Source organism: Dromaius novaehollandiae, chromosome 3, assembly GCF_036370855.1.
Source record: "Dromaius novaehollandiae isolate bDroNov1 chromosome 3, bDroNov1.hap1, whole genome shotgun sequence".
In the NCBI taxonomy this organism is placed as follows: Eukaryota; Metazoa; Chordata; class Aves; order Casuariiformes; family Dromaiidae; genus Dromaius; species Dromaius novaehollandiae.
The window spans coordinates 39,318,115-39,390,203 of NC_088100.1; the positions used below are offsets into that span (position 1 = coordinate 39,318,115).

At 42.7% G+C, this 72,089-nt stretch overlaps 1 protein-coding gene and 1 long non-coding RNA gene across 4 annotated transcripts; one reads left to right on the forward strand and one right to left on the reverse strand.

The window, feature by feature from the left end:
• Nucleotides 1-17,877: 17,877 nt before the first annotated feature.
• On the reverse strand, nt 17,878-44,030 carry TBX18 (T-box transcription factor 18). Of its 3 annotated transcripts, XM_064508743.1 has the most exons (9): nt 43,338-44,030; nt 42,174-42,357; nt 40,528-40,629; nt 37,391-37,562; nt 30,381-30,548; nt 29,074-29,138; nt 25,512-25,606; nt 20,123-20,214; nt 17,878-19,369 (listed from the first exon to the last, which is right to left on the reverse strand). In XM_064508743.1, exons 1-9 carry the CDS (start codon nt 43,639-43,641, stop codon nt 19,346-19,348), a joined length of 1,206 nt encoding a protein of 401 aa, XP_064364813.1. In that variant the 5' UTR covers nt 43,642-44,030; the 3' UTR covers nt 17,878-19,345. The 3 variants fall into 3 exon arrangements, with proteins under 3 accessions (XP_064364813.1, XP_064364812.1, XP_064364811.1); XM_064508742.1 differs by having other exon boundaries at nt 17,878-20,214; nt 43,338-44,029; XM_064508741.1 differs by lacking the exons at nt 17,878-19,369; nt 20,123-20,214 and adding an exon at nt 21,752-23,035 and having other exon boundaries at nt 43,338-44,025.
• A 1,254-nt stretch (nt 44,031-45,284) lies between these two features.
• On the forward strand, nt 45,285-49,263 carry LOC112995843 (uncharacterized). The gene is made up of 3 exons (XR_010388739.1): nt 45,285-45,844; nt 48,318-48,381; nt 48,784-49,263. It is a non-coding gene; the product is annotated as an uncharacterized LOC112995843 (long non-coding RNA).
• Nucleotides 49,264-72,089: the final 22,826 nt, after the last annotated feature.

Here is a 72,089-nt window from a genome sequence, read left to right on the forward strand (position 1 = left end):
CATAAACATGAAGCATTAGAAATGCCAGGAATGGATTTTGCTGCAGCAGACAACTTAGGCTAGGAAAAGTTCAAGTACAGACTTCACAGTGGCACAAGACTGTGCGTGTTACTTTTCAGTATTTCCTTCTCTGACGCTGTTTTCTGCCACATGATTTCTGTCTTTCACTCCTGTTCTGCATCACACTCTTCCTTTGCAGTCACTTTGGCTCAGAGGCATCCCCAGACTTAAAGATGTTCTGCAGGGATGCTTTTTGTCTGCCTGCCAGCTGAGAACTCCTTATCATCACAGCCTGTCAAAAATCCCCTTGTGTCTAGCAACAGTTGCTCTTGCTGTTCTTCTTTCTGCTTGGTAGCATTGTTATCTCCTCTACAAGAGCAGTGTTCATGTCCGTCATTTCAACGGCTCTGAATTTCTTATTTTTGTCAGGATTGATGGCCTTGCTGCTATTCCTGTTTATTGTACACACTCCAGGACTGACTCATTCCTGTGTGCTCTATGATTGCCAGGTCAAGTTCTTTTAATATAGAGGAGAGGCGTGTAGAAAGATTGAATAGGGAATACTGCCTAACTAATGTCTTGATGTAGTTTTCTGTGATGTGTCTAAGCAGTGTCTCAAACCAGTTTGACATATAAGGCCATTTTATTAAAAAAAAAAAAAAAAAAAAAAACACAGCAAAGAGAATGAAACAAACCTTTTTTCAGTGACCAGTGGAAGTATTCTTGTGACTTTCTTAGGAGCAGAATTAAAGACATTGGGGTGATTTTATGCAGAAGAGAAACATTAAGGAGAGTTCATTGAGCTTGGAAGTAGTGATTCATACTAGTTCTCTTCTTTTTTTTCCATGTGAAATTCAAATACTTAAGGAAATGTTTGTGACCATCAAAATATTTTCTGATAATAAATCATTATTCAGCTAAACTCGTACCAGAAATTCCTCTCCTCTCCTCTCCTCTCCTCTCCTCTCCTCTCCTCTCCTCTCCTCTCCTCTCCTCTCCTCTCCTCTCCTCTCCTCTCCTCTCCTCTCCTCTCCTCTCCTCTCCTCTCCTCTCCTCTCCTCTCCTCTCCTCTCCTCTCCTCTCCTCTCCTCTCCTCTCCTCTCCTCTCCTCTCCTCTCCTCTCCTCTCCTCTCCTCTCCTCTCCTCTCCTCTCCTCTCCTCTCCTCTCTGCTCTCTCCTCTCTCCTCTCTCCTTGCTTAAAGGTTCAGTCATCCACTGGGCTGTGACCAAGCTAAGACAGATGGTGAATACAAGAAGATAAATGTAGTTCTACTGGGCCACACTGAAGGTCCACCTAGCTGAGCATCCTGTCTCCAAGTGTCAGTAGCAGATGTCTATGAAAGGCAATAAGAACAGGGAAAGTCTGTAGCAATATTTCCCGGAAATACAATCTCAGTCCCCAGCTATTTGTAGTTCAGGAAGTATCCTGTCCAGAACTTTTGTATTTACAGGCCCTCAATGGGTTTTTATTTAATTTCTTTGCCCAGTGTCTTTTTGAACACAAGTAACTTTTAGCATCCAGATTATGCAGCCACAAGGTGTTCCATAGTTTACCAGTGATTTATGGGAGGAAGTTTCTCCTTTGTTTCTTTCAAACTTTCCACCTGTTAGTTTTATATGAGGTCTCGTTCCTCTGTTTGGCCTGGCTTTGTTTTGGAAAAGACAGTGGATATTTATTTCCTATTTGCCTTCTATATGACAAGTATGGTTTTATAGACCAGTACCATATCCCTCATCCATTGTCTCTCTCCTGGGCAGAGGATCTTGCTCCACTCAGCCACTCCTCATACAGAAGCTGTGCCCTGCTTTGGCCATCTTGCTGCCCTTTGCTAGGCCCTCCTCCAGCTCTGTTACATCCTTGTGGAGACCGAGAGGCCAGAACCACATACAGTTTTCAAGACTGACTGGGTCACCACAGATTGATTGGCGGCATAATCATGCGGGTTTTTTGGTCTCTGTATCCTACCAGTGCCTAACATCTGATTCACTTTCTTCACTGCTTCTGAGTATTGAGATGGTGTCTCCATGGAAGTGCGTTGTAACCCCAATATGTGAAAAACAGCAGTGAGCTCAGGGCTCACCACTGTATAGGTAATGTTAGATTTTTTTTTTCTTACATGTATTATTTTACACTTACCTACACCAAATATCATCTGTCATTCACCCAGTTACTTAATCTTATCAGGTCCTTCTTTGACCGTGAAGAGGCACCGTTGGCCCTTGTCCTTACCAGCCTAAATAACTTACTATCATCAGTGTACCTTAGCACCTCATTATTCATCCCTTTTTCCCTATCACTTATGAACGTGTTGAACAGCACAAACTCCAGCACAGATCCTGCAGGATTTCACTTGTGACTTCCCTCCACTATGAACACTGACCTTTTATTCCTAACCTTTTTTTTCCTAGCTTTTAATCAGTTATTTAGTTATGTCAGAGTTTTGGTTCTCATCCCATAGCAGCTTAGCCTCCTCAAGAGGCATTGGTGAAGGAACCTTGCTGAAAGGTTTTTGGATATTGAAGTAGGACATAGCAGCCGAATCTCCCTCATCCATGTTCTTCAAAGAACTAATATGAAGGTGCATGTCTGTAATCACTAAATATATTAAACAAAATATTGAAGTATTTCTTTAAAAAACTGAGTTCAGTTCACACATGATTCTCTTTCAAGCAATCAGCTCTGCTGTGCCAGTTCAGCTGACGGAAGACAATAACACATATTAGGGCTTGGCAATATCCTTTCTGCAAACCTGAACAGCATTGTGAGGTTGCCCATTGTATTAGGCCTGACTTTTTTCACTCCAGATTTTGATTTTGTGTAAGGCAATTGACAGCACAACTGATTCAAGGCCAAGAAGTGTGTGGTTTGATTATTTGAATGATACCTCCTGGCAAATAGTCATCTTTTCTGCTTGTTATTTTGGCCATAAAACACACCCTGCACAAAAATTCTCATTGAAGTCTGCTTTGAAAAACACATACCATTTTATAAACATGTACAAGGCTAAAACATTGTTGAAATGTATATCCACTTAGAAAGTTAAGAAGGGAGATTCAGCTTGATATTATTTGAAATGAGGGAAACACTGAAGTATGAATATCGGGAGTTTTAATCAAAATCTCATTGGGACTTCAATTTGGGATTGAAGCTGTACAAAATATTTGCATCTGAAGCAAAATTCACAAATATTTAGATTTTCATCAGTTCTGCTTGGATGCAAAACTGTCAGACACTGCAGTTTTGGCAATCAAAAATTGCTTTTCCTAAATGTTAGCTGTGTTTCCCACCCATTGGAAAAATTGCAGAAGACCCGGGAGGCTTCTAGCTCATATAAAGTCAAGCGCCAAAGAAAAGAACTTCTCCAGGGGTTCCTTGTTTCTTCTCCGGGGTAGTCTGTCACCTCCAAACCTATGTTTCATTTTCTCAGAGGATTAATTCCTTCTGGCAGCTTTCCATGATCCTGCCTTGGAACACGGATATCAACTGCAATTCCTAGCAGCCACGGATGCTGCAGTCTTATAACTTTGTTTAAACAACTGCTTAGATTAAAAATATATATATATTAGCACAATATGAGGCACGATTGTCTTTCCATGAAAGGACTTTAAAATGTCTCTGCTCACAAAGGATTATTTTCCCCAGAACACAGGGGAGGGAACTGATGTCAGGTGTAAAATTTCAGTACATATATTTATTTTTCCAGAATCTTTATGAGGAAAATGTCCGTGCTGTGTAATATTTTCAGAGATGCAAGAACCTAATTCCTAATGTTGAATGTTTTGAATCCTTATTGCATGACAGATACTTACTCATTCTCCCCTCTTAACTTTTCTCACATGTAAGATCTGTCAGCAAAGTCATCAACTTTTATGTAGTTTTATTAAGACATCTTTTTAAATAAAAACAAATTGTTTGCATGACACCAGTGAAGAGCGCTAAGCTATTAACAGGGGAAAAACTATTAGTTTTTCCTCTTTCTTTTTTTCTTCTTTCTAAGACCTACTTTATTTATACCTACTTTATGTTCCTAGATATCTATAAAGTGCGTCCCACTTACAAAAATGTTTATGAATTAATTTGTTATTCAGAGGTGATCCCTTCAGCAAATGATCATGTATGTCATGCATATAATGATCACGTATGTCAGGCACACGCTTTCTTCAAATTAACTGCATGCTATGACTACTGTTACAAAACTTTTTACTCTTCGTTCACACTTTGTGCTATGTGACTGACTAAAATACGGAGCATTCCTGTCTCCTCTCTGAGGAGATGATTCCTGAAACTGCAAAGTTGTTTCCAAGATGCTTATTCAGGAGCTTTGTGTAACTGTATGTGTATTAACACCACTTCCTTTTCTGAAAAGCCTTCTCGTTGGCACAAATGCACTCACATAAGGGAAGAGAAAGGGAGCAGAACCTAACAACATTGACACTTTTATTTAAAAAGTGCTCCTGGCTGCTGTGTGTATGAACTCTTTCATGCCCACCTCTCCCCCACAAGGATGCTGAAAGAATAAACAAGTCAGATTGGGCAGCGGAGGAAACATGAAGACGCAAACATAGAGGTCTTTCCCATATACTGCAGATCAAGGCAAATCAGAAGTTGTTTTACTGAATTTAGCAAGGTTACATTCTTGCCAATAAAAGGAAATTACTTCTTTTTCCTTTTTCGTATTTCTGAGGAGTTACTAGAATAATGTGATGTATCTATAATGGAAATCAAACCTTACTCCCACAGCCTTGTATTTTAACTACAGGACCATCATTCCTGCTAAAAATAAATTGACCCTGGCTTGAGCAAAGTACTGGACTGAGTTTTGTGTTAGCAATGAAATCTTATAGCCAGTCAAGTTTTAAGTTTCATTTTGAACCTTTCATTCTGTTCTAACTTCATAATTCTTTGAAAACCTAATGCTGAAATATTTTTCCTTATCAGTGTATGTGTCCATGTATGTATGTGTGTGTATATATATATATGTGTGCACATATAAAATAATAAAAAGTTATATATGTAAACATAATATATATAATAGGAATTCAAGATTGTGTGGATATTGGTATGAAATAGAAATGACTACATTACTCACGGCTGATAAAACCATGGATGCTTTTCTTGAATGAGTGCAAATATAATATTTCAGCCAAGTAAAGTTTGAATGAGATTAAGAACTTTATAATTAGATGTAAAAGTGGGAGTTGCAACTGGAATTTTCCTTTCAGCCCTAGCTATAACAGACACAACTGTTATAATGTGTTTACCTCAATATAGATACATAAATATACAGACAAGGCTCTTTTACTGCTAGTAAGTTACATCAAGTGAGATTGCAACTTTACAGTTTGTCTTAACTACTGTAATGTTGACAACACAATTTTGTGTTAATAGAGAGAGTGCATAGCTCAATTTAAAAAAAAAAAATGCAAGAAAGAGAGGGAGAGGCTGAAATTATGGCCCTCTTCTGCTCTCAGGTTTGTAAAAAGCCTGAGTACCAGCAAGAGTCAAGGGCAGTTTTTAAGAACTAAAATAGTAAAATCATTTATCAGTATTATTTTCCAGGGACATCCCTGAAGAATTAGCCCTCAGATGATGTACAAGAAATTAAGGTTTGAAATTTCTGAAGAGACAGTAACGCAGGTCAAACATCAAGAGTGAAACGTTTCAGAGTGTCACTTCAGGAAGAGAAGCAGAAAGGGCTCATGCTCAGTTCAGCCAAGCGTAGAGGACCTGTTGCTCCAGGCACAAGTATAAATGTCGCTCTATCAAATAGATACTACTTTGCAAAGCAGTGATAGAGGAGCACTTTTTATGAAGGAACCACCTGAGGGCTGAAAAGAGCAAAACTTGGAAAAAGGATAAGTTGTTACAGTGAGCAAGTGCTCCCATGAGTAGAACGTGATGCTTATGCATATCCAAAGAGGTCCATAGGAAGTCAGAACGATTAGCACAGTGATTTTAGGTAAGATTCATCTCACCTAATTACAGACTTCTACATGTTACATTTGAGTTAGGCCTCCTAGGCTCCCTTTGTATTTCTTGCAGAGTTAGGGGTTCTGTAGAAAGTAATTCATCTGACCTAATTCAAACCTTCTTTGAGACAAGATGAGGAATGGAAACCTAGAAGTTCCCATTTCCTTCTATGGGAAACTAATATAAAACAGTAACTAGGCAACTAGTTCATATGTAGGTATCCATAAAGAACATGTATAAAGTTTGTGTATTGGCACAGACCTCAGCCTTTAACAAATGCAGGCTCTTCAATTCATGGTTCCCAGGCTGCCTTCTTCGTAGAAGTTCTGTTGGACAAAATGACACGGCCCTAGCAACTCCTGCAGCATCGTAAATTCACATTTCGCTCTGCCTCAACATTGCTCCATTCCCATGTCTGCCTTCCCCACCTGGATTCTGCGCTCAGGTACCCTAGGAGGTACCTGATACCACCTCTACACTGGTAACAATGCTGGTGCAGCTGAACCCTCACCTCGGTTGTTCAGAGGATCGCTTTCCTGTGTCATTCCCATCACCAGTCTAGGGACCTTGGTTAACCAGAATGGACATGAACAGGAGCAGCAGTGGTTTCTGCTTCAGTTTTGCGGGAGAAAATTACACCCTTCTGCCTCTACTTTTCACTTGTGCTTGCCTCTTACTTTGATTCTTAATTACACATGAGATCCTGGATAAATGTTTTTGAATTTTGTATCTGAACTTTTTGCTAGTATCACGATAGACAATCACATCCTTATGAAAACTGCAACGTGGGTCCAATTGATTGTTTTTTAAACATCACTATCTTGAGGTTTCAAATTATTTTTCTTTAGCAATGTTAATCATCAAAATAAAAAACCTCTATGGTCACTGAAGCCTAATTGTTTGCAAATATTGTAAAACACCACTAGTTAGAAAACTGTCTTTTAGCAGTTTTTAAAAGTCCTTTGTTTCCTTTTTTTCCACTTTTTATTTGTGGCAGAAGGTGTATGGAAGTAATGAACAGCACTAAAAAAACATAAAGTAGCAAGCCTGACAGTTTTTTGGGCAAGTTTCAGCTCAATGGGATTTCAAGTGGCCAAGATTTAGAAACCCTCCCAAATCATGGCTGGCAGGGGAGAGTCAAAACAGCCAGTATCTGCTGAAATGCATTCAGTTTCTCAAGACCTGGATGTTTCACGCTGCAAAAGACTGAAAAGTGCGGAGCCATGCAAAAATTTTCCATTTCACCTCACTAGGATAAGACAGCACTGCTGCCAGCTAGTTTGACTATAATAATACACCACATCAAATATACTTTTTTAATATGAAACTCCTTTAACACAACTTGATCTTAACACCTGGTGCATAGAAACAGAAAACCTGAGAACAACAAGATCTTAAGAACATGTGGACAAAATCTGCTCATGTGCTGGAATTTTAATTATGCTTGCCCTGACCCTTTTCCCATGTTCTATAAAACAGACCAACAGTATAGAGGAAAAAAAAACTCAGTAGCACCACCTCAGCTAAACCAGATGAGTGCAGTGCCTAGGATATTATTACCAAATAAAAAAACGAAACAAAAATATACTGGAAATGAATAAGGAAGCTGAAGCTGATACTTTTAATAATAGTGTAAAGAGCTGTCACATAGTTCCTCTTAATAGTTTCAAGGACACCTTCCTCTGGCTTTTAAGCTGGGTCACAGGCAGTGTTACGTGCTTTTATGGAGTTAGAACTTTTCTCATCCCATCCTCCATGGAGGAGGCAAGCGAGGTGAAATGGATTACAGGGATTATGGATGCCTGTGATTGAATGCACCACTGAACTGGGAAAAGCAGCCTCTGAGGTGATGGATTCCAGCCTCAAAATTCAGAACTGAAAACAGCCTAGGTAGAATTATTCCATGTACAGCTTGAATAAGAAAGTAAATGTCAGGCATAGCCAGAGCCCTGCAGACCGCCAGGGCACCTCCCCTGGCATGAGCACTATGCGGGGAACCCTGCTAGCAACATGCCAAGGAGGGGTTGGTGTCACTTTTTTTTAATGGGGAGCTTGCACTGCAGGCAAAATGGCATCACATTGCAAATTCTCAGAGGGGCCAGCTGAAGTTGCCAAAGTGAAGGTAGCTTAGTGCTTTTCCTTAGCGCTCAAGCACTTTAATTGTTAAAACTTAAGGTTCTGATACCCATACTATCTTCTGTTGGCAATACTTCTTCTCAAAACTCATTAAGACAAGTGGACATACTATTCTCTCTTGTACTATCTCTTGTTCTCCTGAACAAGATTATACAGAGCGCATGTAGGAATATGAAAATCAATAACCAAACAAACAGAAGAGACATAGGGAAGGCTTATTTTCTATGCTGCTAACACCTGAAGTAGTCAGAATGAGATGCTTAACAGGTGATGGATTACCTGCTCTGAGCCTCCAAACAGCAAGCAAGGAGGAAGGTCAGCTGCACACCTGTGCTGGGACACCCCGACCCAGGACAAAATTATCCATAACACCCAGTGCCCACTGCTGGGAGGCAGTCTGGGAGTGGCTGTAGGCTACCCAGGGACAACCTCAGCCTCTTCCACAGGAACAGGCTATTGCAGACCACTGTAATGACAATTTGCTCCCAGAGAGATTCTACTAAAATATCCAGGTTACCTCTGTTCCCTACCCTATGTCAGCAGGAGCAAGGCAACACCTCATGGCCCTGATCTTTCCGGACAGTCATTACCTGCCGTTATCACTTCACTCACTCAGAGCATGAATTTGCAGCTGCTCCGTAATTAACATAAAGCCTGGGCAGAGGAAGGAAGCTGAAGTGGCAGAGACTATGACAGATGTTGTGAAAATGTCGACTTATTCATAACAGAAAGTCAGGACAAATCTTTTGAAAGCTTTTTTTCTCCCGCCCCCCCTTTTTTTTAATGTGCAGACTTCAAAGCAATGAATTGTGGCATCTGTAGCAGCTACCAAACTGTGCCAGCTGAAGCCAGTGGAGCACAGTCTACAGTGATAGAATGCAAGTCATGCAATTATTTGAGTTTGCAGTCCTGGTTTTTGAAACAACATATGGTCTGCAGCAAGGAAGCCAGGATATTTTAAAAGAGCTCCTACAGGGTTTCAAACTTTGATTTTACAGAGGTGTGGGAAAAGAAGCAGACTCCATTCAGGCTCTGATATTTAAATACATGTGTTGTCGTTTTGCTTATTGAAGAGAGCTGTGCTGTGCTTTTACATATGTACAGTGCATTCTGGGTTTCTAAAGAGCAGATGGTAACATATAGGTATTTCACACACTTCCTGCCTTTTGTTGACATTTTGGGGAAACAGTGCAGTACTGGACTCTTAGTGAAAGGGAAGTGGTCTGAACACCTTTAAAAAGGTCTAATGTATAAAGGTGAGAAAATTTCTGTTAATTTTAGCAATGAAACTGTTCAGCATCGTATTTTCAGTTACTGATTCTTTTATCCTGAAACGCTGTTGTTAACGTAAAGTGGGGATCTGCCCATCAGGACCTGTGGGCATAGAGCCCTATGACAAAACGGTATGAACTACCGGGCTTGAAACATCTGCCTATCAGGTCAAAATGGGAGATGAGGACCTGTGCTATGTCCTTATCTGTGCACTCTATGCTGAGAGCTGCCAGACAAAGATGACACAAGCCTAGCACAGTTGTGATACTGTGAGTTCTGATTTATGTGTATCCATGTATCGTACATGCAGATATCCCTTCAGTCTACTCATTCCCTCTTGACAGTGAAGGCTTCTTGCTCAGTGCAAACTCTATCTTTTAAAAGATCTGGGCCTTCAGATGAGGCTTTGGTGTCAGTGCCTGTCTCCAGGCCAACTGTCCTTCTCAGGTTGGATAGATATGGTCCCTTTAATGAAAAGAAATACACTAGCTGCTCCGTTCCTTTTTCTTACAGCTAGCTACCTACATCCCTTCAAAAGCCCTTATCACGGTTGGATGTTGAAAAGCTAAACCTGAACATTTAGCAAGAGTTACTGAAAGCAAAAAAAATCAACTCCAGGTACAACTGCAGCCATGGTATGGGAGGTTTTTGGTTTCAAATGATCATTGGATGAAATATAACTTGGTTTCCAATTTTTTACTGGCCATTTTTTAAATCTGATTTCTTCGAGATATACCTCTCAGGACTAAGCTCCCAGGAAACATGGGACACCTTTCCTAGCGTTCAGCACCAGAAAGTATCCCTGTCACAGCAGATTTGAACCTACACCTGACACAAATCAGAGCTCTGACCAGTAATTCCTGCAACAAGTCCAAATTGTTTGGCTGAGCTGCAGCTGTAGCAAAGCCCTTTGACCTCAAATACTACAAATATATTAAACCTATTCTGAAAAGTTGAGTGGTTTAGCCTCAAAGTATGAGATCATAAGTGTATATTCTTCATGAAGAGAAAAGAAACATCAGTCAGTTCAGAATACTGGTTTTGTTCCCATCAACAGCTATGTGCTGATGCTTTATGGAACTGCCCATGCTCTTTATCCCAAGCTTGTGTGGACTTTGACCAAATCTCCCTACTTGCTACTCTACAGTCTCCAGGATAAGACAGACCGTCTCCTGCTACAGCTGTCTAAACCCTCCCTTAAACGCTTTCCAATTAGGCAGAGTCATCTTCTGTGAAGTTTCAGCAATCCTCTCCTCCAGGCCCACGCTTTGAGTAACCCAGAAACAGAGCCACGCAGGTGTGGGTGAGCAAGCAGAGCAGTTTTCTCCATAGCCCTTCTTTGGAGAGGCTGAGAGGGCCTGACCCCTTTGCGTGCTGTCATGTCCTTACTCAGAGATGTGGACATAGCCACAACTTTTCCTCTGGGCTCCCTGCAATCTACTCACATGGGAAGGCTGAAGGAATTAAATGCACATGACTTGGTTACAAGATTACTGAGGAAGGCTATGACAATGCTTTATAATATCAGAAGAACATAAAATTCTAGGAAATAGTGGAATTCTTTAGGCTCATAGAAAATGTATAACTAGCAATAATGGAATGGGAAATACCTAAGTACACAATGCAGGAGTGGTTCCCAAAGTGAAGATCTGCAGCTTGTGAAATCATCCCTAAAAGGAAAGTTCTCAGCAGTAAGGTCTCATCTGTAAAGTAGGCAGAGCATGTTATTAGCTACATAGAAATGAGTTCAATTTAATTTTGCTTAGGCCTTAAGGAACCTCTAATGCACACAAGGTTTGTACAGAATTGACAGGCATTTGCAAGGAATCACTGCATTTTGAATTGTGCCCCCATTCTAACAACTTCAGATCTGCTTCTGCAATATTGAAGTATTAACTCATACTCCTACGTAAGAAGCTTTCTTAACTAAAACACTGGTATGTTAGATGTATTTGATACATCTCATTCTCTGCAAACTGCTGTAGAGAAGAAATGGAATATTACACACTCAAAAGCTGTTTGAGTTAAAGTAAGTTTTAAACCACATGTGACAGCTGAATCTGGTCTGAAGGCTGCTCTACTCATGCTTATGAAATAGGAACTAAAGCTTTCAATTCTTCAGACCATGGGAAGATATGTAGAGGATTCATTTATGATTGATTTTTTTTTATGCAGCTGACAGTGGTCGAAGTGGAACCTGCTTCACCAGTCATGATGTGTTTAAGGATTTTCATCTCCCCTATTTGCTCATGCATGCAGACAATCTACACGTAGCAGATCTTTTGCTTTTACACACTCGCAAGTAGTAAAAAAGCCAACAACTACAGCAAGAAAAAACAGCTAAAACACAGTCCTTCTAGATGCAAACTTGGTGTGCAGAAGCACACATGTAGTAGTGGAAATCAACCCCTCATGGCTCCTTTCAACTTTCTTTGAAGTCAGTAGCAAAATTCCCATTGAGTTCAATAAGAGCAAGAGGAGGCCCTTGATCTAGTAAAAAGTCCTTATGAGGTTTTATAAGTTCTTTATACAAAACTTTATTCCATTTGTTTATGAAATATATTTTGACCCTATATCCACCCACAAGACTTTGTAGCTGATTGAGAATAATGTGAGACCTCCAGTCTGCCCAGTCAATTACTGTCTTTCAAAGCACTGGTTATATAGATGTAGGAGGATTCCAGGATACCAGAATACGTTTTGTATGCTGCTTTTTCAAAGAGTCACTGAAGAGAGGATGGCAGCTCAAGTAAGTTGCATCCAGCTATTCAGGAGCAGGTTAGGTCAGGCCATTTCTGGCTCCTGATCCATCATCCCTCATGACAATGGACAGATGCCAAATGTCTCTGCTAATTCTGCTCAGTCCTGTGGTAGCCTTGGACACAGCTGATCACAAGGGATTAATACCAAGACAGGAGAACCTGGCATGAGGCAATGGAATTGCATTAGAGCAGTTCTGTTTCACTCCTTTCTGATCAAGACCAGAGAGTGGTGATGGGCAGCTATTCCCTCTGCTCGAGGGCACTCAGCTGTGAATTCCCTAAGGGTTTGCTCATGTTGCTTCAGCTGTTCTACATTTATATGAAGTCTCTGGAAATTTGTGAGACAATTTGGGAAAATTATTACACTCAGTACTTTGTCTCCTTTCCAACTGACTCACACACCATGGTGACTGAGCTTAACCAGTACTGACAGGAGTCATGTTTTAGGCAAGAGCCAGCTGGCTGAAAGTCTACCCAGAAAAAATAGAGAAAATGGTGATCAGCAAATATAAATAATGGTAGACCTGGCAGCTGCAGGAACTCTTCTATCAGCTGAGGCCATATGATAGGCTGATGCCAAGGTGGCCCAGAACCGTAGGAACTTATAGTACAAACCATTTGTTCAGATTGTATCACTAGCTGCAAGAACCATTCAGCCTCGACTAGCAGAGAAGCTATCTTCCCTTCCCTCAGATCTCAACATGGTGATTTACATCTCTGTTATGTCTCAGTTTTATGGCATCCAGGTCACACTTTGGGCCAATTAGGAGAAACTCCAAAACTTCCAGGCAATTCCGTAAAGCTGCTGTTCACACCCTGGATAGCCTGCCCTAGAGGAAGGATCCCTATTCTGCAGAAGAACCAGGGGACTGAAAGATGCAATCCCAAATCAAGTCAATTCAGCCTGGACTATGCAACCCTGCACCTCAGCCCTAAAAAACATCCCTGCTCACACTCTTACCCACTAAAGCACTCTTATCCTGCTAAAGCAGGGTCACCTAGAGCAGGTTGCCCAGGACCCTATCCAGATGGCTAGTGAATGTCTCCAAGGATGGGGACTCTACAACCTCTCTCAGCAACCTGTTCTGTATTTTAGGCTTGAAAATATGAGCTTTATCCACCTGATGGGAATCTCACCACACAATGTACAGCAGGATAGAGACCAGTAAGGAATGTCTGGTTTAGGGCTGATTCAAGTACACCAAGTTGGATGTTTCATGGTTTAAAATATTTATAGGAAGACAAATTTTCTTGGATCTTTGAAAACCTTCCCATTAAATTGTACCCAAATACTGAACAATCTATTACTAGAACACAGATAATATTTTGTTAGACATTGAAATCTTTTGACTATCTGGAACAAAGGCAAACTTTTTGTGGAAAAGTACACATTAGTAGGCTGGATTCATTAAATGCTAGTAATTTTAGCTCAGGTTAAAACATCTACGCCCTTAATGGGATCAAGGGCACAGTATTAATCAACAAAGAAAGTTTCTAATCAAATTTGGCCTTGGGAAATTCTCTTATATATTCTTTCTGGGTGATGTTATTGTTTTTAGGGAGCTTATCTGCTATCTCACTGGGAACAACTATCCACTTTAATAAAGTGCCTAAAATATTGTAATAAACACACAGCTTATATCAATAGCATTATATTTCCCCACATAGTATTTGTGTGTGGTTTAATTAGATGGAAGGATTACAGGAAAAGTTTGTGTCATAATGATTCTTTAAAGTGAAACCACAGATCAAAGTTCATAGCTGCCAAATATACAACTTTCAAAACAAGCTCAAGTGCTGCTATTAATCATGGCTGTTGGGGGATTTGATGACAAAGATTAAACTGCTGTAAAGGATACTGCTGTGCATCAGATTCTTGCAACTGTCATCAAATACTCTGCCAACTATTAACAGATCAGAAGAGTTGTCCAGCATTTACCATGGGTGGCTCTGTCACTGCAGTTGGTGAAGTAGTATACGCCATGGTGTCAACCAATGACACTCTCACAGATAGACATTGTAGGCTGTTATTTTTTACAGCTTGGCTGAAATCTTAAGGTCTGTCTGCAGAATAAACAAGAGAGGGAAACTGCAGGACCTCAGCCTCACAGCACCGTATCCTCCCAGGAACATCCGTTGTGCAAACTAGTTCACTCTATTTGCAACATGGAGTACCTTCCCTCTTGCTTACTGCATGTTAAGAGTGCCCACCTGTGGAGCTGAGGTGTTGTAAATCCACTTCCTAGTTTATTTCACAGCAACCACTCTGTATAGGTAAGCCCTCAGAGAGTGCCTCAAGGACCTGATTTCATCCCACTTGCAATTACGCCAACTCTCTCTCCTTCCACACAGGATCATGTAATACCCCCGTGTGAAGCCTCAGCAATCACTTGCGGAGAAATATAATACGAAGGAAGTATTTAAAGCACGTTTTGCAGCACTGGAGCCAACAACCTGTGACCTATCAGCCAGTGCTCTGTGGTGGGTCACCAATGCCCTCAGACGCCATGTAGAGAATTGTTAACCTGGAGACCTGCAATATGCTGCTGTTGCTGCTCATAGGGAACAGTGCACTTGAGAAATAGCCTTTCCGAGATTCAACTTCGCGGACTATGAAACTGGTATCAGAGTTTTGCACTGAGCTGTCCGTGAAACAGATGTGAATGACAGTGTAATGCAACAAGCAACTGGAAATTCAAAACCACAGATTTGACTGCAGTCTTCAAAGTTTAGGGAAGTTACAGATCTGAATCCAAACTTCACAGCTGTGGTCAGCTATAAAACAAACTTATCTATATAAGGGGTTGAAACCAAACTATACTCGAATATTCTTCATCTCTGGGAAAGTTTGGAGACACATCTGGCTGGGAATTTTTGAGCATCATCTCATCTTTACTAATAGTATCTTTCAAAAAAAAAAAAATCAGAATGTTAAAGACTTAAAAATAGCACACATTCAACCCTGGATTACTGTAAGTAGTTCAGCCTTTTAACTTACCAAGCCAAGGCCTTACTTCTATCCAACATGTCATAAGTTAAAGGTATCTACATGGGCTACTTCTCTCCTTAATGTTGTAACTCCTTTCTCTGCAGAATGCAAGGATGTGACACCAAATAGACCATTTTTTAGACATTTGTGGTGGTATATTGCCAAATCTAAAACTTCTTTGTTTATACACTAACTTGTTTTCAGAGGCTCCCCTCTCCCCACGAAATTAATTCCTACAGGGCTGAAAAATTGAATATTAAAGCTCCCAGACATTCATTCCTCTTCCCTTCCTGAAATGCTGAGGAAATTAATGTGTCCTTTTCAGTTACAGCAAAGTGAAATGAATGCTTGCTTAGATTAATTGCTTTTATGTTCATTAGAAGATGTTACTTAATTACCATCAAAAGGATGACTGGATTGCGTGGGCTTGGCATGTCCCTGAGAACTAGTCTCTTAACATAGTTTTGAGGTCTGTTTAACACTTGTGAAGCTACACTTGTGCTGTTATTAGAGCCACATAAATGGCATGTGCTCACATATCTTTGTGTGGCAGGTAACTCACTCTGTACATCATTTAAACAAGCTGTTTATCATATACACATACACACACACACATACATGCACACACAAACCTACCAAATAATTATCTACTTGACGATATACCAAAGGGTCTTTGCAGCTGTCTCTAGAAACATTCGTGTCTATATTGTACTTCAAAGAATACAAAGACTTTTGGGGAGCATTTCCATGAATTGGGACCCATTGTTCTGGCTTTCTGGTTTCTGCCATCTTATATAAAATATAAGACATATTTATATATATAAAAGTGCCATCTGGTTTTCTTCTTACTGAGAACTATATGCTAAGCAGAGTAACCAGGAAAGGGTGGGGAGGTGTTTTCCTTTGGGTTAGTGAAAAGTATTGCCCGAGGAATGGAAACACTGCTTTGACTGTGATATAGCCTCTATTTTTATTACTTTTCTCTGTAAAACACAATAAAAACATTGTGGGAAATATATAGTCAATTATCTGCAGTAGAAGTGAATGTACCATCCTTCTGCAATGCTTTTGGCAGGGAGGAAGCCCTGAGTTCCATGTTTGTCTTACCTTTCACTGTGAGACAGCCTGTGGCTCAAAAACTGCAAGAACACAAATTTTAAAACAAAATATGAGCATGCGAAATGCATAAAGCCTGTTACCCTGAAAAACACCTCAAAAAGCCAGAAGAATTTCCCCACTGAAAACAGTATGACTACAGCTGCTGCCCGAGTAAAGCACTTAGCAACAGAAAGTGGGATTGATTAGGGTTGAAAATGTGGTACCCATAAAGCATAATGGGTGAAATCTCTCACAGGTCAGTGGCAACATGACTACTGGCCACAGTGGAGCCCAGATTTCCTCTAACATGCTCTAAATTTACTGTTGGACCTATATTATAGGATGAAAATAAAACCCAGTGGTGTGCAAATGAACATCAGGGCACAGCAAATTCAAATGGTTGTAGTGTTGACATATAGTTAAGTTTGTGCTGTGGCTGCACTTGACGTTTGCTGCAATAGCTCTATCCTTCTTGACTAGCCTTTGCTATCAGTTCTCATTTTAGGCTTTGGACTCCTGCGAGAGGTGCATTGAGATATATCTGGACAGACCTCTACACTATGGGTGTTGTCACAGTACACGTGCCTTACATTAAAGGTAATATATTTTGGAAGTGTATGGTAAGACTGCAGGGCACATTTACAATGCTATCTCCATTTCACCTGCTATTCTCTGCTGCAAAACTGGAGCCCAGGTGCTTGTCTTGAAATCTGTGCATTATCTCCAACATTTAGAAATGCCAACAAAGGAGAAATCTGCTGAAGTGTGGAGCTCTTGGAGGTTCTGTGTTCATTCTGATACAGTGGAGGATGTGAAGTATTAACTACTCATGGCCATAAACCTCTCATCAGAAGGTGACAGGCAAATAAATTTCATGAGAACATTTCTATCTGTAAAGTATTTACTGATACGAGTACCAATCTACTTTTGTCCTTAAAATGTGAGTGCTTATTTTCCAGACTTCAAATTCTAAAATTTAGACAAATTTACAGAACTGTAATCCTTCAAGTATTCTAAAAATGTTGCCAGTTTGCTCACAGAGTATTGCTTAGTTTCCTCAAGTACTGCTACTGTTTGAAGCCAGACCTTCATGGCTGACATTTAGTAAATTGCTTGCGTCACTGTTGGCCATGAGTCCTTATTGTAAAGGTGCACTTTGAGGTAATAACTAATAAGTGGTGTGAGGATGGATGTCTTCACTTGCAAACTTGATCTCATGCTTCTGCAAGCAGAGAGGGCCTAATGGAGCAGAGCAAGTGGAACAGGGACTATATTTAAAATAAGGACAAGCTTTTGGTCAGCCTGTAGTGGGTTGTGTTTGGCAAGGAAAGACCTAGAAAAAATCCTACACAAAGCTTAGACGTGAATTTTTTTAGATCAAGAGGGTTCATGTTTAATATAAACAATGGACAGAGAATATCACTCACTCAGGTCCATGTATTTCTCCAAGTAGGTTCAGAAGATTCAATTCCTCATTTGCTAGAAGCCCTCTGTTCTGGGGCCTAGGGCATCGAAGTACCTGAGATGGTTTTATAGACAATCCAATACTGCTGTGCAAGAACAAGAGGTGACTGCATAAGACTTTTCCCTTTTTGGTTAGCAAACACCTTTTTAATGCATGAATATAACATTGATTAAAAGCCTTTAAAGCAAGTTGAATGCTGTAGAGATTTTATTTCCTGATGAAGCATGATACCACATGTTAAAAGAGCATGTCATCTTGGCATGACAGTGTTTTGAATTAGCTGAGTAACCACAGAATATGTTGGAAAATAAAACAGAATATGAGTGTTACTGTAGTTTGGCATAAATTAAATTCACATATCAATAACTTTGGGTTAAGCACAGGGAGAAATGTTGTGTCTGAAGATCACATTAACAAAGCACTCAACTGACAAATCAATATATCTGGTCAGTTGAGGTAGAGAGCCTACAAACACCAGCAATTACCTCTTTATGATAAATTATAGTTACTGATATTAAAAGTTGGACTCCAGAGTAAACTTAAACAACCAAGCCATGAGAGTATTCAGAGGAATGCAGCAAAATAATAATTTCATATGTGAAGCTGGTACATAAGTCTCTAAAAGTAGCTACTCTGCAGCCTTTTGAAACACATTTCTGTATGGACTAATTAGGTCTACTATCTTAACACAAAAAATATGACCACAGAACCTGTGGGGTACTTCCCATGGTGACTTAAATTTCCATTGTTGAACTGCTCACAGTATAGATTTGCTACCATTGATGCCAACACTGTCTGTGATCTTGAAGTTGCTCCTGTTTGTCTGTTCAAGCAGGGAATTTGACTTCTCAAGAGTCTGATTGTCCCATTATAAAAAAAAGCTCTTCTTTTATTAAACCCAGAAATTTTCATTCTCTCTAGAGCAGAATCTGGCCTGATATTTAAGATCAAACATTTCATGCCCACTTCTCTTGTCCTAATTCTGGTCATTTGCAACAATGCTGATGTTAAGTGACTACGAAACACTATTATTCTAAAGTAATCATATTTTCATGCTCTGTGCCCAATGTCACATGGAATCATTTATTTCAGTACAATGGGAAATAAGGCCACTGTGGATAACAGTATTTCTGAGGGGAGAAATGTTGCTCATTGCTGAATGGAAGCACAGTATACCCAGCTGATTATATGCTGTAAATTGCTTCTTGGAAATCAATGGATTTCAGCATTTATAATAAAAAGACCAGAGAGTGAATGAGTGAAGTAAGAGCACAGAGAGAAAATATGCAGGGTATCAAAGCTCTTGCTGGAGCACCTGATCATATGTAAGTGCTAATTTCTCAGATCAGGCTGATAATGGGCAGCTGAACTTGTCTTGTTAGCTGGGATGAGCTCGGGTATGAAGCACCAGCAAGGCTCCATCAGTGGCTGGTCGGCCTTGCGAGCTCCTCGTTCCCTTCTTCGCAAATAAAATGCTCACAGCCCTGCTATCAGCCTCAGAATATCCCTGTGCTCAACATCTGTCATGGCCTTCACATATAAATGACAGAGACATTCAACACCATATACTTAAATGGAAATGTGTAAGAATTGTGGACTAGCTGGATCCTTGCAGCTTGTTAGATCTTCGAATTTCAGAGCTCACTTTGGAGTTATTTCTTTTGTTTTTGTGGAAGCTGTAGACAAAAAAAAGGCCCAAGTCCCTTAATTTTCCAAATGTAGTAAAAAGTGTTTAGATATACACTTTAATATATTTTCTGTGGCATTTTTGTAAAATACAGATATATAATTATAGATATAATGCACATATAGCATTTACTATGTTGATAAAAAGCTAGTCTTTTCACAATGACACACTAATAAGTATTTACAATATGATTCAAATTTTACGGAACAAATGTTTCAAACAATACTGTGCGGTTATATGATAAGAATAATTTGAGGAAAAATAAGAGACCAGTACTTAAAAAATCCCAGATGACAAAGTATGTACTATTACCAGGAGCAGCCCCATGCATAAACTTTCGTTTCCCCTTGTAGGAATATGCATGATTTAGCTCTTCCATATTTCTACCCAGCCACAGCCCCTTAAGATGACATAGAGAATTATCTTGCTTATCCTTTTTCAAGTACAGATTAATTGTACCACTCCCCCCATTTAAAGCTTTGTCCAACTGCAACATTTCAAAGCTTTGTCTAGAGCAGAAATTACTATACACACTTCTTGTTAATTAAATCAATGCAGCTATGCAGTTTACATAGTTGAAAATTTGCCCATCTTCTGCACATTTTAAAAGCATTTTACAAATTATTAGTTTGGGTTTCTGAGCAGTGTTTTAGCATTGGAAGCCTTTGCTTGGAGATCTGACTCACAGGAAACTGGAACACCAAACCAGCAACAGATCCAAAGTACATAAATGCCTTGTTACCTTCATATACGAACACCGTCTAAACATACTTGCATCTTTAGCATATTGTCCCCACATCCTCTGAGGCACGGAAGTGCTATTCCATTTTACAGCTGAAAAAAATTCAGATACAGAGAGGCTAAGTGAATTGGCCAATGTCACTTGGGTAGTTTGTGACAAAGCAGAGAAACAAACCCACATCTTCTAAATTACAGATTCTTCCTTGAGTCTTTCCAGCTCTGAATGAGAACTTCATAAATCAGCATCTTCTTTAACATAAGCATATATATAACTAATAGAAATAAAGTATTCTCTGGGCAAGAGCTTAATTAAATACTTTTGTGGTTTCTTTTCTCTTTCCAAATAATAATAAGAGAGAGAGAAGGGTCTGTTTCTCTGTCCATTATCTCTATCCCAATGAAGAAAAATTAGCTGCAGTGAGCATTTCTTAAAGTGGGAGCAGTTAAGTTGCTGTTTGCCAGAAAGCATATTGGAACTTTTGAGAAATATAATGATTGACTTTTACTGAAACCTGACAGAAAAAAACATAAACTTTGAAGGCCTTATTCTCCTTTCCACAATGCTGGCCAGGGAAGCATTTTCAATTGCTTTTGCACCCACTTTCAGATGTCTTTAAACCACCTGCATAATACAAAGCAGGCTTAGTGTAATGTGGAAGAACTATTTTCTCAAGCATTAAAATATGTCCCATAACCTCCACATTTAATGCTCTGACAGGTGGGCAGCTGAAGGGCAGCTATCACAGCAGGACGGATGTGCACAGGGCTGGGCAGGGGCAGACAAGGGCAGAAGTTTCCCTGTGACACAAGTATCTCCCCAAGCCCATGTCATTCTAGAGAAGCCTGGTCAGGAATGGGTTTTGATCTGTGTTTTTATAAACGCTGGTTAAAATCAGAGATGGGAAGAAAGTGAACTGCTTAAATTCCACGGCAATGACTGAGAAACAGAGCAGTAATAACCTCACGACAGAAAGGACCAAGGAAGGAAGACAGATGGCTCCCTGGAGGGAGGGAAATAGGCTGTAGGTGTCATGCTGTAGCATTCAAAGTAAACTATTATGGGAATTGGGCCTACTGTAATCCCGGTCCCAATCTGGCCAAGTTACAGGGAGGCAGCTACCAGAAAGTTTGGCTTCCAGCAACAGTTTGTGGGCAAACTGGGTCATCTGCCTAGCTGGTATAGGCAATTTATTTATGAGCTTCTGAGGATGGAGGGCATTTTGCCCTTATAAAAAAATACCCCAAAACACATGAATTTCTCATCCTGCTCACTTTTTCTTTTTTTAATCAAACCTGCATTTTCCTTTAAAAAAGTAAAAATACAAAAACAAAGATACATTAGAATATCCTACTGTCCAGTAAATGTCTTATAGGCAATATTTATGATGAAAAAAAAATGCATCAAGCCCTTCCTTTAACAAATGAAGCACCCCAAAGTTCATTCTGTACCAAGGAATGCTGCTTCTTCTGCTGTTGGTTTAAATCACTCACATCACCACACTTTGAATCTGCATTATTTGTCTTTAAATGCTGTCTTTAAATGCCTAATCATAAATCTAGACTAACACTGAAAAAGATCCTAGTAAGAATGTCATGCTGATGATAAGCTAGAAGCAGCATATCATGAGAAGGCAAATGAATCTTTCCGTTCACTTTGTATAAATAATCCATTAGCTAAGCTTCTGTTTTAGGCTGGATGCTTGATGCTTAACACTTTAAGTCCAAATATCCTTCATATCCCTTATAACAGAAGAAACTTGTAAAATGTCTTTGGTGCATCAGCTTAGTATTGTATGAATGTTTTAAAGAAACTCACTAGTACAATAGGAAATGTAAGTGGACTTGTTTGTGTTGTTTAATACTCTAAGTGTCATTTCATTCTTTAAAAGGGTTAGAACAGAGGAGGGGGAAGAGGGGAGGAAGTCTTACTTAATTTGTTGCATATGTCCCGACGTGTTATACAACTAAGTGTATTATACCAGAAAACTAAAGCAGTCTGTGCCGCAACAAACTCTGTGTAACTCAAAATAGGAGAATAATCTGGCCACAAGCAAGTCAAAAATTCAGTGAAACTTCCTCTCATATTATATATACACACACTTTTACAAGCTACATTGAGTGTCCTTTCATATTCCAAAAGAAATACATTGTAGACACCAAACATACTGTACTTTTACTTAAAGGCTTCATCAAACCATATGTGCAGACACTTGAGAAGACGAGAGTGTTAAGCTTCCTAGGGTCCTAGAGTCAAAGAAATTCTGCTGCCCCCCACTGCTAAGTAAGTGCACTCCTTCCACAGGGGGCAACATCTGCCGATCCGTCATGGTTCCACTTGGCGAGGACCCCAAGAAACTTCCTTGGGAAGAAACAATTTTCTCAGGACTGGCAGCCAGTTTAGGGGATGTGGAAAAGTTATATCCATACAGTGCACAGGGACTGTGCAGTCTAAACGTGTTGTAGGAGCCTTGGTGGGTTTGATTAGTGGTAAAGGCATTGCTGGATGGGGATGGCATGATGTACTGGAGCTGTGGAGACATCCCTGAAATCTGCATCGATATGCCAGTTTGTGGGCAGCTGAATGCATCCCCATCACTGCCACTCATGGACATATTCACAGTTGTGCTACTCGACACACCAACATAAGAGGGAGTCCTTGGGGGTGCGAACGTCTCACTGGTTTGGTTTGTGAGCCTGTTGTAGGTTTCAGCCAGAGAAGAGCTGTATCTGTTCAGGGTCAAGCCTGAGCGGGCACAAGCTGTGTAGTCAGCTGGAGCAAGGCTACAGAGCTGACTAGCGTTGGGACTGAGATGGAAGGCTGGAGATGAGCAAGGGGAACCCGGTAAAAGGTGAGGGTGGGTAGATGGCACTCCACTGCCAGATCCCTGGAGTAAAGTAGAGGAACCTGCATTTCCTGGAAGAGAATATTAAAGCGTAAGAAGCACGTTGAGAAAGGTTCACTTCCTAGACTGTGACAGACCAAGACCTTTATGTTTTGATAATAACCCCCTGACATGAAACATTTGATGCAAAGAGATTCAAAAAACATTACACATACGTGTGCAATGTGTGTGTGTGCACATAAGTACTTTTAAAGAAATGACCTATACAAGAATGGAACACAAGTTGTGCTTCTGCAACCATCATTCAGTACATCCAAACTTACAGCTCCTGTCCCTGAGGTTAACTACTTTCTATTTGATACTGGAAGCAAATTGCATGGTGGTTAGGACATAGCGAGCGCTACATCACAGCAAGCTTTCTTCAAAACTACCGATTTTGTGCCATCTACGTTGTTGCTATGGTCTGGGGTGCATTTACAGCCCTTTGCTCCATGTGACACACACTTCTTTTGTGCCTATCATTATCAGCATGCCAGCTAAGGAACCAGCTCTTTACCTCAAATGATAGAGGCTCCCACTGTTAAAACAACTTCAGGGAAGTCTAGGCTGAGTACTGTGCATGGCTGCTTCATTTCTGAAAGGGTAGCTGCAGGTTTAGGCTTGCAGTGAACTATTCACATGCTGAAATTAGAACTTTTTACATGACAAATACAAGTGCTGAATGCTCTCAAAATACACTGCTTGCTATAGGTGAAGCCTTTTCTCAAAACTCTTTGAAAATTTCCCAGCTGCAAGAAGAGTTTCATTTTCTTAGAGATTATATTTCCCTGGAAAATGAATGTAGAAAAATCGGTTTTAGCTTTTCATAGCCTCCCAAAGACACCTAGCAGGAAGGACTCTCCTGTTTGTGAATCACGTTAACAATAAAACAGCTTGATGATACAAAGAGATATACAGACTGTCAATAACTTAACAGGCTTTCAGGATAGGTGAGCTAGTAAAAAGAAAAATACGCTATTATCAGTGAACTCTGCCTGTTCCACTTGCTCTGCTCACAGACCACGACAGGCACAAAACACCACCAGACACCTCCACATACTAAAAATCCTAGTGTAAAGCGTAGTTATTTTTCTTCCAATCCACATCAACGTCTCCACTATCTGAATAAGGGCAATTCCAGCATTAAGAATCAGGACAATTTTCTAGAGGGGCCTTTCAGCAAGTCTCTTTGGCTAAGCTCTAAACCACATTACTGGCCAAGGTACCGTAAAGATTTTGCAAGGATCTTAGTTCCCATTCTTTGAACGTAACAGTAACTTCAACAAACTCCTTAACTTCAGGCAACAGCAGGAAGGGAAGTGGGAAGGTCATGACTGCGACTCCCCTGCTTCCAAACAGTGCTGCTATATAAAAACAAGGGAATACATTTGGTCTGTCTCTTGGACAGATAAACTTCACAAAGAGGAAGAACGAGTTTCCTTTAAGTCTTACGCACTCTTACAAGGTATTTCAGGTCTGATGCTGGCTTCTCATTATAGGCCTTTTTACAAGGACTATTTCCTCCTCCACCAAAAACTTTGCCAACACTTACCCAGCATATCTGTGACTTAGCACAAAACCTTCTTTTCAATTGCCTGCAAGCACTGATGATCAAGATTTCTCAAGGGAGTGGGCAAAGGAGGAGTTAAGCAATTTCTGTGTATGCTATTGCTCTGAAGATGGCTTAATGACTTGGGAACATATTATCAAGAAAGCAGGTAGGATGTTTTTAAGTTTGGTAGGAGTAAATGTGAAAGTCAAGTGAAATGGTGCCTTTGGGAAAAGGCTGAGATGCCTCAGGGATGCCTCAGAAATAAAGGAATCCAAAAAATAGCACAGAGGTGCCTCTCTCTGTTCAAACAGGCAATTAAAATAGCCCTCTCTCCCCCCACAGCAGCATGTTTATGATGGGGGAAGTGGAAGGCAAGAGGCTGTGGGCTGGGAAGCAGGAGAAAGCAAAATGGAAAGGTCCATTTTTTCAAGCTCTAGGATGCAGACAAAGTTTGTAGGGACTTTTACTGAATAATTTTTAGTTTTTTAAGAATCAAGGAAGCTTCCCAAGGAGAAAATCTAATTAAGCTTGCTGCTATTTATTCAATACTTAGAGGACATTTCTTCTCTCCTTTTTTTTTCTTAAACACACAAGTAATTCCTACATTAGTTTGGATGTATACAGCAAAAGTCACCTACACATGAACTGTGTCTTGTATATCTAGCCCAAGCATAACACTAAGGAGGAGATTATTCTGTCCTGAAGTAACTCGCACCTTCCTCCACATGTGACCTGATTTACCTTTACAACCTCACATTTTTACTGCCACAATAGTTAAATTAGTATTAGTTTTGTAACTTAGAATAATTACAATTAGAGGTGATGGTCTGCACTGGGATTGGTTGGTTTATTTTCTTCTGCAAGTGACACACCAGCCTAGATTTTTATAAGGAATGATGGGCAGAATTTTATCTGCATGCATTTTTGTGCTGAAAGAACACAAAGAAGACTGTTACCTTGTTTGGGTATCCCAGGTATATCTTCAAATGTAAGTGTCCTCAGTGAAGGTCTCCAGAAGGCGTAAGACTCTACCAAAGCTTCCAGTCCCATCCTATTTAGAACAAAAACACCATGGTGTCACGATAGAAAGTTCTTGTCTCACATTTCTCTGGATACTTTACCTCAGACACATATAAAAAGTAGTAACATTTCAGGATTATTTTGAGGGAGTTTGTTTTGCTTTTTAGAGAAGAGCCTTACGTCCTGATCTGTGAGACCTATGGTCACTGTGCTGGTAGCAAGCAAAGAGCTTCCCGATTCCACAAGTCTGGCTCTCTGTTTTGTTTTTTGCTTTGGCTATAACGACATTAAATATTTTCCTAGTATGACATTTCCTTAAGAGCAGCTGCTCTAATTGCTGGAGGGATGATCTCCTGTTTCTGATTAGAAGAAAGGTGATCCACAAGCAACTTTATTTAAATAGGATTCCCAGTCATTACCCATGAGGCAGCAAATCATGCTTCCAACACGAGCAAGGCAGGGATGTACCACTTTTTTGCTACTAAGTGTATAAGCAATGCTGTGTCTTGCTTATTATCTGGGGACAAAATGCCTTTAGTAACTATCTTCAGTTGTTCTCTTCCAACACTTTGTCATGATAAAACAGAAATAACTGGCCAGACAATTGCTGTGACAGACAATATGTAGAAGAAACTCTGTTTGCTGAAGGTAACGGGCCATTCATTTTCTGACAGAATTCTCTCAATAAAGCAGCTCAGAGGTGTAATTTTGCCATTACTTTTGGTTGCTGAGTCCCAAAGGCCTGTTAAGTGTCAACATCAGGCACATACCAAATACAAGTACTTGCCTTTGAGCAGAAACACTCTGTAAACTGGAATTATGCAAATAGCCCAATTTGAAGCTACCAACATGCTCTTCTAATACAGCTTCTTCCACACTGCATTTCCAGCAGGATCACAAATATATTTCAGGAAACAGTTATAAAGTATTTATTAGCTAAAACTGGCCTAAAAAGATAGCCTTCATTTTCTGCAGTAATGGTGAATTTTCATTTCTAGTTAAAGTGGAGATAAAAGCCACCTCCTGGAGGAGTGTAGCCAAGGCGATAATTTATACAAGATGCCTTCGAACAATTTCCACATTTTATCACCATCCTAATTTACGCTATCAAATGGCCAAGTTTATTTAACAAAACAGTTATGTTTTTCCTGAAGTATTTAAAGAGAGAAATTCTGGTCCTTTCCTGAGTAAAAGTTTTTATAGGGTCAAACTTAAGGCCTAACTGAAGAATGAAACAATTCTCAGCACATAAATTCTGTTGCACTTTGCAAATGTACAGGGAATGCATTTAAAAGGTGAAGCTACTGATTTCTGTAAAATAGCCTGTGGGACTGAAAGGGAATAACCTGAAAGGGAATATTTTTAATTAAGCAGAATTACTGCATGAAGCAGTGCACAGTAAGACAGCTATAACAATTGAAAGAATACTGAAAAGTTGCATATAATGATACCACAGTACTTTTTTTTACACCATTGTTGCAGACTAAAATGTCTTGATGATAAGCATAATAGAACATCGAAGATAACAGAATCTTAATATTTAATTTCTATGTTCAGCAACCAAGTAAATTAATCAACTGAATAAACTAGTAACTTAAATTAAAAAAGAAATCTTCCTACAGAATTAAAAATCTGAGCTACATTCACAAACATGATTATTCTGTACCTCAGAGCTTACCAAAGAAAACAGGAATACTGATTTTAGTAAACCAATGTTTATTTGCTGCAGATAAAAATACGCAGAATCACTTCTGCAACATTTGCATTTATTACATTTTCTAAAGCCAAACCAGATACTTTTATGTAGAAGTCCTTTCTATAGCAATGACCTTTTAATCCATTTCTGTAAACTATAACAGACTTTCAATTCAAATGTCATGCTTTTCTTTAATGCTCAAATCAAATTTACTCTTAGTAGCTAAATCAAAAATAAAAATCTCTCTATAGCTGCATTCCTACAACTGGGTTTTCACGGTTGCAGATATAGTAGTCTTACTGTATCTACCTAGCATTCAGATAAAATCAATGTGTTTAGCCATATAAATCTAGTTTAAGATTGATTTTTAAACAATTCTTTCCCCTCTATCTTCCAGAGCATCTTTTCTTGTTTCATAGAACATTATGGATGAAACTCTAACCTCACTTAAAGTCAGAAATTTCAGTGAAGCCAAGATTTCACCTACACATTTCTTCGAAGGCTCTCTCAGTATTTATTTTATAGCTCTGCAATGAGCACGCATAGCAGAGACACTGTCTGCAGGGAGTTGTCAAACAGGGCATGTATGGCAATATTTTCTTCCCCAAGTGTACACAGCATGTTTTGTTTCTTCAGTCAGGATTTATCTGGAAGTTAATGTTCACTTAGTTTCAAAATAGAAGGCTACAAAGGAGGACAAAACTCTTATTTATGCCTGTGGGAGGGGGTTTACTTCCAGGCCTAAGGATAGAACATGGCCAATTGTTTCTTGCGGGAAGACATAAATCTCAGAAAACAGCAAACATGGCATGCAAACTGAAAAGATACTTTTAGGTGATTCCAGTCAATTTTTATAACCACCCCACCCCTTCTATAAATGTTCCTCTCCTACTCTTCTAATAGCTTGCATAAAAAATATTCTAGTTTGCTGGGCAATCTCAGCCTTCTTGTAATTCAGGTGGAAACAAAATGGTTTTTAATGCTTTAGCCTCTGCTAGAAGAAAAGCTCAGTAAACCAGCTAACAAAAGATACTCTCTGAACATTCCTACCAGTACACGGTTTGCTTCCTTCTCTGGAAGATTAGGTCATAAATATAGCAGCTGTAGAAACCAAATGCAAAGTGGTCACTGGAACCAATGTATACTACGCTTCTTTTTTTAGCTGAAGTGGTTTAGCATACAATTCATAACAGGCTTAAGTATTTTGTATTAAACAGTCTTTGGATAAAATACCTCATCAGTACTGGCAGCAGGGACTAGACCCAAGTCTCTACTTTGCAGTACTCAGATTCCCTATTGCTATTTTGAGAGATTCATGGACCAAGAGAGAAAAAGCTATTAATCAGTCCAACTGCAACATAAGAGATGGAAAAAAGGCCTGTTTCAAGGTCATCTATAGCCTAGTAGGAAGGGCACTCACCTAGGAATTGCGTATTGTGGATTTAAAACTCTTTAGGCTAAAGAGACACTTGAACACAAGCCTCCCATCTCCTAGGCAAGCGTACTAAATATCCAGCTACTGCACGAGGGACTTAGCTTCTCCTCTTTTAAGAGAAAACAATGAGTCATTCATCCACCCTAAAGGCCACTTAAGTGCAAGACTTTCATACCGGTATCTGCAGTTTGTGTCTCTGTCCAGGAAAAAGAGATTTCAAGAGCAGCCTCTCTTGTTGGCCAGCTGAATTGCTACAAACCTGTCTGTAAATACAGATATTCCTCTTTGTAGGAAGGATATCCACTAAAAGCCTTCAAATACTGATTCTGTCAGCATTAAGAAACCTATCTCCTTCACCAGCACCTACCTGTTACGTCCTGAATCTCTAAATCCTTTGGCAAATGGATTTCTATCGATCTTCAGACGAGTTATCTGTGAAGACGGTTAAAGAGAGATGGTGAGAGTTCTGCAAATTCAGCTAAGTAACACAAAATATGACTCTCCTGACAGAACTAAGCTGACAGTGAAATCTTCTATCTTCTTTCACTTAAAGCAGAAAAATCTTTCCATTTGCATTAAGAAGGTTTTCTTGAAACACAGCAAAAATAAGGCCCAGCCTCGTGATCATTGTTTTCACAGATCCCCAGAGAAGCTAACAGGTATTTATGCTACCAAAAGGCAGGTTGCAATTCTGGCAAATGTCACTTTTCACCTAAGAGAGTACATTGCCTAACTGTGACAAAATTGAAATGAAATTTTATTTCTACATGGGTCAAGAAGGGGATGTGAAGAGAAGATTACCTGCAGGCCATTATCCTCTATAAAAACCAGCAAAAGAACATAAATACTTGCAATTTATTTAAATACATGAGGTAGGTACGAAATAATTCTATTTCATTATTTACATGCTCTCCAGCTCCGAATGTCTATTGCCCCATTAAACGAGGCAAAATTCTCACTGTAAAGATAACAAGGCATATATAACTTCCCAAAATATAACTGAAATAACATTTGCGGAATTAATAAAATGTCACAACACTAAATATGGTGTAACTATTAGTGTTAATATTTACACAAGTGGTGAGAGCCAAACACTGGAGTCAGGCAACCTGCAGTTTATTTCTGACTCCGAAGCTGACTGCGTGGACCCAGATAAATTGCCGTTAATAATGCATAATGAATGCAGTTAATGAAAATGACTGCAACTTTCTCTGGGCCTCAGCCTCTCCTTTAAGATCCTGGGATACATTTTTCAGAAAGAGTTTTGAAAATATTGGCGTCAGGCCCAAATGTGCTTTAAAAATCTATCTGGACATTTATCTATATTTGAAGGTACAAAAATACCTTTAAAAACTAGACTCCTCTTTGCCTTGTGCTTCAGTGCTGCACTTGTAATGACGACACTATTAATGATGTTGTCTACCTAGACTGTGAGGTCTCCACGACAGGGATTACTTTTTATATATGCCGCGTAGTTCACACAGCCTGAAGTCTCAGCTATAGCCTCCAGGCGCTGCTGCAATACTACTAGTGAAAGCTATTAAATATTAAAAGGGTTTAGTCAACACATTTTTACTAAGTGCTGTAATAAAAGAATCTCCTTTTCCCCTATCTTGTGCTTCTGTGGCCGACTCTGAGAAGCCTGTAAACTTCTAAGTAGAAAGCCCACTTTACCTGTTGATTTTGGTATGCTGTGACAGTAGTGAAAACTGTCTCTGGAAAGGAGAAGGCTTTGACCCCTTCTCCTGAAGGTATAGGCTTGACGGGGGACAGATCATCTCCACAGTCTTTCCGGATGACGTGGACACGAGGCTGATATTTATGCATAGAGTGCAGGATAATCTATGCAATCAAAATGAAAGGAAAAAGATAACATTTATTAGAAAGGACACCCTGCTGTTTCAGGACTAATAGCTTTTTGGAACAGATTATGGCATGTGTTTACCATGCCATTTACTGGAAATGAAAAGTTTTCTTTAACCTCTGAAGGTTCTTATTACAGTAGTCTAATCCCTGTGCATTTACGTTATTGCCAAGCCTAAGCATTTAAAAATTATGACTCGGGAGCTTCAAATTCAGGAGACTGGCTTAACGAAATCAGGGGCGAAGTCCTGGTCCCCCTGCAATTAGGGAAGTTTTGTTGCTTTTTTCACTTGAGTCTGGATTTGATCTACTGAGATTAACAACAGCAGTATTTGCCTTTTGTTTTCAGAACCTTCGGGATATGCTTGGAGCATTTTTTTTCCCTGATATACTGAAGGCTGGAAACATACTCTGTTTTGAACGCAAGCTGAGACTCTCACACTCTGAAGGAGCAGAAACTTTGAATAAAATAACACCAAAATCCAAAAACTCCAAAATGTTAATCACCCTAAGTTTGTAGTAAGTATACACAATGAATATCAATACACAATCTCCTCACAACATACAACAGCTAAGTATAAAAGATAAACCTACAAGAACTGCAAGAACTCACAGTGCATAAACACAAACATGTTTTCTGGTATTGCTCCCAAATTTTAGAGGGGACTTAAAGTGCAAAATATTTCCTCTATTTTACTCTGTTTCACTTCAGTTAAACACTACTAAAATAGAAGATTTCAAGAAAATAAAATAATTGGAAGCTCAGCTATTATTTTTGGAAGGTCTAATAAATTAGTAACTCAATAAATAAATAGAGCTGTGGCTATTGGCCTGCTGAAACGCTAATCAAAATTCAGGGGAAGTTTTTTAATTTCCTGCTCCTCAAGTAGCCCCAGAATGTGTATGTGTATGTGCTCAGCCACTTCGCAGAGCCCTCCTGCCCAAACGCCAGATACCACGCAAGCTCCTTCATCCAAATGACATAGAGAACATTACATTCATTTGGATAAACTAGAGTTTGGCTAGTTTAACACGCTTAGTTCTCACCAGATGACATGATCCCCTTTTGAAAAAGCCACGTTTCTGGATAATCAGGGTTTTTATTAGCCTGTAAGTGGGGTTTTGACAATGACATCACAGGCTCCAATAAATTTGCTCAAGGCGCGCCCTACGGATGTTCTCATATGGGGCCTCTTCCCACTTTCTGAAAGCTTGCAGAGAGCAAGATGTTTTTACGTGTAAATGTGTATTCTCTTTTAGACAGTCCTTTCAGTTCTCTGTTGGCAAAGATCTAGAAAAGGACAAATGCAGACACATTCCTGAGCCTGCTCTCCTGTAAACACCCACTGATACAAGGGGAGGCAACAGAAAAATGACCACGGAAGTCTCTATGCCATGGTTCCTACCCCTGTCGCTACTCGGTGCCTTGCCATTTGCCTCTGCACAACAGAGCACACCACGCCCTGCTCCCGCTCGCATTAGCTCGCCCAGCAGTTTTGTGGTGCAAGTGAGCAGTTGGCTGCACGGCAGACGGGCCTGTAGACGCTGATGAGCCAGGTGGCTCTCAACGATTCTGCTCCTGCAGGAGAAGCAGTGAAGTCACAGCAGCGTGGAGATGTGCGCTGCCCACTCCTCATCTTTGGGAGCTAGTTCTCTCCCCAAAGGAACCTGGCTTGGCTCTGCGCAGTACTGAAATTTCCCATGTTGACACATTGTTACACCATTAGTGATCTGTAGCAGGGAATATTTTTTCTTTAGTATGGTGCCATGTACGACGGGATCTGTTGTTAACGCCTAGGATTTTGAACTCTAGCTATATAATACGTAATTGCAGAGCCCTAGAGCAGTGAAGAGCAATACTATGTAAACAGTATATAAAATGAGAGGGAGATGCAACATTTGGACATTTGGATGATGGACATTTTTTACCTCTATTATTATAAGCATCACCTAAAGTTGCCATCACGGAAAGGCTAAGGAAAAGGAGATCCCTGCTTTTCATTTCGTTTTGCTTGTGCATTTAGCAGCACAGACATTTAATGGTTTATCTGCAGAAGCAGCAACTTTCCCTTTGTACCCTTAAAAAACAACAAAAAAAACCCAGCCAGCGCAGGCGCCACCCAATGCCAAGCAGGGGCTGACATTACCTTCGACTCACTTTAAGCACCTTGCTCCTTCTAAAAATCCCTCGTGCCGTACGACCAAACCTCACATATGCCTCACACAGCTCCGCTGAAACTCGCACACGGAGCCAGCCAGCAGCAGCGCTCCACCTTGGTTTCGGCGCTACAAAGCAGAGTGTTTTGGTGGCAGTCTCCTCGGTCAGATGCTGATCTGCTCCTAGCAAAATCACCCATCTGAAATGGTACCTTCACTACAACAGTGTTATAAAACAACCAGTCTATCTAAAACCTATTTAATTCAAACTTTCCTTTCACTTTTCAGCATGCACTACCCCAGGCTGGAGGCACCACAGCATCACGTCCGAGCCCTCTGCCTTCTCCCCATGGTGTGCGAGCAAACAGCACAGCAGTACCAACGGAGAGAGAAACGGGACGGTGCCCATCAGCACCACATCACCTCTTTGTGGGAGGATAAATATCTCTCCCCACATGCAAAATACCAGAGTTACCACATTTTGACCACAACAGCTGTCACGACACCGTTATTAACCGGAAAGCACCGCAGTACAGAGCCAGGGGGTGAGCAGGACAAGGCAGCAAGACAGGCTGCGTCCAAGGAAGAGGCTCCTGAGCAACTGCTGGAGCCACGCAAGGATGCGCCGGGGCTGGGAAGAGGGAGTGCGAGATGGTGGAGGTGTAAAATACTGACCAAAGCATCGACGAACACACACAGCTCTTTCTGGCTACAAGTATCCCGGCCAACACAAAAGACATCCCAATTCTCCTGCCCTGCAGCCGAGCGGCACGTACATTACACCGCCGCTTCCCACCGGTGGCAAGGTCCTCACCTTGCTGTTTTCCACCCAGATCTCCCTCTACCCTCTCTGCAGAGCCCATGTATTCAGGCTTTCTGCAGGGAGAGAAGTGCCAGGAGCCAGGGACCAATGAATTCCCTCTTCACAAAGACCAAAATTGCAAGAGCAAATGCTGATGTTTTCCAGCTTTTCACTGTGACAAGAACATATAACTACCCACTGACTGGAAGCAGAGCTTACTACTTTGAGCCAAGTCTGGGTAGCATAACAGTCTGCCTCTGCTTCCAGCCTAACCCCACTTTCAGATGGGCGAATGAAAAAAAAATCAAGAAACGATTAAGACAATAACCATCTCATTTTCACTAAAAGTTAAAAAGATGTTCCTTTGCATTAAAAAATACCTAGTTGAAAAGCACAGAAAATAGCACAAAAATATTGACTTCCCCCCCCCATTGAAATTCAGACATAAAACAGCATCAAAATCAAAAAATCAAACTGCTCTCATCAGACCGAGAGACTGATTTTACAGTGCAGCGCTCACTCCATAAACGGAAGATGAGAGGCATTAACGTATGAAAGGGGGAATGTCAAGAGCATGCACTTCTCAGTGTCAACTGCAAAATACAGATTTACCTTTCTCTATCCTAACAACTCAGACGAAAGACACAAATGCCACAGTGTATGTCTTAAATTTGTCATCAGGCCTTAACGTCTCTGTAGACACGCTAACTCTCCAAAGTAGGGAATTCACTCTGGGGCTTCCTTTTGAGGACAAAAATACACAGGGAAAATATATCTTTACTAATTTGGCTTCATCTTCTCAGCCTGCAAGCGGACCCCACCTGTCAGAGCATCCTAGGTGCAGATGAACTGCAAAACCTCTCCACAGAACAGCACTATACGATCACATAGTCACAAACTGCCACTCCGAACTGATGAAAATAGCAGCAGGCAAGCAAGAAGTCCAGAAAGTGTCTGAGCGGCAAAGCAAGTTGGCTGATTTAACAAGAAGCTTCCCCAGGCCAGCACTGCCATTTACCACAGGGCCCAAAGCAATGCAATGGGAGCTGGCTGCCATTAATTACTGCCGTAATATAAATAGTACGTAGAAACACTGCCTTATCCTCTGTTTGCTGATGTAGTCCCCATTCCCACAAACACAAGCCGCTTCTGTCAGTGACTCTGCGAGTCAATCCTCTGGGACAGGTAAAAGGGCTCTGGATCGAGCTCCTTCTAACACCCAAAGACTCAATAAAAATCAAGCGCGCAAGAACAAAACGTAGCCCTCAAATTTTAACATGGAAACTCCACAAAAGCTGTCACCTCTGAGGAGAACAGAAAGAACAAACAAGCAGTTGCAATAAAGGTACAGCTCCAGGATCAGACACAGCACGGAAAGTATACCAAAAAAAAAACAGCAAAATCTTGACTTTGATTAAACTACCGGAGGAACGAAGGCAGAGCATAGAGACCTCATGGAGTTTTCTCTGAGCCATTCTGCCTAAGCAGAAAGAAAAAAAAAACAGAAAAAAAGCTTTCTAATAACCTAAAATATAACCCATCCCCATAAAAATAAATATTCTAGGGATGGTATGGCCTTGACCCCTAGATCTTCTAATCCACCATCCCTCCCCCGGTACCCTCTTGAGAAAAATGGTTCCTTCCTGCTTATGAGAAACAATTGTTTTTTATATTCATCACAAAATATGATTATTCGTTTTCCATTATTGCTGGAGGCATTCAGAGGCTACACAGTTTTTTCAATACAGCATTCCACACTACCATAGCTTTAAAAGAAAAAATGTACCCATTGGAAGAGACACTTCTCTGCTTTCTGCTTTTGCCTTTTCTGGTAATTATGAATGACATGTTTGCAATTTCCCAGATTTGAGAAATATGAAATTATTTTACAGTCATCCTTCTTTTGTCCTTTTATTTTAATACTTAAATTTCCATTTTGGGGAGGAGGGGTGCTGCTGCAGCTCTGAATCAGTTCAATGTGTCTCACATCACTGCACTAGAGCTTTACTTCACTAGTTTCCAAATCAAAACACTTAACTACAGACCAGAAAATTTATATTCCTCCACATTATGAATAATGGTGTGCTGTGTACACTACACAGGTTTCAGTTCAGAATAAAAACAAAGCTAAGATCTGGGATGGAAAAACAGAGTAATACAGTTCTCTACATATCCAAGATTTTATCACAGGGCAGCCTGTGACTGCAAGTGCCTGGGCAGACCACTGTATCCACACATCGCCCCTCCGAAATGGCTGAGTACAAAAACCAGCTGGCACGCTCTCCGTTTGCAGAAGCAGCATTTTACCCAGTCACATCTGCTTCACTTGTTAAAGCCTTTATGATAAACTCAGGACTCAGCGAATGCAACTCCTGCTCAACAACCATCACAAATAAATACACAAGTACTGGGGAAACTACAGGAACTACCTGTGCTAATATTTACTCAAACGAACCTTGCCAAATCAGACCCCTAAACTGTAATTCTGGAGATAAACAACATAAAGTGTCTTTTTTTTAACAGTCCTAAACAGAAGCATTGCTAATTCAAAAGACGTAAATACCCACATGTTCTTTTTCAGGAAGAATGTGATAAAATTAAGAACAGTATTATATGAAAGGGAGCCGCTCCATCCTGGTTATCGCATTCACTAGCTCAGTCCAGCCCATCTCCTGTATCCTATGTCTGTAACATAAACGTCTTAACTCTTGCACAATTTGACCACAGTCTTGAGTTAATCTCCTCTGCAAGCACACAGGAAAAAAAAAAACACCCTCATGCTGATACTTGGAATAAGTTTTGACAAAATATCTGGCTTCATGTCACAGAGTTACAGAGTTACAACTACACTGCAAGATACACATAGTATCTTTGTACTGCCTGGCAGGTACCTTTTCTTGCACTTCTTTCAGGGGAAGAGAAAGTATCCTGCTTAACAGATTGGGCTGTGTTAAGGTCAATGGAATCCACATCCTGTCTCAAGACTCGCCTCTTACATCTCAAAACTCCACCACTTGGAATTCAGCGCTCCCTTTGAAAGCAAGCCAACACTTGCTATTTATTACTGGATTTTACAAAATTAAAGACTTCACCCCTACTAAAAATGATTCTCATTTTTTAATTATTTCCTAAGGTGTCAAGTAAAACTATTCTAAGGACTGCTGGAAAGATGCTGGCTTACATCTGTCGTGTTTCAACAGTTTTGAAGAGAAAAGGAAATATTAACGTAACACGTTTTGTCACATTAGATAATGTCATAGCTAAACAATTCAGAACTTGCAAACAGAACACTCATACTGCAAACGTCTTGGCCAGCTTTTTCAGACATAATGAGCCTCAGCTGTGAAAGGGTCTTGCTTCATAAGGTACGTAATAAATCATTACCGGAGCAAACCCAGCTCCCATGTTGTTCGTTTTTGACTGCAATTATTAACACCTCATGGGATTTCACACAACTGTTTAGGTTAAGAAAATAGTTAAGTGTGTTTTTATTCACATGAAGTTATTACACACTATTAATGTTTCTCCTAGCCACTTGTGAGTTTAAACATGCTTTTTGATTAGAGCAGAAGTTGTGAGTAGCACACTTGGTGGGAAAACACGAGAGCAATTCTGTCCCTTCACATTAGGCAATTTCGCCTTGTAACGCCTTACTTTGCAGGATTTTGAGGGGGGAGTAAAACAGCATGCTCTAATAAGCAGTTAATTATCAGGCTGGGAAGTAAGCAGATCTTAGATCTGGACAGTAAACTTCCAAAACAGCTTCGAAAAGTCAAGCCAGTTCCCGGCACCCCGAGGCTGTACGTCAGCCCGCCAGGGCTGAGCCCGTGCCGGGGCACACGGCAGGCGAGGGAGCACTCACGTGGCCCTGGTCATCCAGCTCGTTGTTGGTGAGCTTCAGCTTGTCGAAGCTGATCACTTGTCTCATCCACGTCTCCCCGGAGGCGGGGGAATCGGGGTGAATGTACACGCGGGGCGGCACCGGCGAGTCCGCGTTTCCAGCCACCATCCACTTGGAGCTATGGTAAACGTACCTGCAAAAAGAAAAGCAGTGTCGGTAACAACAAAACCCAGAACAATTTATCTGGAATATCTATTCCGTATTAACCTATTAGGGCAAGAACCTTTAACAAACATGAAAAGGCGATAAATAAAAGTTATTCGGTTTCAAAACCTCAGTTCCAGTAACTATAAAAGGCAGGCTAAAAACCATGCTCTCATCTGACCTCAGTCTTGTTAAAATCAGTAACAGTCTTTATGCCGACCTGCTCGCTGAGCTTCAAGCTGGTTTCAGTTCACTGAGCGAGTGCTGCAGCTCTGCTCTAACCAGGCATTAGCACACGGGCAGATCTGGTTCTTAATTTATCAAATCAAGGAATAATTCCGTATTTGGAAGGTTCAACATGCTGAGTCTAAAGTAAGAGTCTATGGATAAAGCTATTGAAGGGAAAGCATAGATTATGACTGTGAAAAATAATGAAACTATGTCGAATGATGTTCTTGCTGTTTCTGCAAGACCATATTAATTTTCTTTAATAGTATTGCAGAAAGGCTTAAAAACGTAAAAAACCACAGCCCATATTTCATTTGATAGGCCAATGCTGACAAAGTCATTTTCTAATAAAAGTAGTGCCTACTTCCGGAGGAAACTTAAGGCAGATACTCCATGGGACAATTTAAAAAGGACTAATTAAAAAAGTCAAGGTATTTTCCCTTTCAAGTACAGTAAGATTCCTGAAAATTAGCTGTATTTTTTATAAAAACATGAAAGACTCCACCAAATCATATGCTTGTACAACTCAGTTCCTTAAGAGAAAATTAGAAAACGACAAACAACAATCAGAAATGAAAACAAAATGATCCAAAACATGCTTCGTGCAATTCATACCAAGCTGTAAAACTAAAATCTAGAACCATGGCGAAGTCTTTTCCTGGAGACAAGTTCTCAACCCTAAATCATACAGCCAACTGTTTTAATATTTTTCATTTATTTTATATTTCTTGTTTTATAGGAAATATGTCCTTTTCCTGCCAAAGTAAGTAACTTCCAAAATATCAATAATGTGTTTCAAACAAGAGCTTAAGCTTCCAGAAAGGTCTAATTTTTGCTAGAACTCTAGATCTAATTTTCTTCATTTCCATTTAGTTTTGGTATCTGCTATGGTAGCAAAGATTAAGCTTAATATATGACTTCTATTGTATTTTTCAAATATGAAGATCCTGCAGGACACCCAGTTTGTAAAGCCACATGAACAGTAAATTTAAGTAACAGTCAGTAATAAAAGGATGCAGAGATTGTGGTGCTCAAGCAATGAAGAGGGAAATTAAATAAAACATCAACATCTAGCAGGAAGATAAAGGAAAGGTACTAATATATAATTACATAAATTTAAGTTTGCCAACTAAGAAAATACTGCCTTTCATACCACTTTTAAGTTACTTCAGTTACTTGGGGATTGCGCTGTAACAGTGGGCAGACAGCACAGATCAGCATGAATGTATTTATTTTAAATGATACACTGCTTAAAACCTCATACTAAATATTACTGTCATTTTTAATATTAACATTTTTGTTCAGTTTGGAACATTTACCTTGCTTTTTGTATGAATTAAGAAATAGTTCAGACCTTCTAGGAACAACATGCTTAGATTGCTAAGTAAATGCACGCTTGCAACACAAAGCAACACAAGGACTTTCCATTTTAACTGAACTGCATGGGTTCAAAAAAAAATCCATCTTTTCCCTGTGGCACGGACAAAAAAAAGCCTCCTCTGATTACATGTACTGTATGTCCTCAGCATTTATATCTTCACCTTGTTGAAAAATAAGAAAAAGTTACAATGGTCATTAAAAAATGTCTTATGTACCACACTAGAAAAGGACAAAATTACAGTCAATGAAGTAAGGACACGCAAAAGACACAGGGCAGTGTTTGTCTAGGAAACATGGAAGCATTCCTGCAGAACCAATCTTTCAGTCTTCATCTGAAATGTTCCTATTTCTACAATTAAATCTGCAGTGGTTTTCCCTAAATTATACTAAGTATATGGTTGAAATAATCAAAACAGCAATTGGTAAGGTCCCAATCCTGTCTCCATTGAACTACTTGGCAAAAGTCCTCCTGGCTTCTATGGAGAATGGGATCAGGTTTGCAAAGCAAGAGCTACAAAATGTGTACAACACATAGCAATAATTTTTCTGTGGGCCCAATCCTGCAAAAATTTCTATGGAACAGTAGTTTCAACAGCATCCAGCTAGCTCCCTAGAAACAGGACTGTCCTTGCATCAAGAGTTTAAGCACATACTTCCTAATTTCAAGTGTTCAAAGAATATCTTAGTTTCCTTCCTCACATGATTCTTCAGAAAATGCCATTAGTTTGTTTAAAAAATAGTAAATAGAAAAACTATCCCATCTGAATCTAAGCAACCAGCTAGTGAATATATGAATGATAAACAGCTATTAAAATAAATTAAATAATTAGTTTGAAGCACGACTGAGAAAGTTTGTATGAATTATATTCTAATGCCTTTTAATTAGACATTAATGCTATTAATGCTATTAATGTTATTAATGTTAAGGTTAATATCATTTAGCACTAGAAAAATGTGTATTTTCGTATTTATTTGTTAATGGGAAATAATTCCCACTGACATGAAGTAGATTTAAGCCACTGATGAGGAATGAAATCTGATAACAACATCTCTTTGACTACACTAAAACTGCCGTCTGTGAAAGCAAAAAACTCTGAATATCTGCCTTCAGTACATATACAACATCAGCCAAATGTATAAAGAACTTCAATAAAACTGCAGTTGTTTTTTGCATACTTGGCAGAATGCTCTTTCTTTTTTTTTTTAACTGTGCTGGGTTGAAAACAGGAATCTGAAGGAGAGTTAAATGCTACCTTCTGCTAATTTATATACTGTTAATATTTTCTTCCAATAGCCAAGATCCCTATGACTTGCATCATAAGTTTTGTGCCTTAAAGTCACCATACCTGTATCTTTTGTTATCCACTGGCACAATATCCATAGCAATGTAATACTGCTGATGTGGGTCTAAACCTGAGATCTTCACTCTCATTGCGGGAAACATCCGCCTGAACACAGAAAGAGAGAGGTCATTTTTAATACGAAACAGACTTGGGAACGATTGTATAGGCAAAGTAACCAGTTCGTGGGATTTTTCTTGTTCTTCCTTTCAGCCTACAGAGTCCTTTCTGACGATTATAGCTACATAGGCATGAAATGGCCCATTCGATATGTCAAAACAGATTTTTAAAGTGCATTTACTTGAACAATGCTTTGTATGTTTTGAGATATGCTTTGGGAGTACGACTATTACCACATCATTTCAACTTTATTGTTAGACAGTAAATCATTTTGTTTTGAGACTATTTTAGTAGTACATGCATTTAAAGCCCGTTAGAGATATTAACTAGAACTGTATTTCTGGAGATGTGCAAATGCCATCTCTTACCCGGGAAGACCAATACTGACAGAAATGTAAATCGTCAGTCAGGTTTTAACAGACAGCAGCAAATGGTGTGCCATTTATATATCAGCAAATTATAAAGTTAAATCCACGGTGATACAATTATAACACTACAAGGATGCAGTTATAAAACCCAATGTGCCATGCTGTAACCAAACAATATGGTCTTTATTGAGACGGGACTTCCTGTCTGCAACCTACTAAAGGTGAAGTGCAAGAGTTACTCTGTGTTTGAAAGGCATAGTAAAACTTCTTTATTGAAAGCAGAAACGAATGTACAAGGTAATTTCTAAAAAAAAAAAAAAATACATTCACAATTAAGATCATTCTGTGGGGAAAGTGGAATAATTAACTGATGCATAGATTGTAACGTAAAAATACATTTCGTAATTCACCATACATTTGGCATGCCTTTTAACTAAAAAGTTAATTTTTGTGGCCAAAAAGAAACATCAAGACAACGAGTTCACCGCAAGCTAACGAAAGGTGCATTTCTTTCCATTATAAACCTGAGAGCCATTCCAGTCTATACAGTATTTGCTGCTGTTCTAAAAAAATTAAAACTAACTAAATTTATTAATTAAAACCCGTTACTGGAAAGAAAAAAGCTATCTCTATTATTTCTGACTAAACAGGAGGGTAAACCTCACTGCGGTTAACTAGTTTTTGCTGTTATTTCAGTGCACCTGTAAGATAAAAAAGAAAATCGCGGACTGGACTCTCTTAGGACAAATGTTGCTTTGTGCTGTTTAAGACTGCATTTCGGTCATTAATAAAGCCTCTCTGAAAACGCAGAAGGCAGCATATGGATTCAATAAAATATGTTTTTGTAATTTCTAATAAGTTGAGATACTTTTATACTATCCAGGTTTTCCCCATGTGCAGCCACTGGAAAGGGGGAAAAGCGTCCCTTCGGAGGCGCACGGCGCTCGCCGACTTTGCCCTAATGAGCAGGAAACCTAAAGCGCCACATGCTCCTGTGCCCGTCTAAAATTATCGCGACCGCCCTGCCTCGTAAATCAGCCTGCTCTGCCCGCTCTGATGCGCGGGCGCGCCGGGGGCCGCGCGGGCCATCCGCCGCCCCGCCGCGCCCCGACGGCCGCCCGCGCCCGCCGCGCCCGCGCGTGGGGCCGCCCGCGGCGCCGTTACCTGCCCGCCTTGGTGATGATCATCTCGGTGCCGATCTCGTGGAAGCGCTTCCAGAGCTCGGCGCCCTGCAGGTCCACGCGCGGCGCCTGCGGCGCGGGCGGCGGCGACCCGGCCCGCGAGCCCCTCGGGGAGCCGCCGGGCGACGCGGCCGGGGAGCCGCCGACGAAGCCGTCCTCGCCGCCGCCTGCGGAGAGAGCGCAGCACAGGGGCAGCGCGGGCGGCCCGCGGACGCGCTGGCAGGCGCGGGCAGCCGCCCACCCCCGCGCCGGCCCCGTCGGGCCGAGAGGCCGCGGCGCCGGGCGGGCTCCGGCCGGGCGAGCCGCCCCCGCGGCCACCCACGGCAGCGCTGCGGCGGGGACACGGGCCTCGCCAGGGCCGCGCCAGGCCCGCGGCCTTGCGCGCTGGGCCGCGCACCCCCGGCGTGGCGGCGGCCGCCCGGCTCGGCGCGGCGCGGCTCGGCGCGGCGCGGCGCGGGGCCGCGCTGGGCGAAGGCGCCGGGCGCGGGTCCGTCAAGCGAGGCCGGCGGCGCGTTTCGTTGGGGCGCGTTTGAACTTGACCTCCGCCGCCGTGGCCTCGTCCCGCCTGGATCTGACAGCGACCTCGGGAACGCAGCCGCGTACGTGCGGTGGGCAAACACATGTGCACGGCATGCATTTGCGCACATGGATAATTCCATATATACATATCTGTATTATAGGCACACACATTAAAAAAATTTTTTTCCTATATAAATATATATTATATGCATATAAAGTCTTTTTCCCCTGCTGGGAAACGCATCCCCGCGTGTCGCTGCTCCGCGCCGCGGCTCGGCGGGCCGCCGCGCACCCACCGTCCGCTCCCGCGGGCCGGGCCGGGCCGGGCAGCACGGCGAGGCGGCTCCCCGCGCCGGGGTCCGCGGCAGTGCGGGCGGGCAGTGAGCCGCGGCCCCCGCTCCCGGAACGAGTTTTGGCCACCGGCTCGCTCGGCACGCGTGGCGGGGGGATTTCTTTTCTCCTCCAGCGTGAAGAAGAATTACGGGGGGAAACGAGGGAAACAGGCGGCTCTCGGGGCCGGGGCTGGCCGGGGAGCGCGGGCGAGGGAAAGCCGCGGTCCCGTCGGAGGGGCCGGCCTGCCTCCAGGGGAAGCGGCGCTGCGCGGGCGCTGCGCGGCGCTGGCACTCACCGGCGGCTCCGCGGGCGGCGCAGCCCAGCTCCATGTCGCCGCAGGTCCTGGCGGCGGCGGCGCCCGCGCCCGCGCCCGCGGACGAGCCCTTGGTGCCGCCGCCGCTGCCGCCCTCGTCGTCGGCCGCCTCGTCCTCGCCGCCCAGCTTCCGCCGCTTGGGCTGCCGCGGCGGCGGCGGCGGCGGCGGCGGCGGCGGCGGCGGCGGCGGCGGCTGCTTCTCGGCGCCGATGAGCGCCTCCACGGAGAAGGCGTGCGCCTTGAGGCTCATGGGGGCGCAGGGCGAGGGCCGCCGCCGCTCGGCCATGCCCGCCCCCCTACAGCCCGCGCATCCAGGCGCGCCGCCGCCGCCGCCCGCGCTCGGCCGCCGAGCCGGCCGCCCGCCCGTGCTCCCGACCGCGCCGGCAAGGGGCTGGGGCTTTTCCTCGCCTTTCTTTTTAAATCCGAGTTATCAGCCAAGTTTTTTTTTTAAGAGGAAAAAAAATCTATTCCTTTTTGCAGATGCGCTCTCTTTCTCCCCCTCCTCCTCCTCCTCCTCCTCCTCCTCCTCCACGCTCTGCCTCGTCTGATGGGCCAAACAGGACTGACATGGGTAACAAACGCTCTGCGGACACAAATTAGGGCTTGTAATTGAAATTTGTTGCCTTGATCTGTCAGCACTTCCAGGCAGGAGACCGGTGGGAAGAGCTCGCTCATTAGTGTCGCCGCGGTGGCGGGGGCAGGGCGGAGCCGCGGGGCGGGGGCTCCCCGGCCCCGCCGCCCCCGGCCCAATCAGCGCCGCGCCGTCGGGGCCGGCCCGCACCCCCGCCCCGCCCCCCCCGGGGCCTCGCGGCGGCGCCCGCCCCGACGGGGAGGTCCCGCCGCCGCCTGCCCGCCCCCCCCCCGCACTGCCGCCCCCCTCCGCCGCTCCGCTCCGCTGCGCGCCCGCGGAGCCGGCCCGACGGCGGGGACCCGGCCTCCGGACCCGGCCTCTGCGGAGCGCGGAGCGAGGCGAGCCCTCGGGGAGCGCTGCCCGCGGGATTCCGTTTCGCTCGGAAAAAACTCGGCAAAAAGTCGCACCGTGCGCGCTGCTGCTGCTGTTAACGACCACGGCTGTTACGCGGCCGTCGCGCTCCCGGGGTCTTTGCACCGTTAGTTAAGCACTGGCGGCGGAGGGTTTACGCCCAGCATCCAAAGCCCCCTTTAAACCCAACCTAACAGACAGTGAAGCTGCAGTAAAGAGGACTAAACTCAAGCTTGTATGAGCATCGATGCGTCCAGCCGCAATAACTTGAATAGTAATCACATTCAGGTGCATAGACTAGTTAGGGGAAAAATCCTTTCGTATCTTTCCAGTAAGTAAGACTTAAAAGCTACAGATCTGGAGCCAGATACTCTGTTCTTTGCTTTCCCAGGGAAATGAAAAAGCTATTGACTGAGAGAATTTTGTTGTAATTTTCCTTTCTTTTCATGTCGGGAAAATTTGCGTTTGTTTTTTCATGCAGACCTAAACGAGGCGGTCGCGATAACGGTGGCATGCTCCGCTGAAGGAAGCAGGACATAAATCCGTCCCCGGTAAAAAATCATGAGCAAATCTCATGGTTTGGTGGAGTAGGATCTTGGGTTTACCTCGCCGCTCTGGGCTGCAGAGAGATTAATTCCTAGTTTGCTTCGTGGGTGTTGCAATGTGGAGCCCTTGTTCGGACCGCCGAGTGGCACAGCTCACAGCAATGCAAGATTTCTGATTGTAATCTAAAAAGGGAAAAACTGCCGTTCAAGAGACCTTAACGTTCCCGCTGTAGATTTTTACCTATCCCCAAAATGCAAATTTATCACTAATTTCAGCAGTGAGGGGGCTCCTTAGTCAGAGAATCCGAGCAAGGGCTCATTAACAAATATACCCCAGAGGTAAATTATCCCTTCGAATAGTGTTATCGGCGTTTCAATTGCAGGAGTGCTTTCGAGACATGAAAATATAGGGACATTACAGACAGATAATTGATTTTAAAAAAACCGAAACCAGCGCAGAAGCGCTAGCTCTGCCCGCGTTGGAAGGGACGGTGATTTGTCTCGGAAAAATTCAGCACTACGAAAAAATCCCTCTGCAGTCTGTGTCGCCTTGGATCGATAGGATACCATAAATTGCCTGGTGCCTGTCACCGACGAGCAGTACTGTGGAGTTAGTTTATCTTTACATTAAATCTGGGACATATTAACTGTTCCCTGGTCTAAAGCCCGTCTGCTCTGCCTGCTCCAGCCGCGACTGGAGCTGAAGGAAATCAGATGTGCGAGCGCGGTCGAAACGCGCTAAGCCGGCGGATCCTGCAGGAGTTTAGACGCCGTCGCGGTGGGGACGGGCGCGGTGGGCAGAGCAAGGCAGGGGGCGGACGGCGCCGGGGCCGGGGCGCCCGGGGAGGCTCCCGCCCGCCCACGGCGCCCTCCGCGGCCCGGCTCCGCGCCCCCGCCGCCCCCGCGCAGCCGGGACGCCCGCGGCACCGCCACCGGCGCCCCCGCCCCGGCCGGGCCCGCAGGTACCGACCTCCGCGGCAGCGCCGGGCGCGCGGAGCGGCGCGGGAGGAGGGGGCGCTCCGCGGCTGCTGGCGGCGCCGGGGGGCTCTGGGCCGGGGCGGCGCACGGACCCGACACCCGGCCCGCGGGGGCCCCGCGGCTCTCCCGGCGCGCAGCGGCCGCGCAGCGCGGGTCGGCCCGAGGCGGCCCGGCGGGGGGGCTCTGGGCACGGGGGCGGCTGGTCCTGCCCAGTCTGGGGTCCCCCCCAGCCCCGCGCTAACTGGTGCGCGGAGCGGAGCCTGCCCTCCCGCCCCGCTGCGCGCCGGCGGGGTGCGCGCAGGCAGCCCGCGTTACGGCGGAAGGGACAAACTGCCCTTTTTTTTTGCTCCTTTTTCCCCAGGGAGGGTGGGAGCTTGTTGTTGTTGTGGATTTTTTTTTCTTTGCCTCACAGATTTCTGTAGTTTGATATGTGGCAAGTTGTTTTCATTTCTCGACTTTTTAAAATAACTGGGTGGATTTGAAGTTATTGGACAACCTGTGATCCATATGTCTGTCCGATTAATTTTTTATGGGATGATGAAAGAGAGAAGAGTCTCTCTATATAGTGTTCTGCTACTGGAGTAATATGTATATTTAAAGCACCTTTCTGGGGTTACTTTTATTTCCGGGCTTTAAAATGCAGACAGGGTTTTGAGGCAGCGGGGTGAGGTGCTACTCATTTGATGTAGGAGAACTGCGTGTTCAGACTTCCTGAAAAAAATGTTTAAACTTCTTTCCACCAGGAAGCTATTTTCCTGCGCTTTGCTCGAAAATCTCGGATGACTTTAGGGGATTCTTCTGGCCATTTATTGCCGGTCACAGCGCGATTTCTGCAAACCTTTCGCGAACATTAACCTCGGGTGCCATGGGAGGATAGGAGAATATCCACAGACTCCTTTCCTCTTTAAAGACACGATTTTCCATAACTTCCCGACAGAGCGGTCACTGAGGAAAACCTATTCATATCACTAACCATTTTCCCCCCTAGTGAGCCTAATCGCCTCCCCCCGAGGAGACGCGGCGTGTAAGACTGACAGCAGGTAGCTGGTTGGGGCAGACAGACACTGGGAACCCAAGAGCAAACGCACGCATCGATGAGAAATTCCCGTGCAAGCCCTGTCCCTGTCCGTCCCACGCGCGCCTTCGCCCTCGGCTTTCCGACTTGCTCTCCGCGGCTGCGGAGGTCAGACGTTACTGCATTGGCCGCTAGCAGAGGGCTCGGCTCCGCGCCCGGCCCAGCGCGACCCTCCCGGAGGCGCGTACCGTCTCCAAAGCCAGGCTGGAGGTGAGGTTAAGCAGGCAGGAAAGCCCGGGTCCCCCTGCAGCGCCCGCGGAGCCCAGGCGGCTGGAGGACAGCCGCGCCGCGGCCGCAGCCGCAGCCAAGCCCGCTTAACCTGCGCGGCGCTGCGCGGCCCTGCGCCGACGGGGCGTCCGCGGCCCCGCAGCCCGGGTCCCGTTTTAAAACCGCAGGGATTGAAACAAAAAAAATCCCCAACACCTCACTCCTCTGCTGCGGGGCAGGAATAAGATCAGCGCGCGGAAATAAACGCGCGGCCAAGCGCTGCGCTCTCCAGGCGGGCGCAAACGCTGAGGAGTTGCATTAAAGAACCGAAAGCACCGTTTTAAAGGCACCCGTGTTAAAATTTTAAATATTCTGTTGATTGCGTTTTATAGCGCTGGAATTACTACCTTAATTTGGAATTACGCAGCCACGAGTATGAATCATTTTAAAGGAAATCTCCAGTCTTTAATGTGACGCTCCCACTTACATTTATAGTTCGTTTCAGACAAACGGTTTTTAAAAATAGCCTTTTCATGACTCCAGTCGCAAAATAAACGTTTGCAAACGCTAAATGAGGGTTGAAGAAACCCCTGGCTTAACTTTTTTATTGCTTTCCTATAAATTTAACTCATATTTTCACCATTGTCTCAGAAAAAATATGAAAACATGTATGGAATTAAATTAAATTAAATTAGGCAGCCTTAAATCACTATAGTTTAAGGTAGAGTCACTAATTGGAAATATTTATGTTTGTGAGGCTGGGATTTCAGCAGTAAAAAGATACAGTATATCCCCGTTTTATCATAACGTGGGTCTACGGGAACGTTTATATCGTACCATTGTAAGAAATGATGTGTAGTTAACAATTTTTAACTAAGGCTTGTGTCTTTTTATGGTAACTGTCGGTCTTTAGTCAGGGCTAGTTCTCATATTACATGAAATGTACTTTAAGAAGTACTACCTGCTCCAGCTGTCCAGGAAAAACTGAATTATGGAACTAGGAAACATATGGCAGTTGCATATTGCACGAGTAAGGTACATATGAAAGTTATAAATTTCTTTTTTAAATAACCATTGTAAACGCACTTTTATGGGTTTCACAGTATGTATTACATCTGTAATTTTAATTTTTGCAATATACCTTTTCAAAGATACCTATGTTTTCTGTACTCCAGGGAAGGAAATGCAAAGGGACGTTTATGCGTGGAAAAAATGCGACGCGCAAAACAAACAAGCAAGGTAAATAAAGCGGGAACTGGAGCTTCCTCACAATGGAAAGGACAGTATGCCATCTATTGGCAATGTAGTTATTTACAAAGCCAAGGGTACCCAAACGAGTATTTTCCATGCTTTGAATACTGTGCAGTCATACTTTTGGTATATTACAAACAAATGAATAAAGAAATTTCCATGAAGGTCCGGGGAAAAAATTGAAAAACAAAGAAAAGAAGAAAGCAAAGACAGCTAGTGAATTTATACCTCACAAATTAGGTCATTAACTCACAGGGGGATTTTGCAGCTAATTGCAAACTCTCTTCTTGGAGCATTAGGATGGGAGAGGTTTCGGGTTTTTCGATTGTTTTATTACTGAACCATGTCAAAGAAGACTTCCTTTTTTTTTTTTCTTTCTTTCAATGCAAGGTTACTTAAGGACTTTATGGCCACAAAACAACTCCGTAGGCTGCTTTAGAAGCTGCCTTTACGGTCGCTGTTTGGAAGACTTCCCTTGAACGGTGCGCGGCTGTCGCTGCAGAATCGGGCCTCCTTTTCCCTCGCAGACACTGGCCGCCTCGACGAGCTCCCCTGAAACATGACACTGCTCCGAGACGCCATATAAAAGAATAGGCTTTGTTGGAGAGATACAGGCGAGAGGGGCAGAAAACTCAGCAGCCTCCGTCGGCAGGGCCAAGCAATGGGATCAGCTGCCCGGGAAGGGCTCGGGCTTGCAAGCGACACGCGAGGCGCCGCGTTCAGCTGATACTGGCCGCTCCGGATTTTTACAAACAGCATTTCTTCTGAGCGACAGAAAAGCCGAGCCTCTAGGCGAAAGCCATTAATGCTTTTCTCGTTTCCAGGGAGGGGTATTTCACCATCAGCTATAAATAAACCGAAATAATTGTACAGATGTAAAAGGAAAAGTCAATTTTTCCTGTTCTAAATGCAGATCAATTTCTCAACGAAAGTCACTGCCTCTCTGCCTTGATCTGGCTTTCTTCCTGTTTCTCTCACTTGCTAAGGACTTGGCTTTTTCACTGCCATAGCCAGCCCGGTACTGCTCAGTGGGAAATACGAGAGCCCTTTGTTTTAGCGTTCAACTTTGTAATCTCCCTTTAACTGTCCCGCTGAACGCGACGATCCTGCTCCTGACAAATTCGTGTGTTGGGGGGGTGAGTCCAGGGAGCACCTGTATTCCTCAGCTTGAAAGGTTAATCTTTCCCCACACGGAACAGAAAAAAATCCCTAGAATAGAAAAAAATCCCTAAAATAAAAAATACAATTCCCTCTATCTAAAACCAGACCCCAGAGGACAGGAAAATATAAAATCCAGACCCTGCACGCATACCCTTTTACTGCTCTTCTCGGTGTGAACGTGTGAGTAGATGGTGTTTTACAAAGTCGTCTGAATTTCTTGAAAGGCCGGTCCTGTGTTTACACGCGCGGGGAGCTGAGACGTCTCGCTGACCGAAACGCGCCTTCGCCAGCTGCTTTTCCACCGCGCAGCGGACGCGGGACTCGGAGCCGCAAGTCGCGGCCGCGCTGCGGGGCCCCGCGGGTGGTTTCCGGGGGAGCCGTGGGAACCCGCGCCCAGCCCGCCGCAGGGTGCGCGGGCTCGCTGTGGCTTTCTACCTCCCTTTTTTTTTTTTTTCTCCTGAAATCACCCCAAAGCCCGGGGGGGGGAGGGCGCACTGCCCAGGGCAGCGCGGGCGGCGGCGTCTCGCGTGGAAATGGGGCCGCGGCAGCGGGAGCGGGAGGCAAAGCGGGCGGGATGCCGGGGTGGGAGCGCACGGTCCAGGCGAAAGGTGAGCGCGGTGCGCGCAGCTTTCTGCCGAGCGCCGGGTCGGACCCACTGCAGCTCGGCACAGGCGCTGCCCGCGCCGCCCCGAGGGCGCCGGTCCGACGCCTCGTATCACCTGAAAGAAGGGATTTGGCTCGTCGAAATTAAATTCCTCTACAATCAGCCAGACCAAAATACTTTCGGAGTAACATCCAGGAGATCATTTCCCCCGAGCTCCCTATCAAGTGTTGCATGCATAATTTATCTTCTAAATATATTGCTCTTTCGATGTGCTGAAAGGGAGATAGTTATTAAAAACTGTGCGAGCTTTCTGCTTGTAATTACCCGGGGAGCAGGGCGAGGGCGAGGCGCGCAGCGGCTCCGGCTACGCGTCGCGCACCAGGGCTTTAAGGCGGGTCTCCTTTAAGGTTGGCGCTTGGAAGGGCTCTTGGCACCTTTTTACAACAGAACAAATGTGTGTGTGTACACACATATAAACAGACATGCACATCTGTATGTGTATATATATCCATGCATTTATACAAACATACGCATATTTACACACATCGATTAAACTCTTCCCATTAAATATAGGCACGCCTTGCGGTCGGGATCCTTTCGGTCGTTGATTTCTGTAAACAAATGCGATTCTTTCCTTTGCTCTTTTTCTTCTTCTTTTTTTCCCCCTTCTTTCTTTTTCTTTCTCTCTCTTTTCTCAGTGGAAAGTGCACAGTAAGTGTGAAGTATACATCATCGTTCGAGGAATTTGTCTTGAAAAGTCCTCTCAGCCCCCTGGTGTTCAAAGGCTGAAGGATGGTTATTGATTATTGCGCTAGATCAGAGCCTGCGTTAAAAGCCAGGGCAACGCAAGGGCCCGCCTGGGAGGGCTCCCGCCGCGGGCCTCCGCGGCTCCCCCCGCGCAGCGCTGCGCACACGCGGGGCCAAGGCTTCTGCCAGCGCCCCGCTCCGAGGGACGTGCGCAGCACCGCTGCCGGCCTGCGCCCACGACTCCTGGTCTCCTGGGGGGGACGTGCACCCCACGCCTTCCCCACCAGAGTCCGTGACCTTACAGAGCCGCAGACTTTCTTTCCCAGGAACAGATTGCCCGGGGAAGCGCGGGCATTAGCTGGCGACCTCCAGCTCTCTGGATACACCGCTCCTTTGGCCAGTGCAAAGCAGAGAGCTGCTTCTGCTCTTGCACACTCGACCAGCAGCGAGAGAGGGTGATGCTGAGTTTGCTCCCTTCTGCTGGGAAACGATGGTGCTGTTTTGTGGGGCTAAATAAAAGAGGGACATTGGAAGCCTCTGTGACCTCAGGCTTTAATTCACAACGGTTTTTTTTTTATCTTGCAGATAAAGATAAGATAAATTACAGTTAACTTCAAAATGTATTTTAAATCTTATTCTTTTTCTCATCCTTTGAGCTGCATACACTTGACTACATAATAACTGAGATATTTTGCTTTATGAATAAAAACATCCACCATCCTGTTGTGTCCTATCACGGTATCCTGGTATTTCTGCATCCTCTCTGAGGTCCACTTGCCGCCTGCAGACTTGGATGTTTGAAGGACGTGATCTGGGAATTATGTTTTGGACCACTTTATTTCCATTTTGCAAATGCAAAGATGCTACAGTGTAGCACACAGAGAGGTTTCTATTTCTTCCTCTCCATAGGCGTGTTTAACTCCCATTGACACCGATGTGAGTTATGCACACGTCTACAGAGGAGGAGTCTTAGATCTTTTTCTCATCGTTTACATGAGATCAAAAGAAATCAAATAGAGTTAATGAAGGGCCAGATGGTGCTTTATTTGTGCTCTGGAAGACAGTACAAGAGAACGGGAAGGGATACTTGTAGTTTAACCTGGCAAAGCGGAGGAAAACTTACTATGCATTTAATGGGCACTGAAGCAAGTATGCCATATCTTCAGAAGTGGGAAAGGTTTGCTTGTTTTCTCTCTCTCAGTAGATTTTGGATGCAGGGCTAGAGTTGCTTTTGGAAAACTTCGACTGAAGGGATTCCAGACTCTGAAATCATTCACATTTGTCTTTTTTGGAAACACACATTTCTTTGGACCCAGTCAATTCTTCAGATTTTGCTTTTAAGCCGTAGGACGTGGGTGCTTCTTTAGTCCATGGAAAATGTGTAATCTAAGCTACTAAGAGGAGGCAGGGCAACAGAGGGAGGAGAGCCTTTGATTTGGATCCTCACTGTGAGCGGGAGCTTGGCAGGAGAGGCACAGGATGCTGCAGATGTTACCAACTGTGCACGCAGAGCCACTCGCCTCCCCGAGGATGCAGGCAGGGTCAGGGCCACCCTGCTCTGTGCCTCCGTGCCAGCACTGACCCCTTTTCCTCTGGCAACATGGCTCTCCAGCTGCTCCCAGGATCTTTTATAGTCTAGGCTAAAGCTAAAGACAAATTACTTTTACCCTCACTGTTGGCAGGGTTATCTAAAAAGAGATGAGATATTTGTTCCTCTCATCCTGACCCTGCCAGGCACTGTCTAGCGTAGCGTATCCACAAGCTCACTGCCTGGGAACTGGTAGTGAAAATGGGAGGCCTTTTTCCAGAGGTGTATGCCCGCCGGTGCTGATCTTGCAGGGATGAGTCTGCAGGGGCAGTAGAGGCCACTGTATTATTTGTCTTGTGTACATCCCATCATTGTTTTAACGCATGACACACTTATTCAAGGATAATTTAGCACCAGGGCACAGATTTCCCAATAGCTTGATGTCATGTGTTGGCCTTGCATGCTATTGCAGTGCCAGCTGACAAAAAAGTCACTTTAGTGATGTTCCCCAAGGCGCCTTTTGTTGACAAAGTATCTCTGGACTTGGAAGGGCTTGCAGTTGAGCTGAAGGCCTGAGGGCTTTCCTGTTTTAAAAGCAAGGGGAAGAGATGCAATGAACATCTGTATGCTAGTTTAAGTATGCCAGAAATTGTTTGTGTTTATGATTTCTTTTACAGAAAACGAGATCAGGAATATCATAATGGCAGTATAGCGCAATCTATTTTCTGCCCCCTGGTACAAACCTAACGTTACAGCTCCAGCTGACGTTATTTCCACCTGCTTTAAATGTGTTCATGTGCCTCTAATCCTCTGTGCAGCTTCACATTTGTACCCATTTCCTGTATTTTATAGGCACATGTGGTATGTCGAGGTTTGGAAATGTAAGCCCTCATTTTGCGCTGCTTGTTTTTTAACGTTCATTTTCCCTGGCTGTATTCCTTGTCTTAAAAAAAAAATCTTTTTTTCATAGTTAGGTTTAAGAAAAACCTTGAGAACTTCCTTGCTCTTTTATATATCTAGCATTTTTATTGAGTGAATGTTCAGTAATTTGGTGGCTTTACTAAGTAACTGGACAGTTAATGGGATACATCTGCAATAGATTCCAAAATAACTGGCTGCTTAAAAACACGGAAAAGACTAGCATTCTGACTCCTTTTGCTTCTTCTGAGAAATTCATGTCTGCTTTAGCTCCACGGAAGTCAAGCCTTCATTCAAGATTCATATGCTTTTGAGAACCACTACCAACTATACTAAAACTCATTAGAGCTGACCCTTCCAAAGCTGCTACTATATTAAGAAATATTAAGGATTTTAATCTGAGGGATTTAAGAAGCGACATTAAAAACATGCGCAAGCATACATACACCTGGAGCTACACAGTGGCTTTATGAGGTTTGAGAGCATAAAAGAAACCTCAGCCACAGAAGAACTTCATTTTCTGCAGACAAATTGGCTGCTTCACGTCAGTAATCCATGCTCCTGTGCTCACTCTCTCGTATGTAAAGGGGAAGAGTAACAACATCAGCAATCCTCCATGTGTTGCACCATGACCTACAAGGGCTGGAAACCCTGTGGTGCCTGAGGATGCAGACTCAGTCCACTGGGGTTGGAAACCTATAAGAGGAAAACCCAAACCAGCAATCCCATATCCCTGAGGAAATTCCTGCATTTCTTAGAGTGCTTTCTTTATGGCACCATCGTCAAGAGCTACTCAACCCTTTACATTAAGATTGTTTTTTAGGGCTAGCCCCCACTAGAGGGAAGCTCCTGGTAGCATGAACCCACTGGAATGAACAGGATGGGAGAGGAAAAACAATGTTTATGCTGGAGATGCAGAACCCAAGTGGATATTTCTAGTGTCCCGCGGTTCCTGAGAAAAAAAAATGGAACGAGATGAAAGAAATGGAGCAGAGCCTTCCTGTAACTGAGTAACTTCTCATAGGAGGGGGCCAGCTGATCTGGTGTCTTTACTGCAGCCCAATTAATTTTCGTCTGCCAGATTATAGATGGCTTCAGATAGGTATTGCATGTTAATGATGAGAGACATTTTTTGTAAACAGTTGCTATGTCATGTGACACCTCTGTGACACTGCTGTGTCTAGCCTTGCAATCCACGTGTCACTCTTCACTTGTCAGGGTGAGAAATTTTGTAGCGAGAAGACCTTCATCAAATTCTTTTTGCTGTTTGTGAACAAATTTCGAATACCTCCTTGCCAAATGTTCCTTAAAGCCCTGACATGTGTCTGTTTATTCATTAGCGTGAAAGGAGGTCCAGAAATATAGCACTAATGTTTATGTTCTAATTAAGGGATTCATTTATGTTGCCTCACTTGAAAACATTCTCTTCAGAAAAAATATGAGCTCAAAGCTGATTTATCAGGTTTAAATTTAAGAAAACTATATTGTCAGAATAACCACACATTCCTTTTTGCACCACTTTTGAAATCTGTTTCCTATTACCATCTGTGCATCAGATAAATACAACCAAGTTATTTACAGGCTGTGAAAGATACTAAATCTTTTCAGGATAATATTACATTGGATCGCAAATTCCCACTTTTAATAATAATTTACAACAAATTAAAGTTGAGGATATTCACAATTAGTAAGAACAACACATAATGCTCTCCTAGTGCCTTGTATCTTCAAGACTCTCTATATAGACATAAGCTGCTGAAGTCTCATTAACATTTACTTTGGAAGGATGTTAAATATTGTTATCTCCACTTTACAGATGGTGAAAGAGACTCAGTAGGATTGTGACTTGCCTAAAAGCCTCAGAACAGCTTAATTGCAGAAGCAAGACCAGAACTAGCAAGCTCTTGGCTCCTAGTTATGTGAGGGAGTGAAACACATTTTTAAAAGCATCCTGTGACTTAGGAATCCAACTTGCGGTGAACATCAGTGCTTGAGCAGCACCGGCGCGGCACAGATCCTCGGGGGCATTTTGGGCTCCCAGCTCCCATTAACTTTGAGTGATTCTGGAGCTCTTGAAAGCTCCTTTCACTCTTTTGAGGGAAATGCACAACACCTGTAATTCATAGAGATCGTGCACAGAGAGGTAAAGCAATGGCTCGGCGCTATGGCAAAGCCCTGGTGCAGTGTAGCTGTGATTCGGAAGCTGGTGGGCGGCGCAGTGAGCAGGTCCTCCAGGGCTGAGGAGCCGGAGGCAGCCAGTGGTGCTGCCAGCTCTTCTCGCTGACATGATTTTCTCGGGAGCGGGGCCAGGAAAGATCTGAAGGCAGAACTCCAGCCCTCCTATAAATTTCGACTCTGCCTTTGGGAGGAAGCCCTCCTCGCCGGGCCCCTTGTGCTGTTTCCCCCACCTCCCAGCGCAGGAGCAGCTCCGGTGGCTGCCTTTCCTCAGGCTGCCTGGCGCCACGGCGCCGTGGCCCGTCACATTACGGCAGCAGCCTAACTCCCCGCCAGGCCGAGAGGTGTGCAGGTGCGAGGCGCACAGGTCCCGAATTAAGCAACGGCTGAGGAGAAGCTGTGAATGCCTTAATGCCTGGAGGTCGGCAATGGCTCCTGCTGCCCGCGTCAAGCCTGGAGCAGCCTGGACAACTCTCCTGCATCCACAAAGGGTCTCGCGCCGCCATGGCCATCACATCCTTTGAAGACGAGGAAGGGAAAAGGACTTCAAAATCAAAGGAGGGACCAAAGAGATCCCACATGTATGTGTATGTGCCTGGGGCCACATCTGGAGTACTGTGTCCAATTCTGGGCTCCCCAGTACAAGAGAGAGACTACTGGAGAGAGTCCAGCGTAGGCTACAAAGATGATTAGGGGACTGGAGCATCTCCCCTATGAGGAAAGGCTGAGAGAGCTGGGACTGTTCAGCCTGGAGAAGAGAAGACTGAGGGGGGATCTTATCAATGTATACAAATACCTGAAGGGAGGGTGTAGAGGGGATGGGGCCAGACTCTTTCCAATGGTGCCCAGCGACAGGAGAAGAGTCAACAGGCACAAGCTGAAACACAGGAGGTTCCATCCGAACATGAGGAAAAACTTCTTTACCGTGGGGGTGACAGAGCACTGGAACAGGTTGCCCAGAGAAGTTGTGCAGTCTCTTTCTCTGGAGATATTCAAACCTCACCTGGACACAATCCTGTGCAACGTGCTCTAGGTGACCCTGCTTGAGCAGGGGGATTGGACTAGATGACCTTCAGAGGCCCCTTCCAACCTCAACGATTCTGTGATTCTGTGACATATATCCGGCTATTGCCCAGCCCGTTATCTTTTCACTTTGGCAACACCCATGTGTAACTGTGATCCTGGAATAAGAGTGGTTAGAGCTGAGGAGGCGAATCACTTCATCAGCAGGGGAGAGACTGGATATTGCACAGAGTAGGACTGACTTCCCAAAACTACTGGTGAGAAGGGAAAACCTTGGATGGAAGGGGGTGCAGAGGCACGGGCAGAGAGCTGGGTAAGAGAGAGTCCCAGAGAAGCAAACGCATCCCTGCAGCCTCAGCAGGGGTGCAGCAGCCCTCCAGGTAGCAAGCCCTGGTTTTCCTGTCAGCTTTAAATTTGATTCCTTGTCTGTGAGTTTTGGCCTTGGACGTCCCCCTCCAGGGGATGCAGAAACCATTTACAGCACACTCATAAATATTTGTGTCCATATTTAGAAATAGTAAGTAGCCTCATCACATTAAAACATTTCGGGAGGGTGTATGGCTAAGGAAGTACTTACTGCTAAGATCTTGAGGTAATTCTGAATTACGAAGAATGAGAAGGGTCTCTGCTGTGTGAAAGAAACTACAAGAAGGCCAGCCTTCTAGACCAAAACCTATTAAATCCAAGAGAAAAACAACTTTTAGATGGCCTTGTGCCTACAGTTAGAATAGTTGAATTTGGAGTAGGCTTTATAGACCAAGGGACTCACAGCATGAGATTAATTATTCATTGCAATGATGGCAAACACAAGAAGTAACCTGGCCAGTTGGTCCTATCCAGGGTGTAAAAATATCTAATCAGGGTGGTCAGGATAAATCAGGTAAAATCTCTGGATGGTGGAATGTCACTCCAGGGGCCAGGATGGGGAAAGGTTAGGGGTCTCTGGAAAAAAGGTTGCTTTTTAGTGTTCTTCTTGCTTGAACACGCTGATGTCCCAGTGGCCTGGTCTCTACATAGTTCTGTTTGCATAAGATGAAGGGGATACCAGAGCTTTGCCAGCTTCATGTAACTCATTGCAAAATCCTTCAATATACTGTTTAAAAATATTTATGCAACAAAAAAGTTATTTCACACATTTCTAGTCAGCAGCCAGCTTTTAAAATAAATGAATCCGTCCTCAGAAATAAAAAGAAGAAATAAAGATCCAAATTCTCAGTTCGTGTAAATTACCAGACTTCCACTGAAGTCAATGTAGGGTTGCCAATCTAAACTAGCAGAAAATCCAGTCCAGAAACTGTGAATGTCATTTTAGAAGTCTTTGAAATTGGGACCATGAAACATTGTGTGCCTGTAGAGTACCTGCACAACGGCAAAGCTCAGGGGGAGCCTCCAGGTACCTCAGGACAGACAGCAAACAGCAGCACTAAGACTGAAATTCTACCTGAGAAACGTTATATCAGTTAAAATCTACTATTTAGAGAGTACCAATAAATGACTTGTACCAATCAGTAACTGCTTCTCTGCTAAACCAAATTAAATGCCACAGTAACTAGTTTTCTCATTCTAACACAGTTAAATATTTAAGCTTTATGTTAAAGCTAACGAAATACATACTTCTTAAATTTTTGACATGAAGAAGCAAACGAACTATGGAGTCCTGTGTCTCTCCAGCATTATGTACCAAAAGCATAGAAAACTTCCTTCAGACAGGCTCAGTTAGGTAGCATCTCCTTCGTTACTCTCTTGCTGGCAGGGCACACTATAACCTTTAAAGGCATGTCCGAGGACCTGCGACTTGGAGCAGGTAGCCTCTAGCTCCCTTTTGGATTTGAAAGGACAATCTTAGCACCCAGCAGGGACTCTAAGACAGCAGCTATTCTAAGCCATTTAAAACCTCTCTGGAAGCACCAGTTCATGACTGGAATATTTCTCTTGAAAAACAAACCAATAAAACTTGTGGGCAGGTCAGATATTTACTTATTTCTGTGAAGGTCATGGTGACCTTCCTATCTCACCCCCTGCCTTATGTCGCATCCTATAAGGGTTTTTTTTGCCAGTAGATTTCTTTACACTATGAAAAGAAGGGTGAAAATTTTCTCTCAGGGCACGAAAGGGTAGATATTCAAAGCCAGAAATGGCTGATACACATCTCCCTCACAGCAGCTGGGGTCTCCTCCTGCTCGATAATTTAAATTCTACTGCATCTGTGTGGCAATAATTTCTGTTATAGCAGGGCTGAAGCCTGGCATGCTAAATCCTTGGACAAGGCCCACGACTATGTTTGTTCAGCATATAACTTGACGAGACCTAGTCCGAGGCCTCTGGGTACCACTATAATATTAGCATTACTGTACCACAATAATAAGAGTACGTATTTTATGAGAACTCTGTTCTCAGCACTGGAAAAAGCAGCCAGCATTGGAAGGAAAAGTGAAGTCTTTGGCTGAAAATCTCCTGGTGAACTTCAAGAGAGGCTACTGAGACCAGGGGCCAGGTCCTCAGGTGACATAGACTGGCATAACTCTGCCTTGATCACTGGACCACGCTGGCTCACACCAGCTAAAGACTGGGCCCCAGATGTGTAACAAAAAAACAAGAGGTGACCATGCCAATGACTTTTTTTTTTTTTTTTTTTTTTTACTCTAGTGATCCCCACCATGCAGCCAAGGGAAGCTTGCATAAAACGCTTGGAGTCTGAACATGCAAAATCTGAGAGCACGGGAAAATTGGTGGACTTTGCTTTCTGTGGAGTAGCACTGTCTTGGCTGGAAGTGTGTACCCCAAGGGGCACGTGGCATCACCAGAGGTAGGAACAGACACATATCCTCTGACTCCTGTCAAAGCTAAATTTAAAACCCTGGCAGCTTAAAGGAAGCTGTGCTAGGAAAAAGTGATGGGTTGGAAAGGAAATGAGAAAAAAAGGCAGGGAGGAACAGCTACAGAGCTTTGACATGGCAAAAGTGGAGAAAATCAGAGATGTCTGCAGGCAGCTATACAGAATATAACCCAGACGGAAAACAAAAGCCATGTGCCCTTGCTTACCGCTAAGGGACACCTCAGTTTGTTTTGGGGAGGAACATGCCCTCAATAGCACCAGGCTCTGGACCTCACACCAGTAACATCCAGTGAGCTTCCAACCCTGCCTGAGGAGCAAATGACCTTCTCAAGATTGCAAACTCTTTAGGGCAGGAACAACTTTGCTGTCGTAGATGGGCAAAGCGCCTGCAAGAACTAGGCCAGGATCACTAATACAGACCGCTACGCACTGCACTAAGGCGGCAGTTAGTATTGTGTGTCCCGTTTCCAAAGCGCGTGGTATAACGTGGCTAGTTGTGCTGGTGTATAGCAAATGAGCACTCTGCTATTTCCTCAAACAGCTGGCTGAGGAGCATAAGGCTTGCTGCTGTGCACTGTGGGAAAAAATCCACCAGGCAAGTTTTACATGTTTGCTGTGAAAAAAAGAAATATCCTCTCTTGCATCAGATAAACTTTTGGATATTAAATGATTGAATGCTTTACATTACAGAAGTAAATGTTCCCCCTGTGGAAGAAGAGTGCAAATGTTCATATTATTTATATGTCATCCAACTATCTGGCTACAAATGTGTGGTATATTTAATGCATACTTGTTGCATACTGTTGCATAAGTTCATCAATAGAAAAGTGATTCAACAGGCATGATATAAAACTCAGACTTCTAATTTGCCATCATTGTTTTATCTTAAGTTATAACTAATAATTCTAAAAAACATCTGTGTCACAACTACACTAGAAGCATTATATGAAATGGATCTTCACATTTTAGAAAGCTGTCCTGATAACTTGTTTCTTTCACAGGAAAAAAGAAAAAAGAAAGAAAAGACAGCTATTCTCCCCAAATAAATCAATTAGCTCATGGATTAAATGCATCTTCAGAAACTGGTAAAGATGACGAGTAATATTCTCCTTTTCCTTGGAGAAGGTTTTAGGAAGGAAATTTTGTTTCTTGAAGCCTAGGTATTATTTTTCATTTGGCAGCAGTCCTTTCAAAAATGTTGCTGGCACTTTTTGAATGTGGATGGGTAGATTCAGACTTTAACAGATTTTAACAGGAATTATACTATGTTATTTCCTATTATTCACAAATTAAAATATTACCAAAAATGGGATTAGGACTACATAATTGTTTCTCTCTTCTTTCACTGATCAGTTTTTTTACTCTCGTATCTGCTTCTCCAAGGACCAAATAGCAGAAGAGGAAAATAAATATGAAGCTAGTCATGAAGACCATTCCAAGGAAACTTTATTAAAATATAGAAAACAAAGATGGAACACTTAATAATACAAAAATTCAACATATGAACAGTATGGTAGGATACTTAAAATTTGTTTGCTGCTTTTATTTTAGATATATTTTAAATTATAAAATACCTTTGATAGTAAGCTTCCCGTTGAAAGTTTGTTTTCTGATTTGATTTCATTCATCATCTTATTGCCATTATTATTTTCAGATAGATGTAATACTCTTTCTTAAGATTTACCAGTAGCTATTAGTGTTATTTTTTTGTTGCTTTGTAATTTTGACTGAATTATTCTAAGGCTCCTTAAATTTAGTGATATATGGAAGACAATTTTATTGTGTTACATTTGTTTCAGGATTCAAATGCTATTAATTTAGGAGATTTCAATGCCCTCCTTCCTTCCCCTGCATGAAATCAGTAGTGTTAAGCAGTTCCATTTTTTTTTCTGATAATTTCTTGCAGTCACTGGTCTGAGTAACAAAAAAAAAAAAAAAAAAAAAAAAAAAAAAGACTTTGATAAGACACCATGAGATGAATCTTGCAAAGCAAAAGGGATGAGTTTTGGTGATTTTGGTGGAGATATCACAAATGTCAGCATGATCGAATGAATCTTATAACAGGAACCAGCTGATTTTATATATATATATTTATACTATATATAGTCCTGATCCTTACTTTGATAAATCTCCTCTTATCTGAATCAAGTTTGCAGTATTAGACCCACATGGAACTTGGTCATAGGCCAGCAACAGGAAAGGGAACAGAATTTTTTGTTCCCATGCGAAGTGCTCAAACTGGAGACAGTGGCTTGTGATAAGAAATCTGACTCCATTGTTGTGCAGATTTGTCAAGATATTGCCATATAAGAGAGGAAAAGGGCAAGTGAGGTAAAAACCTCTTTTCCTTAATAAGAGTTACCTTCCACCCGTAATCACAAGATCCTTATGTGCTGGCTTACTTTGTAGCTCTCCAGTGACCTGTCATACGTGAATGGCTGTACACCTACGTTTGTGCAAAGGTGGTAGCAATGCTAGCACATCTGGAGGTTCACATCGCACTCATGTAAACTTGTAGTGGAAAGCAGGAATCTGGCTCAGATGCGGCGATCAAGATGTGTTTGTGTGCGGCAGTTTGCCATGGGTACCCCAAACGTATCCTGGTTCTCCCTGCTCAGCTGGAGCATGCTGGGACCTCCATTCCCGGACCTTGAAAGGTCCCTCTCAGCCATGGGCTGACTTTCTTCTGCCTTTGCCAGGATGCTGGGTCAAACTTGAGGATGACAAAATGTAATCAGCTGTTCTCCTGAGACTTAAGTGCTGAATGCCCAACATTGTGCAAGACTGTCAGACCACAAGCATTCTCTGCTGCATGGAGATCTAGGAGAAATAGCTCAGCTCAAGACATTTCTGAGAAAATGGGAATTTTTCTGTTCTTTGTCTCCCATGAAACCAAAACTAGGAGCAGATTCTACTCTGTGTCTATTCCTGAAATTCAGCATTCTGGTTTAGCTTTTGATCTGTGTTGTGGCAATTCCCATTGACTAAAGCCCATCGGATACGTGCACTCTGTGACCTTACAGGAATCATAGTCATTACTCATACTGGACTGTTAGTCATACAGAAGTCATATACATATAGAAGTATCCCCAGATATCTTTACTGAATATACTGTCCCATGAAGACTGCAAATATGCATTTTGTTAGTTTGTCAAAGTCTATTAGTATGGCAGGATTACTGCTGAACTCCATCCAAATCACCAGATACATTCTTTGGACTTTGGAAAGCATTCTGCACTCATTAGCAGGCAGTTAATTAACAGTGGTGGCGAGTTTGTGGAAAAGCTGCTGATATTTAATAACCCTTTTGTCTCTGGCTTTTCTGCTGTTGTTATGTATTAGCAGAAGCACTATATATCAGGTTCCGGCAGCAGTGTATTATACATATTTCTTATTAAATGGCTACTGCTGAAATGGAATCTATCTTTACTGAGCAACAACAGACCTGTGCTTCAAAGTCCTTTTATAGGATTAGCATTTACCAGTGTGTTTTCAGATGTATGTTGTAAAGAAATGTATCTTCTGGTGCTTAACAGGTCCAAAAGGGGAAAATGAGCTACATTCTGTGGAACAGCTAGAGTGGACACCACATTTAACAATACCCAACAGAAAAGCCAATTGGGTCAAACTGCTGCTTGTTCTCAGGCAGCTGAGTGACCCAGTGTATTTTTGTCATGGCTCTTCTCCCTCCCCACCCGCAAAGTTGTAGCATAGTTTCGGCTGATTTGTTTCTACAAAATGATCCTTCATTATAAACAAATTATTAAAAGCATCCCACTCCCCATTCTGAAGAACATGGGATGCACCTACACCAGGTGGTAGATTTAGGTTTCTACAGGTAAGAAAGCTGTCTGCAGGGAAGGAAATATGCACAAATGCACATATGTAGACACCCTGGGAAGCAGGAAGGAAAACTTTATTCCTTACCTGCCTGTTACCCAGACTCAGGGGAAGTTCACAAGAATTTAGCTTATAATTTTAAATATTTATTTCTGCTACTTACCTACAATCTAAATTTTGGGTTGTTTCTTCAACCATATTTATCTCCTAAGAAAGCTTTAGGCAGTTGTATTATTGTTATCATTTCATTCTTTTGCAGAATGAAGAAAGTTTAAATATGTAACATAATTTGTACACTAGAAATGTTATCAAATCATAGAGTTGTTGGCTGGTTAAATTATTCTGTTTTTCAAGCTGCCTTCATATAATTGCTTGACCCTGTACATGTTTATAGATATTTTCATGGCAATGGCATCTATCTTTCTGTAGATCAACATACAAAGCCAGGAAGTTCATTTTGCCCTCAATATTTGCTGCAGATCCTTCTTCCCCTCCAATTTTGGCTTTTTTTAGCACTGTAAGAGGACTAAAACTTTTCCTGATATCACTGTTCAAGCTAAACAATAGCTGTACTTCCAACAAAATTATTATGGGCAGATAAAAGAGGGGGAAAGTGGCAGCTGTGAAAAGCAATAAAGGCCTGGTAGAAAATCTTTGTACCAAAGGGTGACTTACATTATCAAAGTCTCTAAGAACTCTACTTTATCGTTTAATATATTTAACAAAGTTTATATGCATATATATATATATATTCCTGGCTTTCGTTAGTCTCTATACAACCTTGACAATAATAGAGTTTTATGTTTTAATTTCCTTAAGGGAAAGTCTTCTCTGGAACCCATGGATGTTTCAGTGTTTTGGAAATATCTAAATAGCTGTTAAATATCTATTGAGACCTATGATACTTTGTTTCATCCACTCAGCAACCATTTCATACATTATTCTGAGAAAACAGACTATTGTTACTGTAAACAATACAGCAAAAATATATACCTATATATTAACTGATAAGCTGAAATGGTTCTGTCTATTGGTTAATTATCCAAATATTAAAGAAAAGTTAGGCTAATCATTTCCAGACAGTTGTTATGCCATATCATGTTAAAGCAGCTGTTAACCATATGCACTACTGTAGTTCTGCTTATATTAACCATTATGAAATTTTCCTTAGGGAAAAAAGGCTCACGTGCTTGCAGAAAACCTCTCTACCCTCTTTTTAATTGAAATAAGTTGGTTATTCTTAGCTCATGGCACATAATTTGTAACAAATCACTTAGTGATTTTCTCTTGCTTGTGAATAGAGACTATATTTTTCCAAAGCCACCACGTACCATAGGAACTGGAGTCTCACAAGCAGTTTGGGACATGTCTGTAGCACTTAAAGGAGAAGAGGTCTGTAAAGGAGCACCGGGAGAGCTATCTCCAAAACTGGAGGTGGTATGGCTGCCCAGTACAGCGCTGAGCTCTCATGGCTCTGGGTCCATGGGACTCAGGCTGGCATTTCTTCCCACACTGTGCTGCCCTGCACTGATGCGTCAGCTTGTCTGAAGCTTGCAGGGCAGTCACTGACACTACTGCTTTGCACAGGGATATGCCCGTTGCAGCAGGATAGGACTTCATCTGACCTTTTTCTTTCTGTACCTCTCAAGATAGATACATCTATTATCAGTTTAATAAGTATCTACCATCATTCTTATCAAACTTGCAAAGTAATTCCTTATCTTAGGTTGCCTTAAGGAAGAGTGTCTCTATTAACTCAGAGGGAGAGTATACCTACATTAATTTCAGGAATACTAATCTGAATTTGTTACATGTCTTTATGTCCTCCATTGCATTTACTTTTCGTGAGTATTCAAATAAATCTTCACAAAAACAAATGAATTTTAAGAGGAAAATGGTTTTATTGAATAATGGTCACATAAATGGTTTCCTTAGAAAAGAATTTACCCTAACTATGGTGTGAAAGATTCCCATTTCTTTTCTCTTCCTCCAAATTTCAGAGTTGTGAGAAAGGCAGTTGTTATACTGGTATGTATACAGGAATATCTCCTGTGAACCTTGTGATAATGTTCTTTCTACCCAGTGTGGGTAAATCCTGTGTGTTGTACTCAAAAAGGTGTGGATGGACACCAGAGGAGACCACTGATCATGGTCAAGGTAAGACTTTGAGACTGTTTGGTCTGCAGAAGAGAAGAATAAAAAGGAACTGTGATAATAGTCTTCAGACACACAAAGGTAGCAGCAAGAATGAAAAAAAAATCCTTTGCCCTTTGTGCAGTAATTTAGCAAGGAAAAATTATCTTAGGTATCCGAATGGTAGGAAAATTGCTACTCTTGTAATAGAAATATAATATAAGCATTGAAGTAGATTTTCTAAGGAAACTGCTGAGCCCAGTCATCAAAGGTACCAAGGAACAGGTTAGAAAAACACATGCTAGGAGTAATGTACATATAGCTATATGTCTTATTACAGTGGAGAAAAATCAACTAGATAACTTCTTAGTGACCATTTTAGAATAATTTTCTCTGATCTTATGATTGATGACTATATTATGATGACAAAAAAAAAAAAACACAGAAAAGATGCCCTCCAAAATCTTTTGGCTTTCTCTAGCCTGAATGCTTGCCAGTGAACCAAAAAAGGATTTTTCCCCCCCAAAGTTTTAATGCTTTTCATCTGAGGCTTGACTCTTATGTTATAGTGATATTACACTAGCATAACACAGCTGTCCTCACAATGGTCTGTAACTGAATTTATTATTAGATTATAATATTAGGAGATTGCTGAACAGATTCAGACCATTGACTTGATGCAGAGAAAGCTCCAGAAAATATGAGCTTGCACTGTGTCCTAACAGAAATTTTTGAGCCTAAACATCTCCCCTTGGCAGCCCAGTCACTTGCTGAGATGTCTGTTACTGCTTGTGACACATCTGAAAAATCACATTTTGCAAAGAGAATGAACCTGCTCAGACAATGACAAATAATTTGAAAATAACTGGTCTGCCCGGGTGTCAGAACTGTTGACAGAAAGGAAATGCTGATGTATGCAATGAGCACAAGAGATGAAAGCCCTTCCCTGGTGCACTTCTGCCACTGGAGCACTTACTCTGACCTGTGTCCTCAGCAGATGGCCTGTGAGCAGAAAACAGGGAGAGTATAAGAAAACAGTTGCTCCTAAGGCTTCTTTTCTGAAGAAAAGTCTGCCACAGTTATATCTTTCATACTGCCTGTTATAAACCTGGGAAGTAAGGTGGCCTGGAAAATGAAGTAATAGTGTTTTTTAAAAATAGGAAGATTATATATTTATATTTTATATTTATATTTTATATTTATAAATTTTCTCTTTCTCTATTCAGATCCACCCAGGCAGAGGAACTGTCTATAGCTCCACTACCCCTCCCCATGCCCCTTTCCTGGGATGCCTCCCCTTGCGTGGGCGCTGCCTGCCTGCCCTGGAGGCAGGACACCACCCTGGCCACACCTCGGGGCTGGCCCTTACAGCTCTTTTCATGTCCTTGTATTCTCTTCACCTCCATGTGCAGATCCTTAGTGCCCCACAGATTACTGTGAAAGGCCAAGGATTTTGCTTCTGACTCCTTAATTTTTTTTGCTGGGTGCAAGCCCAGGGGAGCTTGACTTAGCTGCTGGTGTAAATTTTACCTGGCTCGTGAAATATTTAATACTTACAAAGGACTGAAAGGACTTTGGGACAGGGACTGCTTCTTATTATGAGTATCTAGTGTAAGATACAATGAGACTGTTGGCTCAAGTTAGAGCCATCCCCTGCTAAAAATAATTTCCAGGACTGTATCCACATGCATGCTGGTCCATTAGTCCCGTTCTTCTCAAAAAGTAGGCAGAAGGTCTTATTCAGATGTTTCCCATGGGATAAGAGCTTCTGCATAACCAGATTATTTGGAGATACTGTTTTAAATGACCTTAATTCTGCAAAACTCTTTTTTCCTTAGCTGTTGTGATACTCTTCTCATATTTTAATCCAAAAGAAAGCACATCCCAATCCTTTTTATCCTGGCCTCCAAATAAGTTACCAGTGCACTGCCTAGTGTGGCTTTAGCAAAATTCTGTCTGGAATAAATTTTAATTAGCTGTCAATGATGTCATGTCCATGTCTGTGTTAAACGCATAGGTCTAAGTGTTCCTCTTTATTTAATGTACCGTAGAAATTCCATTTCAGGATAGCAGTAAGACACTTCAGAGCCAATCTTGAATTTCTCCTGTGGTTAAGACACTTGGCCTTCAGCCTTCTGACTTCTGACACTACCACAGTTGTACTATAACCATCCAGAAATACACTGCCTGTTGGGTTTTATTGCTTATGTGAAAACTGTCCAATTCCTTATCAGTTGACAAGGGAGGAGCGTCGCACTGAAGGATTGCACAGCGATGTGTCTGGGAGTTACGTATTTCACACCACCAGCAACCTTTCAGTGTTTGCACTGCAGTCTAGTAGAGCGTTGGTGCTTTTGCCATACTGCAGAGAGCAAGCCCTGTTGTAGTCACTCTCTCTGCCAGGGAGACTAACTCGTGTTGCCAAATATCTCCCCTCAACACATTCATTGAACATTAAAACAGCAGAATAGCATTGAATGAAGTCCAGTAATTTTATAGGATATATTTTAGTCACTAGGCTTTGAAGAATAGTCCAATGTTAATTACAAAGTTTCTGTGTCTGGATAACATATTGTTAACAGTTATTTTGTAAGTGCTAATGGCAAGATGGAATATTTCCAATAGTTTTATTGAGGAAGTGGCAATTAAAATGTTGAGCACTGCAACATACATACAAAATAAAAATAATCCTGCATACACAGAACTTATGTTAAAAAAAAAGAAAACAGAAAAAACAGAGATGAATATTTTCCTTTGAAATAAATGCAAACATTTTATTTTTTTAAAGATTTGCTTTTGCAAAAAAACCCGTCGATTTACTTGCCAACTTCACATGTCACGAGTCTTGAACAAGTTTGACATTGTTTAAAAGCACATCGTGAAACTATTAGAAAGTTAAGACAAGTTGCTATGTTATGTTTTTCCACACACAAAGAGCAACAATATGTTCTCAGTTTGAGTAACTTCGTTTAGATTAAGGGAAACAAAACAAGAAAGAACAAAAGTAAAGTGTTCACAAGAGTGTGTGGAAGTGTCTACACTGGGGAATTTTTGGTGCATGGGTGGGAAAATGTTCTCTGTTAGCACTACCACTAGGTCAGCTGGGCACACTGCAGTTCTTGCTGTGGTACCATGGAGTGGGAATCAGTGTGTACCTGCATGTAATCAATAAAAAGTGGACTATCTACGGTGTCATATTATTCATCAATTAGTAGGCTCAATATGGATCTTGCTTTGCAGCGCAAATGACTACCACCTGCTGAAAGGAGCCCTGGTGGGATCTATAACAGTAAGGAGTCCAGCAGTATCGGGGTTTGGTTTTTAGCATGAAGTCAGTCAGTGTGAGGCACATAATCTGTGCAAGCTGAGCAGGAGTACAGGGGCTCCAACTGGTTGGGTAGGGTTGGTTAAGCCTGCAACATACCTGCTTTAATCTAAACCTGCTGCAGTGGACAGGTTTTAAGGCCCGCCCTTAATGCTTTTCCAGACAGGTCTGTTTCCAGACAGCTCCGCAAGGCTGGATTTCACATCCTCTTCTGGCCGTCTGGATGTGAGCTTGAGGCCCAGCAGAGCCCAAAGCTGCTCAGGCGCCCGGGGGCATGCCCCTGGCTCCCTCGGCAGCTCCAGAGCAGGTAACAGTGTTGGCAGCTGCAGGTGTCTGGGGAGAGTGAGGAGATGCAATTCCTCATTTTCCAGACCCTCTGGACCCCTGAGCATTGGTAGGTCACAGAAGAAGCACTCTGGATTTCCCTCTCCTCCTCTTCCCTGTCCCTTCTCCTTTCTCCCTGCTCAGTGGTCCTCACAGGTTTTTGAGATGTAGTTGGCACTTGTCTTCATGTTTGGGACGTTTGTCCCTATTTCCAGTGCAGTGCCTCCACTGTTAAGAAGAGATGGATCACTGCATACATAGGCACACTTTTATTTCATGTTTTAAAAAACGGATTCATCCTAGACTAGTGTCCAATGAAAGAAATGTGTGGCACAAAGGGCAACTTTGGTCACTTGATGTAAGCCCATAATTCTGCTCTTCTCCCTATATACTCAGGAAATAGAATGAGGCATCTCCAGAGGTAAAGTCAGCCCATCTGAGGTCTGCATTACTTCTCCAGCTATCTTGCACTCACCACAGCCTGTAGGGAAGTACATTCCTAATGCAGGTTCAACCTGCACGTTCCTAAGGTTCTGTGGGGCAAACTTGGACCATCAGTCCTGAAGGCTGCTGCTGGCTGGCTGCTCTTACAAGGGAGAAAATCTACAACGTGAAGGTGGATGCTCCCCCTGCACTAGGATAGCAAGAGATGTTTTGTTGAAACAAACATCAATATAAAAATTAAATGAAGCATTAATGAATCCTAGACTGACTGTTCCTTCTCCTCTGTTCCTACCTTTCCTTGTATTTCCACAGGAGGAAAAGAAGAGAGAAAGAGCAGGGAACCCTTGCACTTGACCTCTTCTTTTTTTGTTTATTTTCCTTTGCTTCTGTTTTTCTGTTTTTTCCTTTTTTTCCGTGGTTTTCTGTCATAAAAGACAGTGAGACATTCTGGCCAGTTCATTCAGGCAATGCATGGTTCTCCAGCGTGGCCCCACTGCTGTGCGGCAGAGCACAAGAACTGGGTTTTGGGGTCTCTTGCAGTTCCTGGGCAAGAAAAGCTGTAGCAATGCAAAGGGCTCTCAGCTGCTCCCGGAGCTGAAAGCTGTGGTGCATCAGTTACGTTTGGCTGGACACACACAAAGATGTTAATTCAGACCTAAGAGACCTCAGTCCAGCTGAGGTCGCACTGACCTCCCATGGGATCCTAACTCTTTTTCAATATGCATTTAAAAAGTATTACCTCTCATCTGCAGCACAAATCTGTCTGAGTGCAGCTCAATAGAGCAGCCAATGCACCAGTGTCAAGGGCTGAACATCTCTGAACACCAGGGAACTTTGAATTCACACCTGTCTTTCTGGCTCAGGTATATGTCTCACCCAGCAATATTCAACTGCTTTCAGCACACAGACCCTCTTCTAATTTTTCAGAGAAAGCACCCTTCACAAATAAAAGCTTCCAGGCAACAGGAGGTTGCCTGTCTTCGTTACATTTTACAGATCCTTTCAGAGTAGCGTACAACTTTCAGCAAATCCACAGGCTGCAAACCACTATATATTCTAATGGCACCTCCATTCCTTGCCCAGAAAATATGAACCTGGCTGATAATAGACCCCAAGCTGTGCCTAATCTGGAGCTCCCTCCCGGAGGAGGGGCAGGCAGCTCAGTAGGAAGAGGGTGGCATTAGGTGCCTTCTGCTAGTCCACGTGGCCAGTGCATACAGGGAAAGGCATCCCACAGCTGTTGTGGAAAGCTGCAAGAATATCACCTGTTAAGCAAACGCTTTCCTAAGAACAGCTTTTAGCACCAGTTTTAGTGTCTGGGTTTTGCGAGTGACTTTCAAGGTAGTGACTCCTGAACTGGGCAAAGAGTGGGTGCACTGGGAGAAATGGTCACCACGTTTTCAAAGGCACACTTTTGCTCGCCTGCCGTCTTGCAGAAAAGAACCAACTTGTATTAGCAGTAATTTGGAAAATCCAGTAGTGATAAAATACTGCTTTTGAGATGTTCTGCTATAAAATCTACCACAGCCCCTTTCTAAATCAATCCAAGCTTTAGGTATTACTTGATAAAAGATTTATTAGGTGAGGGATAATAAATATGTAGAAAAGAAACGTATGGAAAATAAAAGTAATATACCTGTAAATGGTCTGTTATACTGAACTGACCTAAACAACAGCTCAGCTGGGACAAGTTGCTCCATATCACATATTTATTTATTACAAAAAAAGAAAGAAAAAAATGAGCAAGCTGTAACAATCACACGTAATATCTATGGCACAGACCAGCAATTTCTGACCACTGATGCTCTGGTTCTTCAGCTGGTTCTTTAGCATCTCTATTAGCTTAAAAGTTGGCACTGAGGTGTTAGATTTAAGTGTTTGTTGTTCACAGTAAGTCACAATCAAAGAGCAGCTAAGACCAAAATGCACAAGGCAGCAGGCACTGATTGGGAAACAATATCTTTGAGCAAAATGCCAGATGCTTTCTGTGAGTGGCTGAACAACCTGTATGGTAACTAATGGGACTGTGACACTGTGAATTACTGTTATTAAGAAGTCTGGCAACACCTGGAGAGAGCACTGGAAACTTTCAATTAAATGGTTATACCAGTACTTTTGGTGTGGCCTAGGTAGTAACTTAAAAGCAATGTGCTTGAAAACATCTTTACGGTACACTCTCAAAACTGCACCAGGACTGAACTGGTGCATGAAATGAGAGTCCTTAAGAGCAAAATTCCCTATTCACAGCTAGAATGGCTTTCGAATGATGTCAGCATTTTCCCCTGCGAATGTTACTGTCAGTACAGAATCTTCTCCAGAATAAGCCAGCAGTAACGAACGCTTATTTTCATTATTCCATCACCTAAAAATGTCAGCAGTGCTTTCTATGCCATGTTTCTTTGTCAAGATGTGTCTCTTCTGTAGGGAGAGCAGTGAAAACACTTCACACCAAGTAAATGTTCATGCGTGTGACCATTCATGTCATTGTGCTTTAATATAACGATTCTCTTCAAAGGTAGCATATAATATCAAATTGGCTGGTTAGAAAACAGCATGTCACTCCTGATTTGCCTCTGCTCATGGACAAAAGGTTGTGTTTTTTTTTTTTTTTTTTTTTCCACTGGACTCCAGCCTAAAA

Coding starts and splice junctions, on each gene's coding strand:
- TBX18 (XM_064508741.1), bottom strand. CDS start 43,641: ATGGCCGAGCGGCGGCGGCCCTCGCCCTGCGCCCCCATGAGCCTCAAG. Junction 42,358..43,337: donor CGCCGCCCGCGGAGCCGCCG/GTGAGTGCCAGC, acceptor CTCTCTCCGCAG/GCGGCGGCGAGGACGGCTTC. Junction 25,607..29,073: donor AGAGATTCAGGACGTAACAG/GTAGGTGCTGGT, acceptor TGTTCTAAATAG/GATGGGACTGGAAGCTTTGG.